We start from the raw sequence: 62747 nt of genomic DNA, 5'->3' as shown, positions 1-62747 counted from the left end.
GCACTGCAAGTCAAAATGCTTAGACGTTTTGTCACTGAGGCACAGGTCTAGCAACAGAATACCACTATGAATAAAACTAAAAGATTTTACAGTAAAATCAGCCTCCAATAAACCACTCATACTCAAGGAAACTGTAAACATTTTTATTCGTACAAAGAAATGTTAACATTAGAGAACATACTGTGAAAAGAAAACATATACAGGATTCTGTAAATGTGAACAGTTATAAACAAACAAAAAAAACCTCTAGCCTACCATACTGTAAATAAAGTTTCAGAACTATTGTACAGTAATATTTTCAGTGGTCGCCATTGTCACCCTCTCTTTCATGGCCACCATCCTCATCCTCCTGGCCATCGACGCGCTGCTCTCTGTTAGGCCATAAATTCTCATCCACATCGCAACGGATATTTTCTCTTGCGATGCAGCGAGGGAAGAAACAGTGTGAATGTCTCAACCATCCCCTACATTGATCCCCTGTGATGTCCTCACATGCAGCATCCATTGCATGCAGCAGGGCCCTCTGGTCTTGAGCCTTATGCTCATACACCCTCCACCTCAAAGCTGAAAAAAACTCCTCAATTGGATTTAGGAAAGGAGAGTAAGGTGGAAGAAACTCCATTAGCATCCGGGGATGGGTGGTGAACCAGGTTCTGATGCGTGGGCCACGGTGGAAGTTCACATTATCCCACACAATGACATAATGTGGTAGCTGAGGTCCTTCTTCACCCCTCTCATTTTCCGGGATCAGATCAGTATAAAGGTGGTCCAAAAAATTGAGGAGCTTTTGTGTATTGTAGGGCCCTAAACTGGGAATGTGTGTGGCCACACCTCTTTCTGATATAGCGACACACATTGTTATATTTGCTCCTCGCTGGCCTGGGACATCCACAGTGGCTCGGTGGCCAATGATGTTACGGCCACGCCTTCGACCTTTGGCCAGGTTGAAGCCAGCTTCATCAACGAACACTAGGATGTGAGAGGTTTCGTTGCCTTCTAATGCCATTATTCTCTACAATAGAATAAAAATAAATCTAATCAGTCAAGTACAGATACTGCAGGGAGGATCTAAAGTACTGTAAAAGAGGGAGTGAAAAACTGAAGACAATTTCTAGGCAAAATGCTCTAGTCACACAAAGCTGGATTCTGAAGGTAAAAAGGATAAAGCAAAACAAAAAAAAGTGGTAACCATGTCTTACTGTAATAGTGTTACAATGATAGACAACCAGTAGTTGACTTACATGCACATACTAGTACCGCAGCTCTTTCACTCTGTCAGAGTTTCTCTCAAATGGTACCCTGTAAATCTGTTTCATGGTCATCTGATGTTTCTTCAATACCCGGTCTATTGTGGAGATGCTGATAGAGTTTATATTTTGGAACATTACATTGTCTAGAAGGATTGCATTACGAATCTGTCTCAGTGTGATGGCATTATTTGCAATGACCATGTTGCATATTTCTCGTTCTTGTTGTTCATTTAGAAGTTTTCTTCTGCCACCCACTTGAGGCTGTCGTCCAATCCTAGACATACAAGTCAAAGGTCAACACTGTAAATTTGTTACAAAATGGAGTTACCAATGTAATTGTACTGCTGTTTTATGGTACTAAAAGTGTGATGCACTGCACAGTGACTGGAATACTATTCACAGTATTTTCTCCATTTTTTTTTCTTTGTCATTTTTATAGTATCATATAACATCACATGAAGATATTACAGTACTCTAGGCCTACACACATACCAACACTGAATAGTTCAATAGAATAGTTCTGTACCCGTTTTCCCTGCGAAAGGTTTGGATGATGGAGGAGACTGTAGACCAAGGCACATTAGGCTGCACTCGGCGACCTGCCTCTGCCATTGTGAGGCGATGGTTTATAACGTGGTCAATAAGGGTGGCCCGGATTTCATCTGGGACATCATGGTGCCTCCGTGCTCCTCAGCCTCTTCCCCCTATTCCTCCACGCATTCTCACTCCTCCTCTTCCTCTTCTTCCTCCTCGAGCAGGAAGTTGCTGTTGTACTTGGCGAGGTGCTTCCATGTTCACACTGCAAATGAAACTGGCCCCGGGCCAAGCTCTGTCTATATACTTTTGGCAGCAGTCATAATCATAGACAACACCTGTCAGGTAACTAAACAAACTGTTTGATTGGTCATCTGAGATGTGGGAAACTGCTCCTTCGTTAGTTCTAATTTCACCTGATTGATTGTCAAGTACTGTCATAAATTTATCAAATGTTCCAAGAAATTCTTTCATGGTATTATATCTTTGACTAATTTTGACAGTTGAACAGACAATTGTGCATATGATGACTTACACAATGAAACCATGCTGATATGTTTTGGAGAGAGTAACCATTTCACTGAAAAATCAACTAATCAGTTTAGATCAGCAAGATCTATTTATTTGGAAAATGTGCTAAATGTGGGCTCATTGTGCTAACTGTAGCTACTTGTACATAATCATTTGAAAAAAAGCACAGAGTCACTTGAGACATGTACTAAAGCATTTGCAATTTGATAAAACCAATGAAAAATGACATTCTGTTGTGAACAATTGCAAGGTGGTTTGGAGATTTGTCCATGTTATTTTGAGAATGTCATCTCGGTTTCAAGAAATGAGCCAAACCAATCGAGAAAAACTGTAATACACCAAATCTAATGTGTACCATAGAGCAAACAACTGCATGTTGACCCTTTTAAAGTCACCAGTGTCGAAAAACCTAACAATAGCACAATCTTACAAGTTAGACTAATTATTATTCATGTTTAATCTGTGGTAAGTGGTGCTTCTAGTAGCTTATTATTTGTTTTTCTTCTTCTACCTGAAGATAGTAAAGTGAAGAAGAGCAAGAAAATCTGTGCATTCTTCCGAAGAACATGGAAGGCTGTGAAAAAATGCTTCCAGAAAAACAGAGTGGAGCCCATCGGGGTCTTAGCACAGCCTGATCCAGAGCCACTGTGTGTCCCAGGTCCTGAACCGGAACCTGAGGTGGATCTGGCTGATGCACAACAGTTGTGTCTCTCAGCTCCAAGTGGTCCCGAGCCTCAAGAGAAAACAGAAACACAGGAAACTCAATTGACAACTGAGTTGTTAATGTTACACAACCATTTCCTTGTAAACATTTTCCATCTGGAGCGTCGCATGTGCAAAAGTAAAGTGCTCTGGACACCTGCCACTGAGGTCTGGCCCAATGTCTTCATTGGAAATGAGTAAGTCTGCAAAACACTGCTATCGTACGAACAGGAATCAAACACTACATGCAGTTATATTTTGTTTTAGAGTTGTTTTATAATTGTAAATTCTTTTTAATGAAAGATTAATCTAGGATGTTGTGCTTTTGAACAGAGAGACAGCAATGGAACGAGCCAAACTGAAGGATATGGGTATTACACACATCCTGAACACTGCGGCATACAAGGAATACCTGCGATGAAAGATCGATACGAGGGCAGAATATTACACAGAAATGAACATCACTTACTACGGTGTGCTTGTAATGGATGAACACAGGTTTGACATCAGCAAGGACTTGTTCCCAACTTCAGAATTCATCCACAAGGCCCTGAGTAACACAGAAAGTAAAAGCTGACACTCACACACACACACAATTTATCATCCATCATTTATCCTACCGTGACAAACTGTTGGAAGAATTTGTTTTAAGTGTCTTTCTTTTTATTTCCCCCAGATAAGTTGTTACTGCACTGCTTAGAGGGTGTCAGCCACTCCGCCAACATTTTTGCTGGCATACCTGATGATCCACCATGAAATACTGTTGGAGGAAGCCATTGACCACGTCATAGAAAAGAGATGGATCAGGCCAAACAGGGACTTCTTGAAGCAGCTGACAATGCTCAATTCAACCTCAAAAGTCAGCGAATACTACAGTTAAAAAAGAGTACAGCTAAAAAAAACAGAGCAAAGTAAAAAATTTAATAAAAAATGTTTTTTTTTGTTATTTAACATTTACAAATATGTAAAATCTTAACTTTGATCAAAATAAAACATTTTGTCTCAATTATAGTCAAATGCAATTTATTTCTAAAAGAGCTGTGGATTAGCATCATGTTAGTAAATCAACAGAAATACACAAATAGTAAAAAATTATTTACAAAAAATGAAAGTAAAACCTTGCCTACACAAGTTGTAAGTGCCTCTTCAAAAGCACATAGACCCCATTAAAGTCAGTCATATGCGGTAAAAATTTCTGATTAACTGAGATCCTACTTTAGAACACAGGACAAATGAATCTGGAACCTCTGATGCCTTACCGCAGAAAGCTTCAAGTTGTTATGCACAACAGCGGACACATGCAGTGTAGACATGGTGTAAGAGTTTCTGTAACGCTTAATGGTAATGAGCTGTCTTTCTTTCTCAGATGATGACTGTGCTGCCTTCTCTCCGAAAGATAAGACATTTTGTCTCCACTGACAAAGTGAATTTAGTGAATACTGATTTGAACAGATTTTAGAAATCACGTTAGTAATGTAACTAATGTTACATTAGTACTCTTAAGTACTTGCAATGATGCTGAAAATGTCAATAAATGATAAACAATAAACTCTTTCTAACGGTCTCATATTTGCAACAATTGGTAAGGAAGGGATGCTTATCCTCCACAACTATAATCCATTTTCTTTCTATAAAAACTTTCTTCATAGTCAAAGAAAAAATACTAGCCTGTTTCCAAATAGCACTTGGATTTACATGGATTGGCTGTTATTCTAACTTTGCAACAAGGGGAAAAAACACACTGGACTTTGCCTACACAACAGAAAAGAATGCATACAAGGCTGTACCCCGTCCCCACAGGGTACTTGGATCACATCTCTGTTATGCTAATTCCAGCATACAGACCACTTCTGGAACTTGTCAAACCAGTTCAAAAACTCACAAATTGACCAGATGATGCTACCTCAACACTACAGGACTGTTTTCAGTGCACAGACTGGAACATGTTTAAAAAGGCAGCCACCTACAACAACCACACAGACCTGCAGGAGTACACTGAAACAGTGATTGCTTATATCAAAAAGTGCACTGATGATATGACAGTCACCAAAACCATCACCACACGTGAAAACCAGAAGCCTTGGATGACAACAGATGTTTGTGGGCTGCTAAAGACCAGAGATGAAGCATTCAGATGAGGAGATAATGCAGCCCTCAAAACAGCAAGAGCCATTCTGTCCTGTGGCATCAAAAATGCAAAACGGTCATATGCTCAAAAAATCAACAATCACTTCACAGACACCTGGAGCCTGTGGCAAGCCATTCAGACCATCACTGACTACAAGGCTTCGACACTGGCCTGTTATAATGACACTTCCCTCCCGGATTAACTCAACCACTTTTATTCATGGTTTGACATACAGAATGACACACCTGCACAAAAACTTCCCATACCTCCCAACAACCAGGCGCTCTGTCTGTCTCCAGCCGATGTAAGGAAGACACTATCTAGGATTAACCCACGCAAGGCTGCGGGTCCTAACAACATAACTGTCCGTGTACTGAAAGACTGCTGCACAGCTGACAGATGTCCTAACAGATATCTTCATCACCTCACTGAGCCAGGGAGTCGTCCCCACATGTCTCAAATCCACAGCAATCATACCGGTACCAAAGTAATCACCTGTGTCCTGTATAAATGACTACCCTCTCCTCTCCATCCTGGACATTTTCCTTACACGATGCTCCAGCAAAGTCAAAAGTATCGTGAAGGACCCCACCCATCCCTCCCACAGTCTCTTCCAGCTCTTACCATCAGGAAGACAGTATCGGAGCATCAGGTCCTGCTCTGCCAGACTGCTCAACAGCTTTTTCCCCCAGGCTGTGAGAGCCCTGAACTCAAATCACCAGTCCCTCCTCTGAAATCCCACACAAACCTTGTACCACCTGAAACATGCACAATCTCACCACCTCCCAAACATTACCACATCACAGAAAAATTGTCTGAAACTCTTTTTGTGTGTCTGTGTGTGTGTGTGTGTGCAATTTGAATAGTGCTACAAACAGGTGAGTGGGCCTGTACAAACCAGCTGTAGTAACACCCTCTCCTCTATGTGCGTTTCACACTTTCACACTTTCACACACACTACTGTGTACATATTCCCAAAAAAGACTTTGTAATATGTGTGTTTACATGCTCATGCACTACAAATCATCCTGCACTGTTCCCCAGCCAGCTGCTTGACTTACAATGTTTCTCTTTGCACATGTACAGTATTATGTAAAGCATATAGTCATAAAGTCTGTATTTTTTTAGTTTATGTATAGGCAAACATTATATATAGTATATTTATAGTCAAAATCTGCCAGTAGGTTAGTTGTGTATAGGTACAGTATTTATGTGAAGCATTCGTATAGTTTGTATTTTTTAGTTTATGTATAGGTAAACATTTATATATAGTAAGTATACTTATAGTCAAAATCTGTCAGTAGGTTAGTTGTGTATAGGTTTATACTGTTTTACTTCATTGCTGTATGTCTGTATTTATGTAGCACCATGGTCCTGTCCTATGAGGCACAACATTTCGTTCCACTGTATGTCCACACATGTAGCGTAATGACAATAAAGCTTAACTTGACTTGTGTGCTTACACTATTGAGTATCCTCCTCCTAAAAAATGTACCCTGACACTTAGACGAGTGCTGAGTGGAGAATGATCTATAGCGTGTTGGAGGGACTTCGACTCCATTAAGCAGGAAATGGCTAAACGCCTTTTGACTGCTTCTAGGTTTCTATGAATTTTTCTGAAAAAGAACCCACAGTTTGGACGAAGATCTTGTCATGAACGTCAGTGTGGTGTCCTGGCTGCAGCAACCACTTATCTATTCCATCCCTCGCTCGATTCCTCCTACAATTTACCATACTTTCAACAATACAGTGGAAAGCAACAGTTGCAAAAACACTGTATGATTTGTAAAATCTTAAAGGGGTCATATGATGCGATTTCACTTTTCCTTTCTTTTTGGAGTGTAACAAGCTCTTGTTGCATGAAGAAGATCTGTAAAGTTGCAAAGACTTAAGTCTCAAATCCAAAGAGATATTCTTTATCAAAGTTACGACTCTGCCACGCCCCCTAAAACGGCTCATTCAAACACGTCTCCACATCTCTACGTCACTGTGTGGAAATATTTGCGGAATGCCGCCCATATGTTCATGCAAAGAAAGACGGCCTGGTTTCAGTTACCGCAGTTATCGTTGAAGCAGCCATGTCAAGTAGATACTGTGTGTTTCTAGGCGAAAGCAAAAGCACTTTATTTGGCCTTCTGAAAGTAGGTGCATTTAAGAATCTGTAAGATTACAACAGAACAGCAACGCATTTAATGGACAAACCATTTTTGTGAACCTAGGAGAGGAGGTAATTCTGATTGTTGCTACGACAATCTGGCGCTTCTGAATCAGCTACTGTAAGTATGTTTTGTTATTATATTAAGTATTTGTAATTGAATGTTCAAATGCGAAGTTTTGCATGTCACGTGTGTGTGTTTGTGCGAATGTGTGTGAGAGAGAGAGACGATCACACAGTGGAGTCAACTGTTTTGACCGTCCGTGGCTTGTGTACATCAAACACATATGAGCTTCATCACTGTGTCTGTCACGCCACTCTGTTCCCCTTTCTACTGTACAGGGTACATACTGTACACATTTTTAGTGAACAGATTCAAACCATCTCCATATATTTGTTCCATGATTACAATGCTGTAAGTGCGACACATAATTCAGGAGCAGACTGATGGCAAAGCAGGACTTTCTTTTTAAACATGTCAAAAATGAAAATCAATCTTACAAGACAGGAAACAAAAACAAGGTAGCTCACTTGGAAACAAAGGGAGAGGAAAGTACAGCAGGTACCAAGGAGAAATGGCACAGACAGACTGCAGATAAATTAGTGGGCTAATCCAAGAGCAGAGGAGTTGTCAGCTTCAGAAGAGCAAATACACTAGACTAACTTGGATTAGACAGAGGACTAACAGAGATCACGTAGAAGACAAGATTAAGAGAAATACAACTTTAATAGAGTGAAAATGTTAGCTGTTCCCTGCAAACCCGGCCAGCAAAGTGGACTCTAAAAGACAAAAACAAACATACTTGGGGAAACAACCACACAGACTAGATCTAGAGTCCTGAAGCTTCCGAATATACTGTTTGAATTAGGATTCACCACTTATGTGTCAAAGCATTATGAAATATTAACCCATTGGTTTTGCTTTTATTTTAATGTTTTATCAACAACCATAATATTGTAGTTGATTTATCATGACTAAGAAATCAACATTTTAAGATCTTTCTTTCTTTCTTTTAATTTGTATTTATACAAATAAACAGCCAAAAAAATTGAAAGGAGCACTTGTAGGTTTTTTTTTATTAAGTATAGTTGTCTTGGACTTTATACTGACACCTACTGGCATGTTGTGATGGCTCCTCTGATCTCATAACAGTGAACGAAGTAGCCGACATTAAAACAGCTTAAAAAAACAAAGTAAAACTGTCTTCATTCCATGTGTGCACATCTTTTTAAACACATTAAAAAAAATATATATAAATTTATTTGTGCAAAAAACGTTTACAATTAACCCAGAAGTTACTTACAAAAGTAACTTAAATAAATAAATAACGCAATGCATCAATCATTTTGAGCTATTAAGTCTTCTATCTACTATAATCTACTCTCATACAATGTGTTAAAAGAACTTAATTTGTGTCATAAACACAAATATTTTTTTTCTGTTAAAATCAACAGATAGCATAGCACATATGCTACATTTTATTTCAATTAAATTAAATTAAAATAAATTCAAGTTTATTTGTATAGCGCTTTTTACGATACAGATCATTACAAAGCAACTTTACAGAAAATTACGTTTCTACAATATTTAGTAGTATAGCTTATAAGTGGTGACTGTCAGTTTGTGTCCATATGACAGGATTTTTCAGACAAATTAATACAAGACGTAGTCAGCCAGACGATGAACACTATTAACAGCAATTATTATAAGATGCAATCACACTTGTAATGTTTGTTGATTCAGGGTTAGCATCATCTGGGGACTCTGAGTTTATTTCTTTTTAACTTATAATTTAACGAATAAGTAAGATGTTGGCCATGAACATAATTCACTTTTTAAATACATCAAACGTAAAATGTATTATCTTACAGATATGTGTAAACTATGTACAGCAGTAATGTTTTTGTAATCAATCATTGAGAGATTATTGTTTTTTTAACCCGGAAGGTGTTGTATCTCGATTTTGAGGCTGGCTTCACATGTTTTAGACATTGAATGTAGTGTTGCCAAGTCTTTGCTTTCCCCCCGGAACTCCATTGCTCTAGTTTTGGCCGTGGCTGGCCCTTTTTTGTGTAGCAATTGGTCTGGTTTTGTTACGCAGACCTGGCAACCCTGATTGAATGAACGTATACAGGTGACCAAGCTACGGGTATTTGGTATTTTAGGTGAAACAGGTATCGCACATCGAAAAATGAAAACAACTTACTTCCTCGCGAACTTTTTAATAACTTTTTTGAGCGTTATGGTTGGTTTTTCATTCTCTAAGCTTGCCAGGCCAACGGTACCGGCGATAGCGCATCACTTTGGAACAAAAGGCAGGTACGAGGAAGTGAACCCACATCTATTAGATGACATTTTGTTTGTGAACAAATCACTGGTAGCTCCCCCGTCTTCAGATTGCCGTGCAATTCACATGGTGTCGGTTATACGCCACGGAACGCGCTATCCAACCACCAAAAATGTGAAAAAGGTCGCACGATTGTTTGATCTGGTCTCGTCTCACGCATCGGGTTCAGCCTCTTGGCTAAATGATATTAAGACTTGGAAGATGTGGTACACTGAAGACATGGACGGCAGACTGGTGGAGAAGGGGCGCGATGACCACAGACATTTGGCTATGAGACTGGCACAGTCGTTCCCCACTTTGATTTCTGAGGATCATCTCCGTGCCAACCGCATTGAGTTCATCACCAGCTCCAAGCATCGCTGTGTTGATAGTGTCAAAGCTTTTCAAGAGGGTCTTCACCGACTCTGGAATGTTCAGGGTAGGCTTAGTGTTCCTTAATAGATGTTTTGTTTGTCTCTTAAACATTTTAACTTAAGAGGTGGTTCACCCAGAAAATAATTATTTCTCACCCTTATTTCATTCGTGACCTGTATGACTTTAGAAGATGTTAAATTTTAGATTTAAAGTTGTAGACTTAATTATATGATTCAGTACAGTCAAATATTTTTGAGCCCCACCTTGATAGTAAACAAAGGCAGACTGCTGATTTCTAAGTTGACTACAGCACTTTTAGGGCTAACGTATAAAGACACTGAAACACAATGAGAAATTTCCTTTAAATCTGCCATAAAGTGCCTTTTACTATCTTTGTAGACTGTTTAAATAACTTTTCAACTGGTGGGGATTACCTGTAATCCAGTAAACATTTTAGTTGAAGTAATGGCCCTCGGTAACTGTTGTTCAAGTAACCACACTTTTTATTTTACAGATATGGATTACAAACACTATGTGGATGATTCATTAATGAGATTCTTTGACCATTGTGAGAGATTTGTTGAAAGCGTTGAGAAAAACAAAACTGCTTTGAAAGAGGTAGAACGCTTTAAATCTTCAGCAGAAATGGATGCAGTACGGAGGAAAATATCCAGTCGCCTTCAGATTCCATACAGTCAGTTCACCCCAGGTAATTTGGGTTTTTTCATTAGGGGACAATTTATCTGACTTTTCAGCTGTAGTTGTTAAATGTAAATGTGTCAATTAAAAAAATAACCAATCTTGATTTACAATTTGTTGCTAGATATGGCAGAGGCTGCTTTCTTTTTGTGTTCCTATGAGTTTGCCATCAAATCAGAGAACTCTCCCTGGTGTGGTCTGCTGGATGAGTCTGATGCTCAAGTACGTATGTCTGGTTGGAAATTAAACGCTTCTATTTTCAGTGGATCTAATGAATGGTATTAGGATTTCTCTTCATCCCCTATGGGACATAAGGCTTCAATGAGCACTCTCCATTGTATTCGGTCCCTGGCAGCATGTTAGGCCTCTCCCCATGACAGGTTCATCTGTTCCAGCTCTTGTGTCACAGTTCTGCGCCAGGTGGTTTTGGGTCTCCCTGGTTTTCTTTTACCAGGTGGTGTCCATCTTATGGCGACTTTTGTGATGCTGTCCTGCTCCATCCTTAACAGGTGTCCTAGCCATCTCAAGCGTCTTCGTGTAATCTCCTTGGTGATACTCCTGCTTCCCGTTTTCTTGTACAATTCATTGTTGGAGATCTTATCAGGCCAAAATATCTGGCATATTCGTCGGAGGCATCCATTATGGAACACTTACATTCTCCTCATGTCTTTTTTGATAACTGGCCAGCTCTCTGAACCGTACAGCAGAACAGATTTTACATTACAGTTATATAGGATCATCTTCGTTTTAAGGCTGTATTGTTTTGATCTCCATATAGAACGGAGTTGGGAGAAGGCACCCTGAGCCTTTCCCAGCCTTGCTTTAATATCTTTAGATGCCCCACTGTCCTTACTGATGAGACTGCCCAGATAGGTGAAATTTTCCACAAACTCAAGTGGTTCCTCATTAACAAGGATGTGTGATGTGGGAATGGAGTTGACACACATCACTTGTGTTTTGGAGGTGTTAATACTGAGCCCAACTTGTCTGGCAAAGTTGTTCAGCCTATCAGTTTTAGACTGCATGTTGTACTGGTTGGTTGATAGGAGAGCAAGATCATCAGCGAAGTCAAGATCTTCCAGCTGGGAGAGCAGAAGGAGTGATGACAACTACACAAAAAACTGCAGTTTAGGGAATAATCTGAATTTAAGATTAGATTTGAGCTCATAAAATAATTTTTTGAGAATAGAGTTCTCCTGTGTTTCACAGCTGCATTAAACCTGGAAACCAAATGTATGTTCTCTTATCTTATGTTCTCTCTCTTACATGTTTTTGCCCTCTTGTTAGGTCCTGGAGTACAAAAATGACCTGAAACAGTACTGGAAGAGGGGATATGGGGATGACATCAACCGTAAATCCAGCTGCCCTCTCTTTCATGATATTTTCAAGCGTCTTGATAAGGCTGCTAATTACTACAGGTTAGGAGATTGAGATGTGGACTGGTTCCCATCACATTTGTGGTGTTTTTGTCCACTTTAAACACTCCATAGAACATATTGATGTTTGTGTTCATTTGTGTCTTCTGTAATCTAACAGATTTGGAGAAGTAAAAAAGACTGCCACCATCCAGGTTGGACATGGTGAAACCCTGCTGCCTCTGCTATCTCTGATGTCCTTCTATAAGGATAAAAAACCTTTAACTGCAGATAATTTTTCATTGCAGCACAGCCGCGCATTCCGCACCAGTCAGATTATACCTTATGCTGCAAATTTAGTCTTTGTCCTGTACGAATGCAGTGATGGACTCCGAATACAGTTGTTTCTCAATGAGAAGTTAATGACTTTTCCCAACATGAACCATTCAGCTCCACTGTATGAAACGGTCAGAAAGCATTACTCAAAGCTCCTCAGTGGTTGTGAGTTTAATAAGGAATGTAATGTGCCTCAGTCAAACCTCAGGAACACTGAACTTTGAGTTAGGTTTATTAAATAGGTTATTACAAGGTTGAATTACTGTGCACTTGCAATGACTGCATCTTTTGATTCTATATTTTTCTTCATGTTGTGGTTGAAGGTTTAATATGTTGCTTTATTTATTTCAATGGTTACCAAATTCCGAGAGGGGAGGGGGTTTGTATGCTTTAAGAATGATTTATGTTTGTTGTTGTTTTATTTGCCAAAGAGAATTATTGTTATACAGTGCCAAATCATTTGTAATCTTGTAATGAAAGCAGTTTAACAGAAAACTTGAAGTTTTATATATTTTATTATAATAATAACTATGCAATTTCTAGTGGGTAGTTCACTTGGTGGGTTTTTACAAAAGTCAAAGACCACATGGGATCAGATCCAATCTTGAAAATGGGTTGTAAATAGTAAGAAGAAAAGAAATCTGAAATCTTGGTGTGTGTGTGTGTGTGTGTATATATATATATATATATATATATATATATATATATATATATATATATATAGCATGATTGAGATCCCTTTGATCCAAAAAAAGGAACCAAATTAAATAAAATGTTTATTTAAACATTTATATTTTGCACTTGCTTTGTTTAACTGTTACGGTGATAAAGCAGATGAAATAAGAGTAGGCTATCTATAAAGCTATATATATATATTTATATATATTAGTCCACATTATCACTCAAACAGCTGATAATATCAAACAAAAATAATATATTTAATTTCAAATGTCATTATCACTTTATATTAATTACAACGATATAATAAGAGATGAACCAAACATTTTATTGCACATATTTTTGTGTAGCCTTTTATTTATTTGTTGTGGATCAGATGAGAGGCTTGACTGTTTAAAAAAAAAAAAATAGATGCAGATGTTTGTATTTATTAAGTGTGCAATTTTCTGTCTCTTCAAATCAAAACATAAAGTAACCCAACATTGACTATTCAAACGAGTTCATCTTTTATAGCTAGTATCCTTCATTGTGATATTGACTTCCATTTAGAAAACTGGTAATCTGCATTTAATAATCTGGAAAAACATTTTTATGGATCTGATGGATGGTAAAATGGATGACCTGATCCTCAATAGTGAAACATGGGATTTCCAAACCCTGATCCTTTAATCCAATTTAAATATATTTAAACTGGGCCTTGGGACTCAAAACATGGAACTGAAAACAAAAAAAGTTTGATAAGCAGTTTTTACACAAATTTGTAGAGTTGTTTCTATTCCAGTACTGCTGTCATTAAAGCAAAAGAGATACAAATCAAGTACTGAGACATTATAAAATTGATGTTGATATCGGAATTTTCGCTTAAATTTGTATGCCGCTGATGACATTTGGAAACACAAATATGCAAAATATGGATTTTTCTTTCTTTCTGGAGAATCATGAGGCTCTATTTAGTATTTCCAGGGGGCTGGTAATGATATTAAAGTTAATGTTTTTATTTTTTGTCTTTTTAATTGCTGGGATTCTGGGTGGGGGGTCTTTGGTTTACAGAAACGGGTTGTCAGCTCGTGTTATGGAATAAAAAAGAACAAAAGAGATAGCATTTATGATAATTAAATATTTTTTTCTTTTTATCTGTATCTTAGTACTTCCGTTTTGTGTCACGCTGCTTGCCGTAAGAGATGTGTTGAAAGTAGTTAGTGAGAATCAGAATCGGTCAGTGTGCAGTCGTGATTGTGACGTGAGCAGCGCACGCTGGTCTGATGACGGGGGGATTTCAGGAAGAGCACTGAGTGCTACGTGTCCAATATATCCTGACTTGCACTAACTTTACTTGACTTATTCTCAGTGTTAGTCTCTGAAGTGTCACGTCGTTAGAAAGCCTCGGCGGGTGTTTAATTTGTTGCATCATGTCTGGGATGAAAAAGCAAAGAACGGTACGTTTGCAAATGCCCGGCTTTTTTCTTGCTTTTGTTTCTTTCTCGCTGAACTTTTGAAAGTTACATTGATGAGAACTACGAAATGTCAACAGACTTTAAAACAGCAGAGGTCTTTTTTTATTGGTACAAATGGCTTTAACTGTTTTTAGAGCATGCATTTATAATAATAATAATAAACTTTGCTTTAAAATGCGTTACATTTACGCAAAGTAATCATTAAGGTTTATCCGTTTCATCACCTTGTCTAGATTTGGCATGTGACTTAACTTTATTTGATTATGTGTTTAGAGGTTTTGTTCAGTTTAAATTAAACTCACCTATCTTCTTATAATAGAATAACTGTCTCTTTTTAAATGGCAGAATTATAGCATACATGCCACATTGCTTCATAAAGCACTTTCTTGTGATCTGCAATATAACCATATAAAACTATGTAAATCCCATGTAAGATTAATGTTATTAGTAACTCAGTTCCCTATGAAGCCAGATCTTGCATATCCTCAGTCAATGAGACACTGTGTAGGCTACCAGTGGGAATTAACAAAGCCCAGGGTTACTTCAAGCTGGTATTTCATGTGTGTGTATCCAAAGAGCCTTGGTGCAGAGAGAGAGAGAGAGAGAGAGAGAGAGAGAGAGAGAGAGAGAGAGAGAGAGAGAGATGGCTCTGCTCCAGCTGGTCACCTCTCCATGGGCCTGCATGAATGGCCTTGTTTGTTTCTTCAGCTTTCTTTCCGAAGCCACTCCCTCCTCAGTCCTGATGACCGAGTCAGATACACAAGAATATAATCCACAAACTGTTCAGAAGATAAAGATGTGTATTATTTGTAAGATGTAATTCTACTCTTCAGTCGTATGTGGCTCTTGGATGGTAATATTACTTTTCATGAAGTTAAAATTAAAGGGACCGTTGACCCAAAAATGAACATTCTGTCAGTAACTTCCCTTCATGTTGTTCCAAACCTGCATGACATTCTTACTTCTGTGGAACATAAAAATATTTTAAAACCAAGTTTTGGTGATTGTTGACTTACATTGTATGGACAATTATCTTCTTTTAGATTTGTAATGATGTGAGGGTGAGTAAAGGATGACAAAATGAGCATTTTTGGTTGGAGTATCCCTTCAAACACTATTTTTAAATTGTAAACTTTTGTAAATGGTCCATATAGAAATACACTGTCAATATCAGTAAGGATGGAAGAAATTATGCTTTAGGCTCTGACTGCACAGCTTGCAAATTGTTCTCATGCTTACTTTTCATATAATGTATATCTATTTTTTGTTTTGTACATAGGATCTGCAGAGAGCAACCAATGTTGTGTACCAGGCTCACCATGTGAGCCGAAGCAAGCGTGGCCAGGTGGTTGGGACCAGAGGTGGATTTCGTGGATGTACTGTCTGGCTGACAGGTGGGAATTTCTCCTTTTTCCTGATTCACTCCTTAATGAAAATTTCGTCATCAATTATTCCCCCTCATGTTCAGAAATGAATGATTTCCTTTCTTCTGTGGAATAGAGAAGGAGATGTTTGGCTTATGAGTCAACATTTACATAAAATATCACATCTTTTTCCCATACAGTTAACTTCAGTGTTTCTTTTTTCTACAGGACTGTCTGGTGCTGGAAAGACTACAATTGGATTTGCTCTAGAGGAATATCTAGTTTCTCATGCCATTCCTTGCTACTCACTTGATGGTGACAATATTCGACATGGCCTAAATAAGAATTTGGGCTTCACGTCCACAGACAGGGAAGAGAATATCCGACGTATTGCTGAGGTGGCCAAATTGTTTGCTGATGCCGGACTGGTTTGCATAACTAGTTTCATTTCTCCATTTACAAAGGTGTGGTGATATTTAATGACATCAGAGGTTCCTATATTACATGATGTTTTCCCACAATTCCTAACTCGGGATGGATTAAGAGGATGACTTTAAATGTTCTTACAACAGGATCGAAATGACGCCAGGAAGATCCATGAGAGCGCGGGTCTTCCATTCTTTGAGGTGTTTGTAAATGCCCCACTGGAGGTGTGCGAGAGCAGAGATGTCAAAGGGCTTTATAAAAAGGCCCGTGCTGGAGAGATTAAAGGTGTTTTTTGGGAAAATAAATCCATAAATGCATTGCTTATAGATCTCCCATCATGTTAGGGTAACCGTACATGCGATTTTTACGGGAAGCACCCTTGCCAGGATTTCTATATTTCCTAAAATATCCAGGTTTTGGCTGTTTGCACTAGATCCATTGTTGTATGAAATTATTTCACGAGAGAGCAGACCAGATGACACCTTATGCTTTCAAATCGCTCTAGCGGTACTTTGGTATCATACAATGTTTGGTGTGCAACTTCAATTTGAAACGAACAAACAAACGTGTGCATATTTGCATCGCTTTGATCGTTCTCACCTTCTCATGCGCGGTGCGCCATGATTGGCCGATTATGTAAAATAGCTGCATGTTATTGGTCAAAGTACTTTGGATGTTTTAGGCAATATAAAAATCCTGGCCAGGACGTGTCCCATATAAATGGCACATCTGGCCAAACTACATCATGTTTATCTTGGATAGAAGAAAATGGTTAACATTAGAAAAACACACTTGATTTATTTTGGACTTGAAGAGATAGTTCACCAAAAAATGAAAATTCTGTCATTAATTACTCGCCCTCATGATATTCCAAAACCGTAAAACCTTTGTTCTTCTTCAAAATACAAATTAATATTTTTGTGATGAAATCCAAGAACTTTCTGACCCTGCATAGACGGCAACACAACTGACACATTGAAGGCCCAGAATGATAGTAATAACATTGTTAAAATAGTCAGTGTTTGATCAGTGGTTCAATCGTAATGCTATGAAGCTATAAGAATTTATGTGCAAAGAAAACAAAAACAAAAAAACAATGAAATTGTTGAAGACTTTGTTGAATCAAGTTGTTATTTCTGTTTTTTTCATGCACAAAAAGTATTCTTGTAGCTTTATAACATTACGGTTGAACCACTGATGTTACAAGGATTATTTTAATGACATCCTTTTGCCTTTTTGGGCCTTGAATGTGTCAGTTGTGTTGCTGTCTGTGCAGGGTCAGAAAGCTCTCGCATTTCATCAAACATATCTTCATTTGTGTTCTGAAGATGAACGAAAGTCTTGCGGGTTTGGAACCACATGAGGTTGAGTAATTAATAACAGAATTTTCATTTTTGGGTGAACTAACCCTTTAAGAATGCAGAGTATTTATTTGCCAAATAATGTCATTTCCCTAAATGTATCTAGAAAACTTTTATTTATTTATTTATTAATTTGACCGTGTAGGATTTACGGGAATAGACTCTGGCTATGAGAAACCTGAAGCCCCTGAGCTTGTGTTGAAGACTGAAAAGCTCACTGTCAATGACTGCATTCAGCAGCTAGTGGATCTCTTGAAGGAACAGGTAGGTCATTCTTTCATTTTTGGCCATCAAATGGATCCTTGTTTTTTTGCCAGTTGTCTCTTGGTTTGTGCCAGTTTACAGACTGTCAGTTTTCAGTTGGAAGATGTTGAAACATCACTGACCAGATGATTCGTTATCACAGGATATTGTGCCCACTGGTGTGACAGAAGAAGTGAATCAGCTCTTTGTTCCTGTAAACAAGCTGGACCTGGTGCTGAGTGACGCCAATATACTCCCTGCTTTAACCATCACAGAGGTAATGCAACCCTTCACGAAAACCAAACATGCCTTGCTGTGTTAATCAACCACCCTGCATGTTACACCACAGGCATTTCATCACAGTTCAGTTAACAGAAAGCTTTTCACTGTAACCTGGTCTTTGGAAATGGAAATCTACTGCATAATTCACTTCTGCAACAGCCACTAAAAGAACTACTTTAGAAAAAAATAAACCGTTTTAAGTCATAGTTGTTATTTTATGGCTAACCTATGATGGAAGAGACTATATAATGATGCTGTAGCAAATTTAACACTACACCTAAACAACCTAAACTTTTTTTCATGCCCATAAGTACTTGCTAGTGTCACAAAACCCTCTGCAATTGTGTCTTTTTCCCCACAGATGCCATTTTTGCATTGCAGTTGCATTATCCTGTGTACAACGGCCATGTGCTCCTGTTGTTATTTTGTGGCAAACTGTTGGTCTTGTCATGAAATAAAACTGAAGTTCGGTTTGTTTGTTTCCCTCTGGTTCTGTAGCTGGATTTGCAGTGGGTTCAGGTTCTATCCGAGGGCTGGGCGACTCCACTGAAAGGATTCATGAGGGAGAGGGAATTCCTGCAAGTCTTGCACTTTGGAACTTTGCTTGATGGTAAAGACATTTCTAAACCGTTGGCCCACTAACAGAAACATTACCCTCAAAAAGGTTTTATTTTTTTATATAGTGTTTCCATGTAATTTCAGAGGTTTTTTTTTTTTTTTTTACAAAAAATTGGTTTGTACTATCAAATATTACATTTTCAGATTTGTTTTCTAGCTTTTCCATTTTTGGGTAAATAATGTATACTCTAAGCTTCAGAAATAACATAGACTATCATTCAAAAGTTTTTTTCAAAAGAAATTACTACTTTTATTTAAGGATGCATTACATTGACATTTATAGTGTTACAAAATATTTGTATTCAAAATAAACACTGTTCTTTTGAGCTTTCTATTCATCAAAGAATCCTGATCATGAAAATATTAAGCAGCACAACTGTTTTCATCTTTGATAATAATAATAATAATAAGAAATATTTCTTGTGCACCAAGGATCATGTGATGCAGAAGACTGGAGTAATGGCTGCTGAAGATTAAAAGCTTTACCATCCGGCTTTATCTGCTTTACCACTATTACTTTCCCATATATATATATATATATATATATATAAAAACCGGATGGTAAAGCTTTTAATTTTCAGCAGCCATTACTCCAGTCTTCTGCTTCACATGATCCATTTATTTGATTAAAAATACAGTAATGTTGTGAAATAGTATAATTTAAAATAATTTAAATATATCATAAAATAATATGGATGGATATATATATATGTATGTATATATATATATATATATATATATATATATATATATATATATATATATATATATATATATAATTTTATGATATATTTAAATTATTTTAAATTATACTATTTCACAACATTACTGTATTTTTAATCAAATAAATGCAGACTTAATGAGCATAAGATACTGTGTTCAAAAACATTTAAAAATATGACCAATTCTAAACTTTTGAACGAGTTGATGTAATGTTAAATATTAATTAGTTATAACCGTAATAATCACTTATATTATAATCGATAATAATCTTAAAATCACTTTGCATGAAATAATATTATTAATATTAATAATATCTTTTTTTTTATTTAATTATTGTTAATAATGTATGTTTAGGTGGAGTCATCAACATGTCTGTTCCCATTGTGCTGCCTGTATCCAAGGATGACAAAGAGAGGCTGGATGGTTGTACAGCTTTTGCCCTGGAGTTCAAAGGTCAAAAGGTGGCAATCATGCACAACCCTGAGTTTTATGAGCATCGTAAAGAAGAGAGATGTGCCAGGCAGTGGGGGACAACATGCCCCCAACATCCATACATCAAGGTGAGAAGACACATCTCTGTGTCATTGCTTTTATAACAGTTGTATATTATATTTGCTAATACAATCAGCCAATTAAATGCTGCCTTTTATGCTTCGTACAGATGGTAATGGAGAGTGGTGATTGGCTGGCAGGTGGAGACCTTGAGGTGTTTGAGAGAATTAGGTGGAATGATGGTCTTGACCAGTATCGTCTCACTCCACGGGAGCTTAGACAGAAATGTAAAGACATGAGAGCAGGTAAAAGTGAAACATGTAATAGTTTCACATAAAAAAATGACAATGACTTATTAGAATACTCTTATTATGATGGAACACACTATTATGTTGCTGTTGCAAATTTAACACTAACCCTAAACCAAATTTTTTTTATATACAAGTTCATTTCTGTAAGTACCTGCTAGTGTGACAAAAACCTCTGCAATTGTGTATTTCCCTTGCAGATGCCATTTTTGCATTCCAGTTGCGTAATCCTGTGCACAACGGCCATGCTCTCCTGATGCAGGACACTAAGCGTCGTCTGTTGGATCGAGGCTACAAAAAGCCAGTGCTGCTGCTGCACCCTCTGGGTGGCTGGACCAAAGAGGATGATGTACCGCTGGACTGGCGCATGAAACAGCATGCTGCTGTTCTGGACGAGGGAGTATTGGATCCAGAAAACACCATTGTGGCCATTTTCCCCTCACCCATGATGTATGCTGGGCCTACAGAGGTCAGACTTTTGTTACTCAAAAAAAAGAGGCAGATTAATAAACATAAAACAGTTTCTGTAGCCATTTTAGACCTTTTTTAGTATAAAAAGTTGACAGAATTGAACCAGTTCTGAATTGCACAAAAAATTGGTATGTCCTTATAGGTACAGTGGCATTGTCGGGCCAGGATGATCGCAGGGGCCAACTTTTACATTGTAGGACGAGATCCAGCAGGTATGCCCCATCCAGAGACAAAGAAGGACCTGTATGAGCCCACACACGGTGGAAAAGTCCTGACCATGGCACCAGGCCTGACCTCTCTAGAGATTATTCCCTTCAGAGTTGCTGCATACAACAAAGTTAAGAAGGCCATGGACTTCTATGACAAGGAAAGGTATGTAATGTTTCATTCCAGCCCTCAGGACTGCACTTAAATGTTTTTTAAAGTATGTTCATTTATGCACTCAGTACTTGGTCGGGGCTAGTACTGCTAAAGGAGTCCTGACCAAATATTGAGTGCATAAATTAACATACTTTAAAGAACTTGAACTTTTCTGTTTTGCAAATCCTTTTTATTTATTTTTTTGTTTTTTGGTATTAATTTAATTATTTCTAAATTTAACAGCTGAATAATTTTTGGTTGATTGTAATCCATTACATACCTTTCTATCAAATATATCTGACATTAACTAGATAAAATTAGTTCTGACACAGTTTAACTCACAGTTTTAGTTCTTGTCATATTTTATAAGCATTTTCTAAACTATAGCATATAAACTGTGATAATGTGAAAAATGTTGAAGATGTCTGAATAAACTTTGGTTTGACTGTATATATAGACTTCTGGTCAAACGTTTGGGATCAGAACGATTTTTAATAAAAAATAAAAAAACATTTTTTATAGGAGTTTCTTATACTCCTCAAGGCTGCATTGATTTGATCAAAAATACAGGACAAAATAATATTGTGAAATATTATTATGTAAAATAAAGTTTTTTATTTTAATATACATTAAAATCTAATTTATTCCTGTGATGCGAAGCTGAATTTTCATCATCATTACTCTAGTGTTGTGTCACATGATCCTTCAGAAATCATTCTAATATGCTGATTAATTATCAGTGCTGGAAACTGTTACACTGCTTAATTTTTTTTGAACCTTTGATACACCTTTCACAGGATACTTTGATGAATAAAAAGCTAAAAAGAAGTGCATTTATTTAAAATTGAATATAAATGTAATTTAAAATAAAATTGTCACAAAGACCGGTTATAATTAATGTCAGTTAGTGTAAAAAAACACCTCAATTATTTTTGTCTACGGTTTTATTTATTTTGAAGCTTTTTTTTATGCATCATTTTTCATGCAGAATAAGAATTAAAATCACTACACTATATCAATTTGTATATATAATATTTGACAAATTTTTACAAGAATTGTTCATAGCTCAAAGCTGCTTCACCAGGGACTGTTGTTAAAATTCTGAAGCTCAAGTCAACTGCTTTTTTGTTTTTCAGACATGGTGAATTTGAGTTCCTCTCGGGGACCAAAATGCGGAGCCTTGCCCGCAGCGGGGAGAACCCCCCTGATGGTTTCATGGCCCCAAAAGCGTGGAAAGTCCTAGCCGAGTACTACAGTTCTCTACAGAAAGACCAGTGAACACAAGAAACTGGACTGTATGCAGACATGTAGTAAAGCTCTATATAATCTATTTTATTAGAACCGATAGAAATAGGTTTATAGAAATATGCATTATATACTACAGTCCTACATTGTAGTAATATTTAAAAAAATAATAATAAATCTTGTTTAGACTCATATCTACTACACATTTTTAGATAAATGCGTTCTATATTTATGCCCTGCAAATTACTTTAAAATACAGTGTATGTTCCCGGAGATCACCCTGTATAAAAGCATAGATGGATCAAACTACACAGCTATTCCACTGGTGTTATAGACTTAAAGTCTGATCAAGCAGATTGAAGTATGCCTGACAGTAATAGGACCAATATTTTGCCTACCTCAACTGGAGCTTTATTTGGAATATGATAAGTATTTGTCTTGGCAAAATTTCCACCAGTGGAGAACATCTTGTACTCATTGTACATACAAAATAATCCTATAACATTCTTTATAAGAATTAAAAAACAAATGTTCAAAACTGGCAGCAGAGTATAACCACAGACATTTAACACAATATTGTCTTGCAGTGCACTTCAGTGTGCCTTAATGTAAATGTGGCATTGTTACATTCCCAAATGAACGAGTTACTGTAAAGAGTGATGCATGAATGTGAAGGAGGAACAAGAGCATATTTATTGTTTTACCATTTTCTAGACAGACCAACCTAACATATTTATTATCTTACAGCAAATGTATTTACTTCTTTCTACTTTTTGTACAAACTTGTGAGATTTACACTTTGTGGTTTCTTACAATATTTGATGTAATGTGCATCGGGCAGTCTTTTCAATAAACCTCATTAGGACAAAACCATTGTCATCCAATTTTTCTACAGTGTAAACAAAACATTTCCAACATAACCTGAATTCTAAACACATTTAGATCGAAAAGAGCAGTGGACTATTGTGAATTAGCAAACCTAATGAATGAAAAATACTTGTATACAACTGTACAAGTGTATTGCTGACAATCTAAAATGGTTGTTTGATCCTTAGACCGGTTTCTCCAGAAGAATACTTTTTCTTTCCACTTTGAAGTTTCCTTCGCCCACTTAACCCCCAAAAATAACACCTGACAGACAAGTACAAACCTAACAGCAGCAGCTTGGCACTGGCCCCAAATATTCTTAGCAAGCATATTTAAGGTTTCGCAAATAAATATCTATACAACATGCCATCACAACGCCTAAACACCTTATTTAATATAAATGGCTTATAAATCTGTAAATGCATCTCAATCAAGTCAATTTCTCGCTGAGGGAAAACAAACCGGTAAAGTTGATCCAAGTTAAAAAAAAAAAACAATTTGTGCTCAAAAATCAGCTGAATTGTTAAATATTGTTGATGTAAAAAATAAAAGGTGCCTTATACATAACTGGACATAGTAACTACACTGTTGCCCATCTACACAAACCTCTCACAGGGTTTTAAACACAACCCAAACCAATCCTATGAAGACAACCTCAATGTGCCTTATTCTTGAAACTCAAGCAGAACATATTTTAATGAAAATCGTTCATTCTTTTACAAACTATCCCACTGAAGAGACAATTTACTTAAGAATGGTTTTACACATGATTTAATTATTATTTTTTAAATAAGGCCCATTGATTGAATTGCAAAAACATTATGGAAATTACAATGCAAAAAAAAGATAATTAGAGGGGAAAAAATTCTACCATTTATAAATCCTGAGTTCCCCCTTTTGCAAAACTTGACAATATGCCACAAATAAGAGAAAAACACCAAATCTAGGTTATTTGTATTTTTAAGCAGCAGCATCACATTCAGTCCAGTGGTACATGCATAAATGCCTCTTGCACTCCAGCAGATTTGGACTTCCTCATCTTCTCGATTGCCCTCTGCAAGTCTTCCTGCCTGATTGGGCGGATGAAATCTTCATCTGGACTGTCATGGGATGGAGGACAATTAATAAGGACGTGGCATAGATCAGTTTCACAATGATTTAAATGAAAACTATTTATGCTAGACATTACGTAAATGTGACAGAGCCCAAAAGCCTGATACGTTTTGTGCTGAGTCTGAAGCCCTTTGTTTACTTACCTTTCTTGGCGTACAAATTCACGCACACAAAGCAGAGCAGCATCTCGGCACATCTCTCTGAGGTCACTTCCTGAGAACCCATCAGTCTGTTTTGCAATTTCACCAAAGTCCACAGCACACTCCACCTTCAGAAAAGGAAAAATTATTCTTTCAGCACTTTCAATCACCATTCAGTTCATGTAATTAAATACTTACATTCTCATTCTCCAGGATCAGTTTTAATATGTCTTTCCTCTGCTTGACATTCTAAATACACACACAACAAATGATCATTTATTAAAAATGCACTACGGAGTTTACTGATTCAGTAGTAAAATTTATATTTTTTATTTAAACCTTATTAAGATAAATATCTTTAGTTGACTTACAGGCTGATTAATGTGGAATCTTGTTGGCATCCTTCGGAGTATAGCAGAATCAAGATCTTGTGGCCGATTGGTGGCTCCCATTATTATGACCTTTGTGCAGAAAACAAATCACAATATGCAGGTAATTTGCATCTTGAATCACTGACCAAACCAGTAATAATTAAAAAAAGAATTCTTAATTGTACCTGGCAGCTGTAGTCAGTATCGAGTCCATCCCATAAGCTCATGAACTGAGCCTTCATCATAGCGGTGGCCTCATGATCTGAACTTGAGCGACTCCTCAGAAAGGAATCTAAGACACGAAGATGTACAGAAGTTACTTTAAAAAGAAAGACTTTAACATGTGCTTAACCCATGGTTATCATTAAGGGTGGGACGGTTCGCTGAAAATAATCGAACCATTCAGTTCTCCACACACGGTGGCACGCTCTGGGACCTCGGTTCAACTTAAATCTGACAAAGTATCTGTAATATGGTTTGCTATTAAAAAACACATAAAACAAACATGTTTCAGCTAATATATGTTACTGTTGATGGATGCACATTCTGGCTTCCCAAACTACAGCGAAGGAAAAAAAAAAAAACATTCCCTCTTGTTGGACTGCCATATGATGGAACATGAGCAGTCATTTATTCAGTCATCACCTGGGTGGTGATAGTGCACGCGCACAGGTGAGACCTGAAAAGCACACGTTGGTCTCTGTGTTGAAACTAAACTCATTTAAGCTTTGCCTGAGCAAATATATTAAACTCTCACTGAAGTATTGTTTAAATGGACAAATTCACACAAAAATTATGTCAAATGCCCATCTTGGTAAGTATCCTACAGCAGAAATAGCCGGCTGAATGTAGGCCTACTGTATCAGTGCACTGGACCTTTATATTAATCTTTATATTAATTGAAGAACAACAAAGAAATCACTCACTGTTCTTGATTGAAAAGCTTTTGTAACTTTAATAAAATTTTTTTTTTTAATTTATACAGTCCAATATGCAATGCTGTTTTACATTTGATTACTTTATAAATCTAAGTTTAAGTTTATAAGTTTATTTTATTTGTATCTTCACTCTATTGTATTTATTTATTATTTGTGCTGTTGCTTGTGGTTAGATAGAATATTCTTTTTTTATATTATTTGAAAGTATAGTTTTCCATAAACATAGCCATACCGAACTGTACCAAAACCGTGACTCTTAAACCGTGAATCAAACCGAATCGTGAAAAGTTGAACAATTCCAACCCTAGTTATCATAGTTCGAAACCCTGCTTTTTACCTCAGGTAAAAGTGTGTTTCACACTAAAAATTAATAAGTGGGGTTAGCACTGCTTTTTACCTGGGAGATATGAAACCACAGATTCATGGAAACACAGCACAATGTAAACATTTTATAGTTGGAGATTTCACATAGATTAGTGTTAAGATACCTTTCTCTTTTCTCTAATCTGAATATCTTGATAGTACTGTAAGCAATATATAATATGAGAATGCGCAATGCTAGAGTGATTATGTAAACATGTAGTGTGCTGTGTTCGTTTGATGAATGACACTGACACCAAAAATATGCAAATGAGAACATTAACCTGGGGTTTAGGAATTTACAGTGTGAAATGTCCATTTATGACTTCCCAGGATTAACACCGGGTAAATTATGAGTGGTGGGAAACTAGAATGACCCAGGGTTAACTATTTCATGTGTGAAAAGCCCTAATAACAAGTATATAGAAACTTATTGTCATATTATGTGACTTAAAAGTTTAAAACTTAAATGAGGGACACATAAAACTTAATGAGGGACACATAAAAATCTAAATATGCATTTACCAATCTCATCGATGAAGATAACAGAAGGTTGTAACTTGATGGCCAGCGAAAACACAGCTGCAGCTAGTTTCTGGGATTCTCCATACCATTTGTCAGTGAGAGTGGAAGGCTGCAGATTAATGAAGCGGAATCCAGCCTCTTTGGCGGTAGCTTTGGCTATAAGAGTTTTCCCACAGCCTGGAGGTCCATACAGCAATACACCTGAGATGAAGACATGCAAACCACCTCAGAATAAAGTGTGGAGTGGAGTTATAAACACTTTCAGGAAACATTTCCATCCTATTGCCTACCTTTGGGTGGCTGAAGAAGCCTGGATCCTTCAAAAAGATGTCTCTTCTGGATTGGAAGTATAACCGTATCTTTCAGTTCATTGATGACTTCATCCAGACCTGCAATGTCATGCCATGTAATCTGTGGACACACATAAATGATTTGTGTAACTTGCACTTGCACTCTTAAAATATACAAGTAGACTGTGAGGGAGACAATTAAAGACTCGTAAATAAAGTCACACTGTGATATAATTCCTCACCTGCATAGTCAATGGATCCACAAGATGAGCTGCAATGCTCATCTCATATTCAGAAAGCTTCACATTCTGCACTCCAATCTGCCGCATGAGTTTCTCTGCCTGTGAGGCGGCAATAAAACTTAACAGTAAACCTCAGCCTTTGGAGAAGCTATGCTATGCTTAAGTTAAACTTAGTAAAGCATCTTAACTTGTATTATATTAAATGAACCTGTGGCAAACAATGGAACAAAATACAATACAATGACATTAGAATATTCAAGCTACATGAAAAGCTGATAGGACTATAAAGGAAATAAACAAATAAAAAGGGGGTACATTTCAGAATTTTGTAAAATCACAATTTCAACAAAATCCTGTAAACCACTGAAATAAAACAGGATACCTGTTTTTGTGCCTCAACTTTCTGTTTTCTTGTCGGATCTATAGCATCCACCATCCACTTTATTGTAAAATATGTGACAGCACCAAATATTGTGAGGCGAAAGAGTAAACCTATGACCTCGTTACGGCCCAAAGGGCGAGTGATATTGTCTGTTGGAATCTCTTTCAATACCATCTTCTTCAATTCACCTGCAAAATAAAAAATACGATTAAAATAAGTGTTATTAAAAATCTAGGGGGTTAAAAATACTTTACATTTTACTTTAATATTGAGTATGAGTTTGGATGTGTACATAAAGCTTTGTAAAAACGTTATTTGTATATATATTGTACGATGTAGTGTGTTGGTAATCAACACGTGGTGCAAATACAGGAAATACGTCATGTAAGTAGACAAGTGGTCAAGTGCAAAGACGCAAATCTGTGTATTGGGACAGGCCCCATGCGAGTGTAACGTAATAATGTATTGTTATTAACATAATCACTCCCGTGTTCCATAGCTAAATTTGCACCTAATTTCGTTTCCACTGTATAAAAACATTTCAGTATGTTTTGAAATATAACTAATACAGAACAAGTATAAGAATAAATAATAATATTTTTTCAAAGCAACGCCGATTCCCGACACGTGGAGTACGCAAATTTGTCAATTTGCTTTTATTGTGGTGATGAGTCCGCGCAATTTCGTTTCATTTTTATTAATTTTTACTAAAGAGTTATTGGAGATTTCCTGTGACCTTCCTGTGAAAAAAATAAACAGATCATATACCTGAACCGTCTTTATTACTGCGTCTTGGAAATATTGTTTTAAAAAAAGCAGCTTCCTTTTAATCCAACGATTCATTTAAGTTACTTCCAGCGATCAGAATTCTTCCTTTTTAAAACATTTTATTTCTCATCAGTTTTCTTCTCGTGTTGCTGCTGCTTCGTCTTCTTCTTCTTCTTCTATGGTTTATTAGCGGTTGTAAAACCAGACTGGGTGCATTACCGCCCCCAACTGGATTTAGTCATTTAGCAGACGCTTTTTAACCAAAACGACCAGTAGGGCAATGGAAGCAATCCCAACCAACAAAAGAGCGATGATATGCAACTGCTATAACAATTGCTATATCTCAGTAAGCTTAACGTAGTACACATAGCAAGTTTAAAGTTATTAAAATAAATAAATGATATAATAAATATAAAGAAAACAGATAGAACAGAAACATAATAGATCAAGCTAGTGTTAGAGGTCTTTTTTGCTTTTGTTAACTGTATAATAAATAAAAAGAAAAAAATAGAATACAAAAAGTTTAGAGAAGCTAGTGTTATTATTATTATTATTTTTTTTTTTTAAAGAAAACAAGAAGTTAGTAAATGAATAGGGTGCAAGTCTAAAAGGTGCAAGTAATTTTTTAAAGAATACAATTAGGATAGAGAGTGCTGATAGCTATTAGATGGTCAAATAAAGATGGAAGAGATGTGCTTTTTTTTTTAGCCAATTCTTGAAGATGGCTAGGGACTCGGATTTGGCCAGGTCATTCCACCAGGAGGGAACATTTCATTTAAAAGTTTGTGAAAGTTATTTTTGTGCCTCTTTGGGATGGCACAAAAAGCAACGTTCACTTGCAGAGCACATGCTTCTAGAGGGCAAATAAGTCTGAAGTAATGAATTTAGATAAAGGGGTACAGATTATATTATATGCTAACTTGCATTTTATGTGAGCAGCTAGCCAGTGCAAATTGATAAACAGAGGTGTGTGGGATTAATTGTAAAGGTTTGATAGAACTGGCTGGAAGACCTTCCAAGTGAGCTTTGCAAAAGTCCAGCCTGGACAGAACAAGAGCTTGAACAAGGAGCTGTGAAGCATATTCCGAAAGAAAGGGCCTGATCTTCTTGACATACAATTTGATCTGAAGAAGTCAGCTTATGGGTTTGCTAGAACCACAAGCAGTTCTGTCTGAAATGTAGATCTTCGTTTATGTGTTTTTGACCTACACTGTACATGATGTGAGAACAGTCCACTATTTAGGATTGTACGTTAGCATGGATGCACTAACTTTAATGGTTAGTTTTAGCCAGAGACACCTTGCTGAAACACAAGATGACATTAAAGCTCTGCTTGAGCAGATTAAAATGGTAATGCAATGAGAGCATGAAAACAAGAAAATGAACGTTTTTGTCTTCTTTGGGATTGGGGTTGAATGCTTAGGGACATTTTGCTCCGTTTTGTTTTAGTTAAGAAAATGTAAGAAATTCTATTGCCTATTCTCTCAGGATCTCTGGAATCAATGTTACAAGTCCACCAGGCACATCGTTTTTTCATTTTTGTAGCATAAACACCATAAAACCAATGCAAGCTTCTAATCCTCCAATGTTTCTCTATGGTGCTGAAACCCAAATATATTTGAGTTCCTCTCCCAGTGCAACTGATAGTTGCCTGCCATTAGCTCATCTACGTAGGGAAGGGGTTTACCGATAGGTTTATTATGTACCATTTGTGTACCAAATGCATGACTTCTGCAGATATTTAATCCACCAACCCACCACCAATGATGTTTAACCAATAATGAATTATCTTTTTTATGGTAAAATACTCAAAGACTTTGCGTATCGTAGTGTCCTGGGAGCTACACTATGGGGGACTCAGGTCCCCTTGCAGGTTCAAACATGCCGGATTAGTCTCAGGCTACATCCACACGAAGCCAGAGCTTTCCCTATAAGATCTTTTTATTTTTCCTTGTCTCAATAAATATCTGTGTCCACAGGAAAACACAAAACCAACACAAAACGATGTAGTATACATGTATACCAGACCAGCATGTGGCGCTGAAATTCTGCCTCGGAGATACACTACAAATGGAGAAGAAGACATGGACTATGCGCATAAACCTTGCGAGTGGTATACAAACGAACATGGAACATCACATTTATCAATCTGTGTTAATTTTAGATAAGAAAAACACAATCATTCAGTGTTTGTTCATGTTTGTTCAAGGAGGTGCGACTTCGGCTGAAAGCCCGCAACACTGCCTTCAGGTCAGATGACGCCCAGCAAATCCAGGGCTAACCTGAAAAGGGGCATCAAAAAGGCCAAGTACTGCTACAAGCTGAAGGTAGAGGAACACTTTTCCAACTCTGACCCCCGACACATGTGGCAGGGCATCCAGATCATCAGTGACTACAAGTCAAGCAACTCCACTCCAATGGCTCCTTAATGAGCGAAATGACTTTTATGCTCACTTCAATAGCGACAGCAAGGAGACGGCCACCAAGATCACACTCTCAGCAGACCACCAACCCCTCAAACTCACCTCCACAGATGTCCACACTGCATTGAGCCGAATCAATGCACGCAAGGCTGCTGGCCCAGATGGCATTCCTGGACGTGTGCTTAGGGCATGTGCAGAGCGGCTTGCAGGGGTCTTCACAGATATTTTCAACATGTCCCTAACCTAAGCAACTGTGCCAACATGTTTTAAGTCCACATCCATTGTGCCAGTACCGAAACACTCCTCCCCAATGTGCCTGAATGACTATCGCACCGTAGCACTCACACCCATCATTATGAAGTGCTTTGAGCGACTGGTCCTAGCAGAACTCAAAGACTGCCTCCCACCCACACTGGACCCACACCAATTTGCCATCCATAGAAATAGGATCACAGAGGATGCAGTATGCACAGTGCTGCACTCTGCACTCACACACTTGGACAATAACAACACGTATGTTAGGATGTTATTTGTTGAATTCAGTTCAGGATTTAACACCTTCATTCCCTCCAAGCTGACCACAAAACTTGGAGACCTTGACATTAACACCTCCCTCTGCAACTGGATTATGGACTTTCTGACCAACAGACCTCAGCATGTTTGGTGAGGCTACACCCACTCCACCACCATCACACTTAACACTGGCGTACCACAGGGCTGTGTGCTGAGCCCATTCCTTTACTCCTTTTACACCCACGACTGCAAGCCTGTGCATGGATCCAAGTCCATCATTAAGTTTGCAGACGACACCACGGTGATTGGCCTCATCAGTGACAATGATGAGACTGCCTACAGGGAGGAGGTTCAGCACCTGGCCACATGGTGCGCTGACAATAACCTGCTCCTTAACACCAGTAAGACAAAGGAGCTCATTGTGGACTCCAGGAAGAAGAAAGGAAGCATGCATGACTTAGCAATAGTATTTACAATCTGTAAATTATGTTCATAATACTTATTTGTATAGTTATTGTACATATGAACAAAGGCATCCTGTAGAAAAATATCCATATTCTAAATGTAATAATCACTTGAATCTAGCTTGCACTCACTGTTGTAAAAAGAAGCAGTTCCGGGGGAATTACGCATGAGGTCAGCTTTGCGCATGGGCCGCTCAGCAGTAATACACGCAGAAATGCAGCAGAGATATCAAAACAAAACAACGGTCACTAATTAGAAGTACAAAACAAGGATTTGTTAAGAAGAATGTCAGAGGATGTCGATTTAAGCCAAGAGGAGACTAAAGTAAGGAAATTTTGTTTCTTTTGATCCTGTAAACAAACATTGTTTTTCACGAAACTCACCAGGGCATGCGCAACACTGAAACCATACATCGTGCTCCTGGAACTGCTTCTATGTACAACTGTTGGTGCAAGCTAGATTAAAGTGATTATTACATTTTGAATATGGAGGCCTTTGTTCTCCATGTGAGACACTTTTTTTATGGAAGGGCGCTTTTTATTTCACTTCTTTTGGACTGAAGGAATGCAACACCTGCTGCCTGCAATGATAGAACTGGAAAGATCAAAGACAATTTTTTATAGAATTCAGACTGGACTCGTCTGAAAGAAGAAAGTCATATACACCTAAGATGCCTCGGGGTTGAGTAAAACACAGCTTAATTAAAATTTTTGGGTGAACTAACCCTTTAATTGCTTGAATCTCATGCTGAATGGGTAAGAGTTGGCAGCCCTGGTCACTGTAAATCAATTTTTATATAACAAAACAGTTATAAATGTATCTGTCTCACATGTGTCCCGTATTGTCCTGCAAAATCACATCTACTGTCCTGCAACAGATCTATTGCCAGGTGGTCACCCTACACATAATGGGTCAAACTGGAACATCCTAAGCCAGTGGTTCCCAACCTTTTTCAACTCGCGGCCCACACAACCAAACATAATAACTGACCGCGCTATTGTTGAGTTAATAACTTACTCAGAAGCTAGATTGTTAACTGTCTTTATTGAATGAACTGGCAATGAACAGAAAATAACTCGGGCTGGCACCGCTCAGCAAAATGGGAAAACCAGATCCAGGCAGAGTTTGGCAGCGGGTAAACAGTAAGCGGAGCAAGCAAGCAGGAGGGAACACATTGACAGCCATTTATGTTGACACTGTTGACACCCATTTATGCATGTTTGAATTTGTTCTGTATCATATGCAGCAAAAATATCTAATATAAATTGGCGGTTTATTCTTAATTAAACCAATCAGCGAGCTGGAATAGTGAAAGCATAGTTACAGTTTATTATTATTTTTTTGTTATTTAATTATATATTTATGAAATGATGTTATTATGATATGACATAGACATTTTTACATATATTAACAATATTATTATTTCTTTTAATAGTAATTGGTGGCCCACCTGCAATACCATCGGCCCACAGGTTGAAAACCACTGTCCTCACAAACAATTATTGCGTCACTTGCCTAACCCATGCTCTCCCTCCAAAACAGCCTGGGAAGACTTGATACTCCTAGTAGAGTGAGCTCTAAGGACTAGAGGTTATGAGTAGGGATGCACCGAATATTCGGCCACCGAAAATTTTCGGCCGAAAACCGAAAATGTTCGGTGGCCGAATATTCGGTGCATCCCTACTCATAACCTCTAGTCCTTAGAGCTCACTCTACTAGGAGTATCAAGTCTTCCCAGGCTGTTTTGGATGGAGAGCATGGGTTAGGCAAGTGTTTTCGAAAATGGCATTTTCGGTTTTCGGCCGATAGACTTTTATCACCGAAACAACACGGCCGAAATGTTGTGATGACGCAAACAGAAACCGCGACCTGCACGTGCACCTGCATAGCGCAGACCACGAGCTCCCCGCGACATTCACTTCACACCAGTGAGAACATTCTCTCTCTTCTTATTCCTTTATTCGCAGCACTAAAGCGTCTCCTAACAAAAAGATTAAGACAGACCACGAAGTAAAAACAAAGAAAAGTACAGTCTTATAGAGTCTGTTAGCACACGTCTCACTGAGATCTTTTCTGATCCTCTGCACTTCATCGCGAATGTGCTTGATCCGCGTTATAAAGACCATTACTTCGATGCAGAAATAAGGCAGCGCGCACAAGAAATTATCCAGGCCGCACTGGATGCGGAGAACCCACCTGGAGACGGAGAAGCGCCAAGCGCAGGAGACTGAGATCAGAGCGCAGAAAAAAAGACTTGTGTCTGCACCAGATGAGGGGCATGCACCCTCGTTGTCTGATGTGTTCAGTGGAATTCTGCAAGAAAGTGCCTCAAATAATAATAATACGTTGGCTATTTTGTTCTTAGGCTACTATATATGTGACATTATATATCAGATTGTAGCCATTTTTCTGCTAGATTTTCTGCTAGATTTCTGCTTTAATTTGATAAAAAATGTTATTTATGCCCTGGCCTTATTTAAATACACTCTCTCAAATATTTCTCAAATGTCAGGCAGATGACAAGCTCAACTGCTCAACAGCTAGATGGTTATCTGTCTGAAGTCCCCATCCCCAGAAGTGATAACAGTCTTGCCTACTGGAGAAGTAATGCACTTTCTAGTCCTACAGAGAAAAATTTCAAATGCACTTCACCTAGATGCACTTTGTTTTTATGAGAGAACAGTTCATTTTAAAACCTTTCTGCAGGCCAGCAGGCCTGTACATTATTATTGAATATACACATGAGTGGGATACATTTTTAGTTTGAATTTTATTTTAATACTGTGCATTGTTGCAATGTGCTTAATAAATATTTGCATAATTTGTAATTATGTATTTTTATGTTTTTTTTTTAAATAATTTATGTAATTGTAATTATCTTTGAAACTTTAATATTAATTTATGCAATTGCAATGTCTTAATTTTAGTAAAGTTAGTACACGGTCATAGCAATAAATGCAATGGTACTAATAATTGGCATAATTTCTTTCGGTTTTTCGGTTTCGGTTTTTGGCCTTGGTTTTCTCTTTTTCGGTTTCGGCCAAGAATTTTCATTTCGGTGCATCCCTAGTTATGAGAGATAGCATCTTTCACCCAATGAGAAATCCTGTGATTGGAGAAGTCAAGCCCTTTGTGAAAGGCATCAAAACACACTAGCAGTTGGGACAACTTGGACTACTGACCAGAGCGGTCCACATATATCTGGGTCTGAACAGGGCAAGTAGATAAAGCCTCTCCACTGAAGAAGAAGCAACGGGAGAAGAACATTAGGCATAAAGCATTTAGGAACAGAATGACACGGACAAGACTCTGTGGACATATCTAGTCCTGAGTCGTAGAACACCTTCACAGGACCTGGGGCAAACTGCACACACAGCTCACTCACATAGAGAGCCTGCAGATCCCTCAAACACTTGAGAGAGGTCATTGTTTACAAAAGCACTACCTTAAGGGTCAGAATCTGATCAGGAGCCAACTCTATAGGTTAAAAATGCAGTCCCAATAATCCATTCATGATGACTGACAAGACCCAGGAAGGAACAGTAACAAGACACAGGCCTAAAGTGCCTAACACTTAAACTATTGTAAGTGCCTTACACATAAACTAAGAAACCATACAAAACCTACAAATGACAAATGGCCACAACATAAATCTTCAAACTAGCCAAGGCTACTCTAACAGCAAACTTATCTTGCAGGAATTCCAGCAATACGCCAAATGGGCAGCTGATTGAACCCAATGCATGAGCCGCATACCAGGATTTGAAAACTTTCCACTGGAAAAATAAAGCCTCCTAGTGGAAGGAGTCCGGACATTATCAATGGTCTCCTGAACATAAGCAGGATAATCAGAAGCTATTACTGGGTGCCACTGGTCAAATTTAGGGGACATAAGTGACAAATCCTGCCATAGAGTTGAGACAGTAGGTCCTGCATGATAGGAATCTCCAAAAGGGTTTGCTACACCAGGCAAGTCAACTCTGTGAATCACATCTGGGATGGTCTGATTCCACATTCCCTCACTCTGCAAAGAACCACAGGGATCACTTTGACTGGAGAAAAATCTCTAAACTTCATGTAGTGCCACAAGCTTCACTATACAGTAGTTGTAGTCTAAAGCCCAATACCAGTTATGTGATTATGGCTATAGGCATACCTGAAATTTAAGATTTGTAATGCAATTTTAGTCATAACTTGAATATGACTTAACTGAAGATGTGTACAATAATTTATGATATTTTGGTTTTATCATTACACAGTGTATGAAGCACGTATTTCATATCTGCAGAGTCTGCACCCTAAAAACGGCAGAGAAACACTTAAATACTTAAACTGGATCAATGCAACATAGGAAAATACCATGGCAAGCAGTAAATAACTGTCAAACAGGTGTTCAGCCTAATGTTTAACATTTAACTCTGCATACACAGTATATTAAACACTGTAGCACATCTCTTAAGAGTTTAATGAAATAAACATAACCAATGACAGGGATCAGGCAAGCCTGGTCTCAACTAATCCACAATGCTCACGCTCCCCTGAGTTCTAATCACCCACACCTGCACAGCATTACCGATCTCATCAAGGCACCATAAAACACTCACCTCAACACCAGATCAGCGTCAAGCCTCCAACAGGAACAGACCATACACTGTTGTCTCCTGATCCTCTGATGTATCACAAATGACCAGATGTAAAGTATACTCACCTTTGAAACACTAACTTGTGTCTCCCAAGTGATCCAGCGGCTCAGAGAGTTCTCTCTATTTGTAAAGGCTGAGAAATGCGTCTTTCACCAGACTAGAGAATTCCTGGGATACCACATCAGCACAAAAGGGGTGAAAATGGATGACCGGAAGATACAGTAGGCGATCACTTCGTGGCCAACCCCCAAATCTATAAAAGAACTTCAGAGATTCCTGGGATTCGCAAACTTTTAGCGCTGCTTCATCGACCAGTATAGCATGACGACCACAGCACTCACGTCTCTCCTAAAAGGGAAGCCAAAGACACTTCAGTGGAACCCCGAAACTGAGCAGGCCTTCCAAACTTTAAAAACCGCCTTCACGAAAGCTCCTTTGCTCCAACATCAAGACCCAGAGAAAAAATTTATCGTGGAAGTGGACGCCTCCACAACAGGTGTCGGTGCCATCCTGTCCCAGTACTCAGAGAATGCGGCCAAACCTATGCCATGTGCCTTCTTCTCTAAGAAATTGTCCCCAGCCGAGAGAAATTACGATATTGGCAATTGAGAACTCCTGGCTGTACAATTGCTCTGGAAGAGTGGAGACAATGGTTGGAGGGGGCCAGACAACCATTTCTCGTGCTAACAGACCACAATAATCTCCAATACCTGAAAGAAGCCAAGAGGCTCAATCCTTGCCAGGCCAGGTGGGCCTTATTCTTTACCAGGTTTCATTTCCAAATAGCTTACTGTCCTGGATCCAAGAACAAGAGAGCCGATACACTATCACGCCTCCACACCCTTGAGGAGACCCCAGAAGAACCAGAGCCCATCCTTCCCGCCATATTATTCATCAAACCCATCCATTGGGACCTAGATGAAGTGCTCCACGAACAATCACAACACCTGCCCATCCCACCTGCGTGCCCGCCTGGTAAGGTGTACAGTATGTACACAAAAATCACGCATGCCCCTCATCTTCCATGCACACTCCTCCGTAGGAACAGGTCATCCCGGGGTCAGTAAGACACTTACCACACTGCAACATAAATACTGGTGGCCAAGAATGCAGGAGGATGTCCAAGAATTTATCCGAGGGTGTGCCCTTTGTGCCATGACCAGAGTTCCTAGACAACTACCTAGCGGAAACTACTCCCCTTGCCGGTTCCACATCGCCCTTGGTCCCACATTGGAGTGGATTTCATCACTGATCTCCCAGTCTCAGATGGTAAAACTTGCATACTAGTAGCCATAGACAGATTTTCTAAGGCATGTAAATGAATCCCCTTGAAAGCCCTACCCAGAGCCTTTGAGACAGCCGAGCTCCTGTTTGAACATGTGTTCCGTAACTTTGGTATCCCAGAAGGTATCGGATAGAGGAACCCAGTTTATCTCCAGGGTATGGCGGTCATTTTTCGCACTCCTCAATGTGACCGTAAGTCTCAGTTCCGGCTACCACCCCAAAACAAGTCGGTCAATGTCAATGTCACCTTTATTTATATAGCGCTTTAAACAAAATACATTGCGTCAAAGCAACTGAACAACATTCATTAGGAAAACAGTGTCAATAATGCAAAAATGATTGTTAAAGGCAGTTCATCATTGGATTCAGTTATGTCATCTCTGTTCAGTTAAATAGTGTCTGTGCATTTATTTGCAATCAAGTCAACGATATCGCTGTAGATGAAGTGTCCCCAACTAAGCAAGCCAGAGGCGACAGCGGAAAGGAACCGAAACTCCATCTGTGACAGAATGGAGAAAAAAACCTTGGGAGAAACCAGGCTCAGTTGGGGGGCCAGTTCTCCTCTGACCAGACGAAACCAGTAGTTCAATTCCAAGCTGCAGCAAAGTCAGATTGTGCAGAAGAATCATCTGTTTCCTGTGGTCTTGTCCTGGTGCTCCTCTGAGACAAGGTCTTTACAGGGGATCTGTATCTGGGGCTCTAGTTGTCCTGGTCTCCACTGTCTTTCAGGGATGTAGAGGTCCTTTCTAGGTGCTGATCCAGCATCTGGTCTGGATACGTACTGGATCCGGGTGACTGCAGTGACCCTCTGATCTGGACACAGACTGGATCTGGTGGCCACGTTGACCTCGGAACAAGAGAGAAACAGACAAATATTAGCGTAGATGCCATTCTTCTAATGATGTAGCAAGTACATAGGGTGTTATGGGAAGTGTTTCCAGTTCCGGTTTACCTAATTAATGAAGCCTAAAAATCCTTTAACGGATTTGGATAATAAAAGCATATTAGTATGTTATGTGTATGCCAGGTTAAAGAGATGGGTCTTTAATCTAGATTTAAACTGCAAGAGTGTGTCTGCCTCCCGAACAATGTTAGGTAGGTTATTCCAGAGTTTGGGCGCCAAATAGGAAAGGATCTGCCGCCTGCAGTTGATTTTGATATTCTAGGTATTATCAAATTGCCTGAGTTTTGAGAACGTAGCGGATGTAGAGGATTATAATGTAAAAGGAGCTCATTCAAATACTGAGGTGCTAAACCATTCAGGGCTTTATAAGTAATAAGCAATATTTTAAAATCTATGCGATGCTTGATAGGGATCCAGTGCAGTGTTGACAGGACCGGGCTAATATGGTCATACTTCCTGGTTCTAGTAAGAACTCTTGCTGCTGCATTTTGGACTAGCTGTAGTTTGTTTACTAAGCAGAACAACCACCCAATAAAGCATTACAATAATCTAACCTTGAGGTCATAAATGCATGGATTAACATTTCTGCATTTGACATTGAGAGCATAGGCCGTAATTTAGATATATTTTTGAGATGGAAAAATGCAGTTTTACAAATGCTAGAAACGTGGCTTTCTAAGGAAAGATTGCGATCAAATAGCACACCTAGGTTACTAACTGATGACGAAGAATTGACAGAGCAACCATCAAGTCTTAGACAGTGTTCTAGTTTATTACAAGCAGAGTTTTTAGGTCCTATAATTAACACCTCTGTTTTTTCAGAATTTAGCAGTAAGAAATTACTCGTCATCCAGTTTTTTATATCGACTATGCAATCCATTAGTTTTTCAAATTGGTTGTGTTTCACCGGGCTGCGAAGAAATATAGAGCTGAGTATCATCAGCATAACAGTGAAAGCTAACACCATGTTTCCTGATGATATCTCCCAAGGGTAACATATAAAGCGTGAAGAGTAGCGGCCCTAGTACTGAGCCTTGAGGTACTCCATACTGCACTTGTGATCGATAGGATACATCTTCATTCACTGCTACGAACTGATGGCGGTCATATAAGTACGATATAAACCATGCTAATGCACTTCCACTGATGCCAACAAAGTGTTCAAGTCTATGCAAAAGAATGTTGTGGTCAATTGTGTAAAACGCAGCACTAAGATCCAATAAAACTAATAGAGAGATACACCCACGATCAGATGATAAGAGCAAGAACAAGTGGACAAACTGAACATAAAATCCTAGACATCAGTTCCTTCCTTCGAACCTTTTGTCATCACAATCAGAACCTCTGGAACAGTTACTTAGTCTGGGCAGAATATGCACAAAACTCCCTTCGACAGTCATCCACCAACCTGACCCCTTTTCAATGTGTTTTAGGCTACCAAACTACCCTTTTCCCCTGGTCCGGTGATACCGGATACACCCTACCTTTCATGTCTCTCTGTTAAAACCCCATCACTTACCTGTCTCTGTTCCCTCTGCAGACCCGGTCCCTGACGACAGGTGGGGGGGGGGGGGGGGGGATGGTGGTAGTGTCAGGGATCAGGCAAGCCTGGTCTCAACCAATCCACAACTCTGACACTCCCCTGAGTTCTAATCACCCACACCTGCACAGCATTAACGATCTCATCAAAGCACCATAAAACACTCACCTGTGTCCTTGTTCTACTGCCCCCAGGACTCCTGAGAATTATCTTGCTGCCTGTGATCCAACGATCCCTCTAGTCTCCGGTGTTTATCATGAGTTTATCATGAATTGTCTCATTAATATTGTGTAACTATTAATCAAGTTATTGATCAGTATTTAACCTCTAAGATTGTTGTATGATGTAACTAAATAAGTAAAAGGCCATCTATATAAGTATAGATAGATGCATGCTTACACAGGTTTTGTATTTTTCCTTTTAGAAGTGTTAAGTAACGGACAGGAACATATGTGAGTGTATTCTCCTAGGGTCACAAGGTCAGCTAAAAGGGTCAGGGGAGGCCTTCCTCTACGTGCGCTGCGAGGGACGGGGAGAAATGTAGAACTGTGATATTTATAAATGTATACTAGATCTTCAGAAACCTGTTCTATCCTGTATTTCTATTCCTCAAGATTAATGTCAGCCTACTATGTGTGTGTATCCAACCGTAGTGATAAGAGACTTGCCAGTGCTAAAGAACCTTGAATTGTAGATATGGGCTATGTGTGTGTGTCAGCACCTATGTCGGTGCAGAAGAATAGTTTCTGCTGACATTGCTGACATCTGGACCCGAGATGAGGTGTCCTCTTCACCCGTGCTGACGCCTGCTACAATCATTGGAGATATGCTGAAGATGTTTATGCCCATATGTGAAGATTGTCTAAGTTTATTTAGGTTTTGGAACCAATCAGATTGCTGCTGACCAGCGCTTTGACGCAACTAATGTCTTCTGTCTGGAGTATAACTGTGTTGATTTTGTATTGTACGTCTGGGCGGCCTACGAACTCCTTCGAGAGTATTGAAGCTGACTTCTGCTTATGAAACGGCAAACTATTTTCTTCAAGTAAAATTATTATTATTAATTGAACTCATCTCTGACTCCTGGTCTTCATTGCGACAACACCTGGTCCTTGAGTTATAACTGTAAAGTCCCCTAACTGTTATATGGTGGAGAATCGGCAGGCAATCGTTCTTTTGTGACATCCCTGAACAATCATCGAAACCAAGGTAGGAAAGATTTTATATTTAATATTATTGGTTAGGGACTGTCTGTAAAGGACGGGGGTCAAGAGAGGGAAGAAAGATAGACTCACTCAGACGTGAGGGGGTAGACACAAGCTCCGGGTTGGAGTAGGTAAATTGGTGTCGCAATATACCTGTAAAAGAAGTAACCTTGTGAGTATAAGGGGTACAAGTGCACATCGGTAGGTCTTGGTATAAGATATTTAGAGATGTGTACAGTTACAGAGGGTACAAGTGCACACCTATAGGTCTTAGAGAGAGACGTAAAAATTTTGTTTTTAGGTGTGCACAGTCCAGGGCACGACAAAAACGCATTCTTAACAGGCACGTGAACCCGTAAAGGGCAGTGCTGGGTTTAGCACCGAGAGCCAAGGGACACACATGGGCCGTAACATAGGCTGTGCTGAGTATAAGCACTGAGAGACAAAAAGCACAAGAGGCCGTAACGGGCTGTGCTGGGGATAGCATTTGATAGCCGAGGCGAGTGCATTTACGACCAGGGGTAGCCAAGTAGGGATTTAGGAATCCCGAGAAGAATGTAAGACGCTAGACGGGGGTTCTAGTCGTACCTCGCTCTTCCAATTCTTGACCACCCGTCTGTGCAGACAGGGGCGCGCCCCGAGCTTAGAAAATAGGTCAGGTCAGTGGTTAGGGAACAGAGTATCCAAAATTAGAGTTTTAGAATAAATACCTAGATAATCTATATGCGCATATATAGATAGAGATATAGGTTAAGGGAAAGTATTGATCGATCTGGGATGCATCGGGAACAACCCCGAATGAGCTAAATTGGTAATATATATAGTGGACAGGTTTGTCAGGAATACTTTGCAGTTTCAGACGCAGAAGTTAAGCTATTGTTTGAAAAGCTATAGCCTTAATGCCACGAATTGATTGCTGCTAGCATTTCTCAGGGGCTTCAATAAAAAGGAAATTAAAAATATCAATATATATATATATATATATATATCAATAAAAAAATATATATATTTAAATTTTCTTCTCAGTATATACAGTTTGATAAATGGTATTTTGAAATGGCTGGCAAAAGTAACAAGCAGCCTACAAAACTAGAATCTGTTGAAACAGATCCGAGCAAACTCTGTAAGCAGATTTGCTCTGAAACTTTGACTTCAAAGAAACTCTCTGAACTGATTAAGCGTATGGTTAGTCAAGGATTTGACTCTGACTGGAAAGTAGAAAAGCAGTTAGAATGGTTACAGTCTAATAAAGAGCCAGAAAAGCATAAATTATTAAGCTGTATGCGCTTATTCATGGATTTGTAAACAGGGAGGAATTCCCTTAACTGAAGATGGCACAATTCCCGCAGTAGTTGAATGCTGGAAAGATTAATGTGCTAAAAGTGATCTAGTGGCTGAAATTTCAGGGGTTGAAATAGGTAAAGATCTGAGTGGTTTTAATACAGGGTTATCTGTTGTCATGAAAAAGGCAGAGAAAAATGAAGCCTGTAATGTGATTCCACATGTGTCTATTCCCACTGCTCCTGAGCTCTCCTCTCTGACTGTGCAGGCTGCTGCCGTAACCGGCTCCGCCCCACAGGCCCAAACAGAGAATCAGATTGATTCACCTTATAGTATTGCTAGAAGGTTACTGGATGCAGCTATTGCTGGGGCACCACCCACTTATCCAGATATCACTGAGGTTTCTAAGTCACATGCAAATGTCAACCAGAGGGCTGAAAACATTGGTGTTCCTCTCTCTCCTCCTCCTGAGCGAAGCGAAGCCTCCTCCTCCCGGGGATGGGTCTCTGCTGCGCCCATTAGAGCTGTTACTGAGGAACAGAGAAACACTGAAATGGGGGCGGGATATGAAATTGGGGAATGGAGTAGACTTACAGCGGTTGAGAAAAACAATTTGTTGAGTGGCATAGAACGTTTCAAACTGTTTAGTCCAAATAAGGTGTCATGGGATAAATCTGTAGCTAGACAGCAAAATTTAGGAATTGCAGACATTCAATATATGGTAGAAACCCTCGTGCCCCACAGTAAATTAGGCCGAGTTCAAGCTATCAGAATTGAACCTCTTGTTCCTGCTGATTGGGCTGAGTATTGTCTAGCATATAGAGAATACAAAGAGCAGGTGAAAGATCTGTTAGGGCGGGGTTTCTTTCCATGGACTAGTGTGACCCAAATTAAGCAGAGATCCACAGAAAGTCCCTTAGAGTATGTTGAACATTTTCGTAATGCATATGAGAATTACTGTGCCGCTAATAATAATAATGAGGATTATGATTCCGCGATCATCATTGAATCCGCTATAAGCGGATGTACTAAACGTTATTGAGATTTGCTTATTTCAGGCTCTGTTAACATTACAAATTGGGAATCTCTGCTCCAGTGGAGTGCAGTAAGCTGGAGTCGCCTGCAGAGGGAACCCTGTGCACACCCCGTGGCTGTGGCTGCAGGGGCTGAAGCGGCAACAAATCCACCTGAGGTCAGATGTTATATTTGCCGCCAACCAGGTCATTTCAGCCGTAATTGTCCTAAAGAACCTGTGAAATGTAGCCGATGCCATAAGAAAGGGCATATACATACACAATGTTGAGTTAATTTGTCCCAATCCAATTTCAAAAAGGGTAGAAGAGACAGGCAGCCACCTCGGCTGATGCTGACATCACCAAGCTGAAGAAACTGGTAGAGGACTAGGGGTCAGCGGCCTCCGGTTCTTGTGATGTGACTGACCCTAGACCCTACATTCATTGTTGTTAGGAGGCCGGCAATGTATAGCATTAATTGATACTGGGGCTCAAGTTAGCATCACCAACATTGCTTTGGAAACGACTTCTGATTTTATGTACATTGAAGGATTGAATGGCAAAGAAATGTATTATAAATCTGTTCCTGTTCCTCTCTCTATTGCAGACTCTCAGAAAGTATTTTGGACAGAATTCTGGGTTGGGAAAAATACTGTAGGAACCATAATTGGTGTTGACATTCTGAATAATCTCGAAGGTTATGTTTTGCTTTCTACAGATAAGCTCGTGCTTGGCTGCAAAGAAGTACTTCGCTGAAAAGGTTGTTAATGAGTTGCATAAACGGGGGATAATTGTGCCATGCTCCGCCGCCACGAATACTCCTATGTGGCCGGTACAAAAAGCTGATGGCATTTGACAATCGATTATACCGCCTTGAATGCAGTCACTGCTCCAATGCACCCCCTGGTGGCCAACCCAGCCACTATTTTGAATGAGATTGGATCTGAGCATTGCTATTTTACTGCTTTAGACATTGCTAATGGTTTTTGGACTTACCACTTAGCACCAGAGGATCAACTGAAATTTGCATTTTCCTGTTCTGGACAACAATGGACATGGACTCGAATGCCTCAAGGATTCTGCCACTCGGCCAGTCTGTTCAATCAAGTATTGGCTCCATTTATTGATCCCATTCGAAAAGAAATTGAAACTGATGGGTCTGTCGTACTCCAGTACGTGGATGACCTTTTGATCTGTAGTCCTACCAAACTTAAACATTTGAATGCTGTTCAGACTGTTTTGAAAACCCTAAACCAGGGAGGGTTCAAGATTAATTTGCCGAAGGTGCAGCTGGCGAGACCCGAGGTGACGTATCTGGGACAGATCGTTGGAGTCCATGGCAGACGCATCACTCCTGAACGGGTCAAAGCTATCGTCGAGCTGCTAAAGCTTAACACTGTGACTGGTCTAAGGCAGGTAATGGGACTTTTGAATTACTGCCGCCAGTATGTGTCTGAATATACTGAACTTTCTAAGCCCCTCACAGAAGCACTGAAGGGAGGAAAGCCTGGACAGGAGCTTATCGAATGGACAGAGGAGATGGAAGAGGCGTTTGTGAGTATCAAAGAGACTCTTTCTTCTTGTCCTGCACTTAGACACGCAGATGCCCGGCGGGCCTTTCACCTATGGACTTGGGTAGGGAAGAAATCCTACTCAGCTGCCCTGGGTCAGCGTGTTCCTGGAAGAACGTCTTACGGTATGGTCCATGCTTGCGGATTTGTGACTGTGCTGAATGGGCTGTCAAGGCAACAGAGGAGGTCGTCATGCACCAGAAAGTGGTACTGCACACCAGATACCAGATACTCAAACTACTCACAAACACACGCCTGGGTACAATTTCCAATTAACGACGAGCTAAGTGGGAAGCCACCCTTTTGAGTAAAAATGTTGAAATCTTGATTGATGCTGACAATGTAATCAACCCTGCATCCCTTCTGCCAGAAGAAGGAACTGCTCACAATTGCGCACAGCTGATTGAGAATGACACTCGGAGCCCACTTGACACCGAGCCACTGCAAGATGCAATGAAACTGTTCGTCGACGGGTCCAGTTTTTATGAGAATGGTACACGATACACTGGATGGGCTGTGGTAAACGAGCACGGTGAGACAGTTGACGGTGGTTCTCTTTCAGGTGGTGGAGCTCAAGTAGCTGAACTCATTGCCCTGACCCGTGCCCTGCAGTTCGGCAAAGGGAAACGTATAAATGTGTATACAGATAGCCGTTATGCTTATGGGGTCGCTGTAGATTTTGGGCCTGTGTGGCAACGCCGGGGATTTTTGACTACTGCTGGTCTTCCTATTTCTCATCAAAAGCAGGTCATTGAACTGATGGAGGCCTGCAACCTGCCTGCTGCTGGAGCCGTGATCAAAGTCATGGGGCATTCACAGGAGGAGTCACCAGAAGCCAAAGGAAATCGGGCTGCAGATACTGCCGCCAGTGGGGCTGCAAAACAAACTGAGAAACTTGTGAGTGTAGTACCTCTTTCTCCCCAGGAGGGGGAAGTGCCAACCAGAGATGTCTTTGAGTAATATGACACTGATGATCCAGAAGAGACTGAACAGTGGACTAAGTTAGGGGCACTAAAAAATTCTGATGGACTTTGGAAATTTCATGATCGATTTGTTTGTCCCTCTTCTGCTCGTACTGAATTAATGTCTTTATATCATGGTTTGGCACATGCAGGTTCTGAAAAGCTACATGCAATGATTTCAAAAACATGGTGGTGGCCCAAGCTGAGAACCATTTGCACAGATTTTTGTAAAAGATGTTTAGTATGTCTCAAGGTGAATTCTCCTTCAAAGCTTAAGATTCCCTTGGGACATGCTCTTCGCCCTCAGGGACCCTGGACACATTTGAAAATTGATTTCATAGGTCCATTGCCCCCTAGTGGAGGTTTTTCATACATCTTAATGATCATTGATTTGTTTTCTAGATGGGTGGAGGTCTTTCCGCTGAGAAATTGCACCGCAGACGCAACTTTTAAAAAAAATTTTGTTGACTGAAGTATTTCCTAGATGGGGACTTCCTTTACAGATTGATTCAGATCAGGGCACACATTTCACAGGGAAAGTGATGAAACAGGCTATGAGATTAATGGGGATTACACAGCACTTCCACATATCTTTTAGACCTCAGTCAAGTGGTTCAGTTCAACGAGCTAACCGAACATTGAAAGCTTCCCTGAGGAAGAGAGCTCTGGAGTGGGGAAAGGGTTGGCACGCTGCATTACCAATGATATTGTTTAGTATGAGAGCTAGCCCTAATAAAACCACACAGATCAGCCCCTTTGAAATCATGACAGGTCGTTACATGCGCTTGCCATGGGATGCACCATTGCAACATGAGGGACCCTCGGGCCCTTTGAAAGATGCTCTGCAAAATTATCTGAAAACTTTGGATAATTGCTTACGTGCTACATGAGTTAGTGTCAGTATCAGGCAAGCTGAACAAGATAACAAAGAGCAAACCACACTGCCTGTTCTCCCAGAAATTGGAGATACAGTAATGATGCAGAGGGAAATAGTAACCCCTCTGGGTCCTAAGTTTGATGGGCCTTATCAAGTTTTGTTAACCACTAACACTTCTGTTCTTCTTGACAGAGGAATGCTTGGTACAGTATGGAGACACTGGTCTCAGGTGAAGCCCCTCGAGAAATGCCACAACCTGAATGCTGCCTCGTGTTAATCATCATACCTCGTAGTCAACCTTAGGCGTTGTGACGAGTGGGGCGGGGCCGAGGGACGTGGGAGAGAGGCCGGTGGAGTGATTGGAGATGAACTACACCTGTTCGACCCGTCGGTCTCGAGGCCCACGAAGGAGATGGAAGGATATAAAACTGGAGCGACGACAGTGAGGGACGAGAGAGGACCAGGCCTGGGCTTTTAGTTGTGTTTTGGTTTTTATTTGAGCGCACCAGTCGTCCGTGAGGGGCTGGTGCGCTGTTTTGTGTTTATTTTTAATTATGAATTATTGAATTATTTTGAAGTTTCATTTGATTGTCCGCCGGTTCCCGCCTCCTCCTTCCAGATGAATATGAAGGTTTTTATCATTACAGTGGTGCCGAAGCCCGGGAGAAGGAGGGACGCGCTGCTGAAGATCCCTCGCCGCTGTGGTGAATCCGCGGTGCCATCGAGCTGACGAGGATTGTGCCGCCAATGGACGCTCGAGGCGGTGGGCTGGAGTGAGTTGCCGGGGACGGGCGAGCTCGCTGCCGGCCGCCCACGATATGGAGGGGCGGCTGCCGTCCGTGAGGGAGCGGAGGAGTCGGCGCTGTTCGCCAGGTGGCCGGAGCCTGCTGCCATCCGCCAGGACGGGGAGGAGCAGGGAACGGGGGACTCCTGCCGGCTGCCCAAAACCGGAGGAGCCGTCGCCGTCCACCGGGCGGCGGAGGAGTGTCGTGCCGTCCGCCGAGGGCCGTCCAGTGCCACCGCCAGGCACCACGGAGGAGATCACCCAGCTGGTGAAGGGGCCGAGCAGCAGTGCGTCTGGGAACCGGAATTTTTTTTTTTTTTTTTTTTTTTCTCTCTCGTCTCTCTCGTCTCTGTCGCTCCTCCTTCCATCTCCTTTTCTCTCGCCTCGTCTGTCCTACCCCCAGGTTCCCGCAGGTCCCCGTGAGCGGTCCCCCCCCGGAGGGAGGGGGGGGGGGGAATAGAGCGCAGTCTCAGGAGTACCCCCCGGCCTGCGAGGGGTGATGGGGGTATGTGACAAGTGGGCCGGGGCCGAGGGACGTAGGAGCGAGGCCGGTGGAGTGATTGGAGATGAACTACACCTGTTCGACCCACCGGTCTCGAGGCCCACGGAGGAGATGGAAGGATATAAAACTGGAGCGACGACAGTGAAGGACGAGAGAGGACCAGGCCTGGGCTTTTAGTTGTGTTTTGGTTTTTATTTGAGCGCACCAGTCGTCTGTGAGGGGCTGGTGCGCTGTTTTGTGTTTATTTTGAATTATTAAAGTTTCATTTGATTGTCCGCCGGTTCCCGCCTCCTTCTTCCCGATGATTAGGAAGTTTTAATTCATTAAAGGCGTTATAGGTAAAAGTTAAATGTACGGGTTTATCCTAAATTTTGACTTGACTGTTTCAGATGTCCGGACCTGATGACGTGCTGAAGCTGCTGATTCTTCATGAAGAAGCACACAGAGAAAGACGTCTGAAATTCAGACGAGCATTCATTCGTTTGGTTATTCCGCTCTCATTGGTAATGTTAATTCTGATTGCATTATAATTTTTGCTCTGGATCCAAATTTCTCTCTCAACTGGATGCTTTCATGCGTTCTCAACAAATTGGGATTGTGAAATGGCAGACTGCCATCCTTCTTGGGTTAGATACCCATGCCTAAATTCTACAGAGGGTCTAAATTTGCTTCCGACTATGTATCAAAAGATTAAGAATCATTGTTATAGACTTGACGGCAATGACACAGTGACCTATTGGCTCGGTCACTCTCCAAATTATCCAGAGAATACCCTCATCATGCAGAAAGGTCGCTGGTGGAATAATGGTGACGTGGATGTTTTTGATGGAAATTATAGTTCCCTTAGTTGGATTCCCATCACAGTGGTTCGCAGGAACCATAGTGACTGTCCAGTAATGATAAATAAACACCGCAAGTATGTGTTAAACCAGAAAGCACCTGCTGCTCCTAAACGTAGGAAGAGAGACGATGACAATGATGATGATTCACAGCAGACTCATATAATTTTTGGGGGAAAAGCAGTGAAGTTACCTTTGTATCCAATTGCACCTGATCCACGTCACATTATGTCTTATTTTCTGCCAAAAGCTAGGGACCAGCTTGACTTGAATAAAGTAGTACAAGATGTAGTACAAAGCTACTTGTACAGTAACATTTTTGTTCGAGATGACCCCGGCTCTGACACATATAAGTTTGTTGCAAATGACAAATTTCTGAGACGATGGAATTTAATGCAACCTGCTAAAGTTAACCTCGTCAGGTGGGATAAAAACTGATCTTATGGGGCAATATGTGATAGACTAGGACGAATGGATAAGACTGATAAGGGTAATTTTGATCTGAATGGGAGTAGGAATGATTTACCAAATGTTAATGCTCTCTCCCTCGCTTGGCCAAGATATACTAGGTTTGATGATCCTTGGAAGGAGACCGTGCATGTGGAACGATGCTTGGGTAGGGAGGTGAGACAGTGGTTCATCCAGATGTTTCACCCACATCAGCCTGACAAATGTGCGGTAATTATTAATGAAGTATTAGGTACCCCAGGGGCAAAAGCCCCAATGGAGATGTGTAACGCATCCTTTGTGAAGGCGGATTATACATGGGCAAATTTGGCAGATGTTTTGTTTCAGTATGATATTGCTATGTTACTGGCTAATAAATCCATTATTCGAATGGAACAACTACATGACCATCTTGAAAGTAGGTGTCATAGTCCCACCTCAATGGTATATAATGTCACTGTCTGGATGCAGTAGAATATGTTTCATTTGTGTTTAGAGATGATTGCCGGCAGGAAAACCACGATGCGGGTTCCTACAACCTACATGTGGCCACAGGTATCTGATGCTGCTATGGGAGATGAGTGGTTTGACAGGGAGAAAAAATTTCGTCAATTCTTAAGGCCAATTCCCTCCGTTCAAGAGTTACGAGAATTACATTATAGGTTGAATTTAGGTCATTGTCTGTATCATAAGGTTGTCCATACTATAGGTCCTGAGTGGTATCCAGCTGAGAGGTGTGAAAAGGAAGATTGTTCTGAGACAGAGTATTGTGTTGCTAATATGACTACATCCACAGAATACTACCCTCAAGTAAAATCACAGCAAGCGAGTAAGAAATACATGAATAATTTCTTGAAACCGGTCAAGACTATGGTTATGAATATTTGAATTCAGTATGGCTCCGATCAACAGGTACCCCTTTCTTGACAGATCATCAAGATCCCACGGCATTAGCATTTGCGTGGATGTTTGCTTTCACGGTAGGGGCTATATTTACAGATGTGACTGATTCTGTAGAAGAATTTGTGGAAGAAGCTTGGAATGATTTTGTGGAAGCCTCGGAGGACGCGCTTCTGGGAATCTTAAAATATGTCTTGTATATTTTTGGAGGATTTGTGGGAATTGTTGTCCTCTGTTTGTTTGCGTGGGGATTGGTACTCTGTTGTCTGTCCTATGTGTTTAAATCCGCTTGCAGGACTGTAAATCCGGTGGAGGAGGATTTGCGACTACGGAAGCTGGATTGTATTGGACTCCATACCAGTCTAAAACGGGGGACTGAAGGAGAGGATTGAGTGGAGGCCGCTGATCATATCCTTTATTCAATATATATATATATTAGAAGAATAAGCAGAAGAATAGTTTCTGCTGACATTGCTGACATCTGGACCCGAGATGAGGTGTCTTCTTCACCCGTGCTGACGCCTGCTACAATCATTGGAGATATGCTGAAGATGTTTATGCCCATATGTGAAGATTGTCTAAGTTTATCTAGGTTTTGGAACCAATCAGATTGCTGCTGACCAGCGCTTTGATGCAACTAATGTCTTCTGTCTGGTATAACTAGTATAACTGTGTTGATTTTGTATTGTACGTCTGGGCGGCCTACGAACTCCTTCGAGAGTATTGAAGATGACTTCTGCTTATGAAACTGCAAACTATTTTCTTCAAGTAAAATTATTATTATTAATTGAACTCATCTCTGACTCCTGGTCTTCATTGTGAAAAAAACACGGTCGTTGAGTTATAACTGTAAATTCCCCTAACTGCCCGCACTTGAAAACCCTAGTATTCACCGTGCACTTGAATTGCAAAATAAACAAAGTGCTTTGAATTCACCTGCCTTTGTCTCCTGTGAATATCCTGACAACCAAAATATCAATACCAAAAAAGAAGAAAAAATACAATAGGCTTCTTGAAACATACATTTATTTGTAACTAGTTCTTAAACTAAATATTTTGTAAGCTGTCCCTCTGAACTGAATGCAGCAATGTACTCACAATTTAGACTTGTTCTGTTCCTGTTTTTTTGGTAAAGGTTCATTGATTGAATTGCAAAAGCATCAGAACTTTTCTAGGTTCCCTTTTGCTAATCATGATATGCCAGAAATAAGAAAAAAGACTAGGTCAAGGTTCATCTTCTAACAGATCAAGGATCATGTTAAAACAGTAGGATCACATTCAGTACAGTGTTATGTGCATAAATGCCTCGTGCAGTCCAGCAGACTTGGATTTCTTCATCTTCTCCAATGTCAGTTTCATACTGATAAAAAATACTCTAGACAGTATGTAAAAGCAGGGCAACTGGGTGACGGTGATGCGGCATAGTTGCGGGTCAAATCACCTCTCTTCTGTTCCAATCAAAACATAAAACAGGTTCTCCCCACTCAGTGATGCACCCACTGAGAAACCTGATGAAAGTGCTCTAGTTATTGGCGATTCTATTTTACGGAACGTGAATATAGAGACACCAGCCATCATAGTCAAATGTTTACCGGGAGCCAGAGCACTTGACATCTTGAAAAATTTAAAAGTGCTAGCTAATGCTAAACGTAAATACAGTATGATTGTTATTCATGCCGGAGCTAATGATGATTGACTTCGCCAGTCGGAGATCACAAAAAATAACTTTAAAGAGGTGTGTGAACTTGCAAGCATGATGTCAGACACTGTAATATGCTCTGGTCCCCTCCCTGCTTACTGTGGTGATGAGATACATAGCAGATTGTCACCACTCAATGGCTGGATGTCTAAGTGGTGCCCGCAGAATAACATAGGTTTCATAGACAATTGGACGAGCTTTTGGGGCAGACCTGACCTGTTGAAAAGAGATGGTCTTCATCCCTGTTGGGGTGGTGCCGCTCTTCTCTCTAGAAATATGGCACATAGTCTTAGAGTTTGCACCTAACTAATTGGGGCCCAGGCCAGGAAGCAGACAGACTGGCTAAGCCAACCGTCTGCTAGCCGCCTCACGTCACAGAAGTCAGTTAATTCTCAGCACATAGAGACTCTTTCACCTAGATATCACACTATAGAGACTGTGTCTGTTCCCCGAACTACAAAAGTCTTCCCCCCAAGATTACTGTTATAAACATGAGCCGCATCCAAAAGGTAAAGGGGAAGGTGTTGCTTCAATTTAAAACAATGTTCTTAGGATTTCTCAGAGGGCAGGCTTCAAGTATAACTCATTTGAAGTAATGGTGCTTCATATAACATTATCCAGAGAAACAAATGTTAATGATAAATCCCCTGTGATGTTTGTACTGCCTACTGTATACTGGCCACCAGGGCACCATACAGACTTTATTAAAGAGTTTGCTGATTTTACATCCGAGTTAGTGCTGGCTGCAGATAACGTTTTAATAGTTGGTGATTTTAATATCCATGTTGATAATGAAAAAGATGCATTGGGATCAGCATTTATAGACATTCTGAACTCTATTGGGGTTAGACAACACGTCTCAGGACCTACTCATTGTCAAAATCATACTCTAGATTTAATACTGTCACATTGAATTGATGTTGATGGTGTTGAAATTATGCAGCCAAGTGATGATAATCTCAGATCATTATTTAGTTTTGTGCAAACTTCATATATAGCTTAAACTGTAAATTCTACTTCTTGTTACAAGTATGGTAAAACCATCACTTCTACCACAAAAGACTTTGTAAGTAATCTTCCTGATGTATCCGAATTCCTTAGCATATCCAAAACCTCAGAACAGCTGGGTCATGTAACACAAACCATGGACTCTCTCTTTTCTAGCATTTTAAATACAGTTGCTCCTTTACGCTTAAGGAAGGTTAAGGAAAACAGTCTGACACCATGGTATAATGAGCACACTCGCACCCTAATGAGAGCAGCCCAGAAAATGGACCGCTGCTGGAGGAAAACAAAACTAGAGGTATTTCGTATTGCTTAGCGGGAAAGTAACCTATCCTACAGAAAAGCATTAATAAGCTGCTAGATCTGATTGCTTTTCATCTCTTTTAGAAGAAAACGAACATAACCCCAGGTATTTATTCAATACAGTGGCTAAATTAATGAAAAATAAAGCATCAACAACTGTTGACATTTCCCAACATCATATCAGTAATGACTTTATGAACCACTTTACTTCTAACATTGATACTATTAGAGATAAAATTGTAACCATTCAGCAGTCAGCTACAGTATCACATCAGACAGTGCACTATAGACCCCCTGAGGAACAGTTCCACTTATTCTCTACTATAGGAGAGGAAGAATTGTATAAACTTGTTAAATCATCTAAACCAACAACATGTATGTTAGACCTTATTCCATCTAAGCTCCTAAAAGAGGTGCTTTCAGAAGTCATAGATCCTCTTCTGACTATTGTTAATTCCTCATTGTCATTAGGATATGTCCCCAAAACCTTCAAACTGGCTGTTATTAAGCCGCTCATCAAAAAACCACAACTTGACCCCAAAGAACTAGTTAATTATAGACCAATCTCGAATCTCCCTTTTCTGTCCAAGATACTAGAAAAGGTAGTTTCCTCACAATTATATTACTTCTTAGAGAAAAATTGTATCTGTGAGGATTTCCAGTCAGGATTTAGACTGTATCATAGTACTGAGACTGCTCTCCTTAGAGTTACAAATGACCTGCTCTTATCATCTGATCGTGGTTGTATCCCTCTATTAGTGCTACTGGATCTTAGTGCTGTGTTCGACACTATTGACCACAACATTATTTTGCATAGAGTAGAACACTTTGTTGGCATTAAAGGAAGTGCATTAGCATGGTTTAAATCGTACTTATATGACCGCCATCAATTCGTAGCAGTGAATGAAGAGGTATCTGTCATGATTGGTAAACCGTGATCTTAGGGTTTTGCACTATGTGGGTGAAGTCAGTGTGTTACGCATCAGCACTGATTAGTTTGTGGGCGTCTCCGCTAATTGTCATCAGCAACAGCTGTCACTCATTACTCATCCCTATATATTGGCTTGTCTAGCGTCTTGTGTTTGTGAGAGCGATGTTTCATGTACTTGACTTATGTTTGCTTTCTTGAGTGTTTCTGCGTTGGATGTCCATGTCTCCCCGGAACCTCGTCCACTCTCCGCACATCACGAACAAGCAACATCTCTTACCTTCGGCTCCCTTCCCCGCAGTTCCTGTGTCACACTCTTCTGCTGCCAACTCATCTCCGCCATCCGGATCCCTCACTCACCTGCACCATCCTGGACTGTGTATTCCTTTCAGCGTCATCTTTGTGTCTTATTGTTGTCCTGTACCATTGTCCTCATTAAACCGTGTTAACTCGCACTTGCTTCCTGCCACTCCTTTCACCCAGTCGTTACAGTATCATATCGATCACAAGTGCAGTATGGATTACCTCAAGGCTCAGTACTAGGGCCATTACTCTTCACGTTTTACATGTTACCCTTGGGAGATATCATCAGGAAACACTGTGTTAGCTTTTACTGTAATGCTGATGATACTCAGCTCTATATTTCTTTGCGGCCTGGCGAAACATACCAATTTGAAAAACTAATGGAAAGCATAGTCGATATAAAAAACTGGATGATGAGTAATTTCTTACTGCAATTTCTGAATAAACAGAAGTGTTAATTATAGGACCTAAAATCTCTGCATGTAATAACCTAGAATGCTGTCTAAGACTTTATGGCTGCTCTGTCAATTCTTCGTCATCAGTTAGGAACCTAGGTGTGCTATTTGATAGAAACTTTCTTTAGAAAACCACATTCCTAGCATTTGTAAAACTGCACTTTTCCATCTCAAAAATATATCTATGTTCTCAATGTCAAATGCAGAAATGTTAATCCATGCATTTATAACCTCAAGGTTAGATTTTTGTAATGCTTTATTGGGTGGTTGTTCTGCACGCTTGGTAAACAAACTCCAGGTAGTCCAAAATGCAGCAGCTAGAGTTCTTACTAGAACCAGGAAGTATGACCATATTAGCCCGGTCCTGTCAACACTGCACTGGCTCCCTATCCAACATTGTATAGATGTAAAAATATTGCTTATTACTTATAAAGCCCTGAATGGTTTAGCACCTCAGTATGTGAATGAGGTCTTTTTACATTATAATCCTCCACATCTGTTGCGTTCTCAAAACTCTGCAATTTGATAATACCTAGAATGTCAAAATCAACTGTGGGTGGCAGATCCTTTTCCTATTTGGTGCCTAAACTCTGGAATAACCTACCTAACATTGTTCGGGAGGCAGACACACTCTTGCAGTTTAAATCTAGATGAAATACTCTGGTTTACACATAACATACCAATATGCTTCTTATATCCAAATCCATTAAAGGATTTTTAGGCTGCATTATTTAGGTAAACCAGAACCGGGAACACTTCCCATAACACCTGATGTACTTGCTACATCATTAGAAGAATGGCATCTATGCTAATATTAGTCTGTTTCTCTCTTTTTCAGAGGTCACCGTAGCCACCAGATCCAGTCTGTATCCAGATCAGAGGGTCACTGCAGTCACCTGGATCCAGTACGTATCCAGATCAGATGGTGGAGCAGCACTTAGATAGGACCTCTATAGCCCTGAAAGACAGCGAAGACCAGGACAACTAGAGCCCCAGATACAGATCCCCTGTAAAGACCTTGGGCCCAGTTTTAATGATCTCAATGCAAAGCGTAAAGAGCATGGCGCAGGTGCACTCAGGGCTTGTCCAAATCCACTTTTGCTATTTTAACGACGGAAAAACGGTTGGAGAACCCGGGCGCATGGTCTAAATGGGTTGACCCTATTCTCTAAATGAGTAATGGGTGTTTTTTGGGCATAATGTGCAATAAAACAATCAGAGTCTCATCTTCACTTCCCTTTAAAAGTCCAAGTCAAAGTCACCTTTATTTATATAGCGCTTTAAACAAAATACATTGCGTCAAAGCAACTGAACAACATTCATTAGGAAAACAGTGTCAATAATGCAAAATGATAGTTAAAGGCAGTTCATCATTGAATTCAGTTATGTCATCTCTGTTCAGTTAAATAGTGTCTGTGCATTTATTTGCAATCAAGTCAACGATATCGCTGTAGATGAAGTGAACCGAAACTCCATCGGTGACAGAATGGAGAAAAAAACCTTGGGAGAAACCAGGCTCAGTTGGGGGGGCAATTCTTTTTTTTGTGCAGAAGAATCATCAGTTTCCTGTGGTCTTGTCCTGGTGCTCCTCTGAGACAAGGTCTTTACAGGGGATCTGTATCTGGGGCTCTAGTTGTCCTGGTCTCCGCTGTCTTTCAGGGATGTAGAGGTCCTTTCTAGGTGCTGATCCACCATCTGGTCTGGATACGTACTGGATCTGGGTGACTGCAGTGACCCTCTGATCTGGACACAGACTGGATCTGGTGGCCACGGTGACCTCGGAACAAGAGAGAAACAGACAAATATTAGCGTAGATGCCATTCTTCTAATAATGTAGCAAGTACATAGGGTGTTATGGGAAGTGTTTCCGGTTCCGGTTTAGCTAATTAATGCAGCCTAAAAATCCTTTAACGGATTTGGATATTAAAAGCATATTAGTATGTTATGTGTATGCCAGGTTAAAGAGATGGATCTTTAATCTAGATTTAAACTGCAAGAGTGTGTCTGCCTCCCGAACAATGTTAGGTAGGTTATTCCAGAGTTTAGGCGCCAAATAGGAAAAGGATCTGCCGCCTGCAGTTGATTTTGATATTCTAGGTATTATCAAATTGCCTGAGTTTTGAGAACGTAGCGGACATAGAGGATTATAATGTAAAAGGAGCTCATTCAAATACTGAGGTTCTAAACCATTCAGGGCTTTATAAGTAATAAGCAATATTTTAAAATCTATACAATGTTTGATAGGGAGCCAGTGCAGTGTTGACAGGACCGGGCTAATATGGTCATACTTCCTGGTTCTAGTAAGAACTCTTGCTGCTTCATTTTGGACTAGCTAGTTTGTTTACTAAGCGTGCAGAACAACCACCCAATAAAGCATTACAATAATCTAACCTTGAGGTCATAAATGCATGGATTAACATTTCTGCATTTGACATTGAGAGCATAGGCCGTAATTTAGATATATTTTTGAGATGGAAAAATGCAGTTTTACAAATGCTAGAAACGTGGCTTTCTAAGGAAAGATTGCGATCAAATAGCACACCTAGGTTCCTAACTGATGACAAAGAATTGACAGAGCAACCATCAAGTCTTAGACAGTGTTCTAGGTTATTACAAGTGGAGTTTTTAGGTCCTATAATTAACACCTCTGTTTTTTCAGAATTTAGCAGTAAGAAATTACTCGTCATCCAGTTTTTTATATCGACTATGCATTCCATTAGTTTTTCAAATTGGTGTGTTTCACCGGGCCACAAAGAAATATAGAGCTGAGTATCATCAGCATAACAGTGAAAGCTAACACCATGTTTCCTGATTATATCTCCCAAAGGTAACATATAAAGCGTGAAGAGTAGCGGCCCTAGTACTGAGCCTTGAGGTACTCCATACTGCACTTGTGATCGATAGGATACATCTTCATTCACTGCTACGAACTAATGGCGGTCATATAAGTACAATTTAAACCATGCTAATGCACTTCCACTGATGCCAACAAAGTGTTCAAATCTATGCAAAAGAATGTTGTGGTCAATTGTGTCAAACGCAGCACTAAGATCCAATAAAACTAATAGAGAGATACACCCACGATCAGATGATAAGAGCAGATCATTTGTAACTATGATACAGTCTAAATCCTGACTGAAAACCCTCACATATACAATTTTTCTCTAAGAAGGAATATAATTGTGAGGATAACACCTTTTCCAGTATCTTGGACAGAAAAGGGACATTCGAGATTGGTCTATAATTAACTAGTTCTTTGGGGTCAAGTTGTGATTTTTTGATGAGAGGCTTAATAACAGCCAGTTTGAAGGTTTTGGGGACATATCCTAATGTCAATGAGGAATTAATAATAGTCAGAAGAGGATCTATGACTTCTGGAAGCACCTCTTTTAGAAGCTTAGATGGTATAGGGTCTAACATACATGTTGTTGGTTTAGATGATTTAACAAGTTTATACAATTCTTCCTCTCCTATGGTAGAGAATAAGTGGAACTGTTCCTCAGGGGGTCTATAGTGCACTGATGTGATACTGTAGCTGACGGCTGAATGGTTGCAATTTTATCTCAAATAGTATCGATTTTAGAAGTAAAGTAGTTCATAAAGTCATTACTGTTGTGGTGTTGGGAAATGTCAACACTTGTTGAGGCTTTATTTTTCATTAATTTAGTCACTGTATTGAATAAATACCTGGGGTTATGTTTGTTTACTTCTAAAAGAGAAGAAAAGTAATCGGATCTAGCAGTTTTTAATGCTTTTCTGTAGGATATGTTACTTTCCCGCCAAGCGATACGAAATACCTCTAGTTTTGTTTTCCTCCAGCTGCGCTCCATTTTTCGGGCTGCTCTCTCTAGGGTGCGAGTATGCTCATTATACCATGGTGTCAAACAGTTTTCCTTAACCTTCCTTAAGCGTAAAGGAGCAACTTTATTTAAAGTGCTAGAAAAGAGAGAGTCCATAGTTTTTGTTACATCATCAAGTTGTTCTGAGGTTTTGGATATGCCAAGGAATTTGGATACATCAGGAAGATTACTTAAAAAGCAGTCTTTTGTGGTAGAAGTGATGGTTCTTCCATACTTGTAACAAGAAGTAGAATTTACAATTTTGGCTATATGAAGTTTGCACAGAACTAAATAATGATCTGAGATATCATCACTTGGCTGAATAATTTCAACACTATCAACATCAATTCCATGTGAGAGTATTAAATCTAGAGTATGATTTCGACAATGAGTAGGTCCTGAAATGTGTTGTCTAACACCAATAGAGTTCAGAATGTCTATAAATGCTGATCCGAATGCATCTTTTTCATTATCAACATGGATATTAAAATCACCAACTATTAAAACTTTATCTGCAGCCAGAACTAACTCGGATATAAAATCACCAAACTCTTTAATAAAGTCTGTATGGTGCCCTGGTGGCCTGTATACAGTAGCCAGCACAAACATAACAGGGGATTTTATCATTAACATTTGTTTCTCTGGATAATGTTAAATGAAGCACCATTACTTCAAACGAGTTATACTTAAAGCCTGCCCTCTGAGAAATCCTGAAAACGTTGTTATAAATTGAAGCAACACCTCCAACTTTGCCTTTTAGACACGGCTCATGTTTATAACAGTGATCTTGGGGGGTGGACTCATTTAAAATAATGTAATCATCAGGTTTTAGGCAGGTTTCTGTCAAACAGAGTACATCTATATTATGATCAGTGATCATATTATTTACAAAAAGTGTTTTCGTAGAAAGGGATCTGATATTCAATAAGCCAAGCTTTATCATTTGTTTATCCATATTGCTTCTGTTTTTTATTTGTTGAACCTCAATTAAATTGCTAATCTTAACTTGGTTTGGACATTTTTTGTATTTTCTAGTTCGGGGAACAGACACAGTCTCTATAGTGTGATATCTAGGTGAAAAAGTCTCTATGTGCTGAGAATTAGCTGACCTGTGACGGGAGGCAGCTAGCAGACGGTCGGTTTAGCCAGTCTGTCTGCTTCCTGACCTGGGCCCCAGTTAGTCAAGTATAAACACTAAGACTATTTGCCATATTTCTAGAGAGAAGAGTGGCGCCACCCCAGGAGGGATGAAGACCATCTCTTTTAAACAGGTCAGGTCTGCCCCAAAAGCTCATCCAATTGTCTTTGAAACCTATGTTATTCTGTGGGCACCACTTAGACATCCAGCCATTGAGTGATGACAATCTGCTATGCATCTCATCACCACGGTAAGCAGGGAGGGGACCAGAGCATATTACAGTGTCTGACATCGTGCTTGCAAGTTCACACACCTCTTTAATGTTATTTTTAGTGATCTCTGACTGGCGAAGTCGAACATCATTAGCGCCGGCATGAATAACAATCTTACTGTATTTATGTTTAGCATTAGCCAGCACTTTTAAATTTGCCAAGATGTCAGGCGCTCTGGCTCCCGGTAAACATTTGACTATGGTGGCTGGTGTCTCTATATTCACGTTCCGTACAATAGAATCACCAATAACTAGAGCACTTTCATCAGGTTTCTCAGTGGGTGCATCACTGAGTGGGGAGAACCTGTTTAATGTTTTGATCGGAACAGAAGAACGGTGTTTTGACCCACGACTACGCTGCCTCACCGTCACCCAGTTGCCCTGCTGCAGGGGCTCTGTTTCCGGAACCGAACAATGTACAGGAATCCCTGAGCTAGACGCAGAGGTGGGTAGAGTACCCAAAAACTGTACTCAAGTAAAAGTAAAAGTACTTCTAGAAATATTTACTCAAGTAAAAGTAAAAGTACTAGTCTTGAATATTTACTTGAGTAAGAGTAAAAGAGTATCGGATTAAAAAACTACTCAAGTAGTTAGTTAGTTGTTACTTTGGGTCATATATACTGAGCCTATTTTTATTTAGATATATAGATGAAATGTATGTAATGTATGTGCACGTGTATAAATGTATATATTTCATCAGCCTTTACTCCAATTTATGTAATTTATTATAAAACCTTGTCTGTTTACTTAAGTAACAGATATAGGTGTCATGCCATAACATATTTTTAATACGACTGACTATATATTAAATGTGAATTTAACATTGAAAGTTAATGTGACATAAATATTGCTACTAATCTTTCATTGTTCAGAAAGAGAGCAAATAACAATTTATATTATTAAAGATCATTTTCACTGACAGTCTAGATTTCAATCACTCTCAGAAACTCCCATTAAAATCACTGAAACTGTTAACACTGTGAAATCAATATCTTAATATCTTAAGATTCGTACACACATCTGCACTTTGTTGTTTCTGACGAGAGAATTCGCCAGAAAGAGGTATTCAGTCAGTGAGCGAGTGAAGGAAGCATCGGCATTTTAGCGATGACTCATCTGAACGCCTCTGATTGGCCAATGCTTTAATAAGCCCCAAAGAATCATGTGTGATTGGTTATAATGCGCAGTGCTGTAAAAACGCGTCTGGCTCAGCGCCAGCAAGCGATCACAGATCTGAATTTAGCAGCTGATGATATGACTTGCTGAACGTAGGCTACTCGCACCGGTGTGATTGTATTAAAATTAATAAAATCTTAATCGGCTATTTTCTGTCTTTTGGAAGCTGCATTCAACTTGACTCCCCTCTGTTATAAGCCACACACGTACAACAAACTAATGTCACAGGTATCGTGTACTGTAATCGAATGTAGCCCAAGTTATTACCTGTTAAACAGTAGACAGCACACGCAGTGTTCATCTAATAAGGATCTCCATCGCTAGCAAATAATAGCCTTTGCAGATTTGCTTTCAATTCAGTGCAGTTCCATAGCCCCGTTTTCAACGCTGCTGATGTTAAACGTTACAACTCTGAGTGAACCGCTTCAGACAGGGAACTGAACGACTCATTCAAACTGATTCATGAATCAATTCACTCGTTTGCCAATTGGTTTGATCAAGCCTTTGAACAGAATTGACTCAAAAGAATTAATAATTCGCGAATGGGCATCGCTCATTGCCCAGAGAAAAGTAGACGGCGCGTTTGGAATAAACTGAAGCAGTTATAACATTTATTGCATTAAGATAAAGTAACGAGAGGAGCGTCGCCCACAGTAACGAAGTAAAAGTACAGATTTTTCCCCAAAAATTTACTCAAGTAAGAGTATAAAGTACCCATGTTTAAATATACTCCGAAAAGTATTAGTTACCCCAAAAAATTACTCAAGTAAATGTAACGAAGTAAATGTAACTCGTTACTACCCACCTCTGGCTAGACGTATCCAAAGCCGTATCTAGAGCCCTAACATTCTTACTGTCCTCAATTAAAGTTTGGATGTGTGTCTCTAATTCTGAAATCTTCTCTGTCAGCCTAACTATTTCCCTGCATTTATCACATGTGAATCCCTCATCAGCGACAGAGATAGATAAACTGTACATGTGGCAAGAGGTGCAAATAACAATAACAGGAGAAGCCATTACTCACTGTGCTTAATGAAATATTCTTACTGCGGTTGTTTGATGAA

At 39.7% G+C, this 62747-nt stretch overlaps 3 protein-coding genes and 1 pseudogene across 3 annotated transcripts; 3 read left to right on the top strand and 1 right to left on the bottom strand.

Annotated features, from left to right (window-relative positions):
• Positions 1-2835: 2835 nt before the first annotated feature.
• LOC132122628 (dual specificity phosphatase 29-like) lies at positions 2836-3945 on the top strand (annotated as a pseudogene).
• Positions 3946-9335: 5390 nt separating this feature from the next.
• minpp1b (multiple inositol-polyphosphate phosphatase 1b) lies at positions 9336-13060 on the top strand. Its single transcript, XM_059532012.1, has 5 exons — positions 9336-10066; positions 10517-10711; positions 10826-10923; positions 11989-12119; positions 12238-13060. Exons 1-5 carry the CDS (start codon positions 9493-9495, stop codon positions 12614-12616), a joined length of 1377 nt encoding a protein of 458 aa, XP_059387995.1. The 5' UTR covers positions 9336-9492; the 3' UTR covers positions 12617-13060.
• Positions 13061-14303: 1243 nt separating this feature from the next.
• Positions 14304-23089, top strand: papss2b (3'-phosphoadenosine 5'-phosphosulfate synthase 2b). The gene is made up of 12 exons (XM_059532011.1): positions 14304-14506; positions 15804-15918; positions 16117-16352; positions 16461-16599; positions 17821-17939; positions 18082-18195; positions 18699-18810; positions 19896-20101; positions 20203-20338; positions 20542-20810; positions 20955-21184; positions 22309-23089. Exons 1-12 carry the CDS (start codon positions 14480-14482, stop codon positions 22448-22450), a joined length of 1845 nt encoding a protein of 614 aa, XP_059387994.1. The 5' UTR covers positions 14304-14479; the 3' UTR covers positions 22451-23089.
• Positions 23090-23093: 4 nt separating this feature from the next.
• Positions 23094-28601, bottom strand: LOC132122114 (outer mitochondrial transmembrane helix translocase). The gene is made up of 10 exons (XM_059532013.1): positions 28414-28601; positions 27646-27833; positions 27264-27362; positions 27022-27142; positions 26732-26932; positions 25094-25200; positions 24909-24998; positions 24736-24786; positions 24541-24665; positions 23094-24384 (listed from the first exon to the last, which is right to left on the bottom strand). The coding sequence occupies exons 2-10, from the start codon at positions 27817-27819 to the stop codon at positions 24264-24266; spliced, it is 1089 nt and encodes a 362-aa protein (XP_059387996.1). The 5' UTR covers positions 27820-27833; positions 28414-28601; the 3' UTR covers positions 23094-24263.
• Positions 28602-62747: the final 34146 nt, after the last annotated feature.

Source organism: Carassius carassius, chromosome 40 (genome assembly GCF_963082965.1).
Source record: "Carassius carassius chromosome 40, fCarCar2.1, whole genome shotgun sequence".
Classification (NCBI taxonomy): domain Eukaryota; kingdom Metazoa; phylum Chordata; class Actinopteri; order Cypriniformes; family Cyprinidae; genus Carassius; species Carassius carassius.
The sequence above is the reverse complement of the archived record's forward strand: the minus strand, read 5'-3'. Positions and strand labels throughout refer to the sequence as shown.

Coding starts and splice junctions, on each gene's coding strand:
- minpp1b (XM_059532012.1), top strand. CDS start 9,493: ATGAAAACAACTTACTTCCTCGCGAACTTTTTAATAACTTTTTTGAGC. Junction 10,924..11,988: donor TGGATGAGTCTGATGCTCAA/GTACGTATGTCT, acceptor CCCTCTTGTTAG/GTCCTGGAGTACAAAAATGA. Junction 12,120..12,237: donor AAGGCTGCTAATTACTACAG/GTTAGGAGATTG, acceptor GTAATCTAACAG/ATTTGGAGAAGTAAAAAAGA.
- papss2b (XM_059532011.1), top strand. CDS start 14,480: ATGTCTGGGATGAAAAAGCAAAGAACG. Junction 15,919..16,116: donor ATGTACTGTCTGGCTGACAG/GTGGGAATTTCT, acceptor TTTTTTCTACAG/GACTGTCTGGTGCTGGAAAG. Junction 21,185..22,308: donor GACTTCTATGACAAGGAAAG/GTATGTAATGTT, acceptor TTTGTTTTTCAG/ACATGGTGAATTTGAGTTCC.
- LOC132122114 (XM_059532013.1), bottom strand. CDS start 27,819: ATGGTATTGAAAGAGATTCCAACAGACAATATCACTCGCCCTTTGGGC. Junction 26,933..27,021: donor GCTTCTTCAGCCACCCAAAG/GTAGGCAATAGG, acceptor TCTTCATCTCAG/GTGTATTGCTGTATGGACCT. Junction 24,385..24,540: donor GAATTTGTACGCCAAGAAAG/GTAAGTAAACAA, acceptor ATCCCATGACAG/TCCAGATGAAGATTTCATCC.